General features: G+C 37.7%; 5 protein-coding genes and 4 long non-coding RNA genes across 14 annotated transcripts in view; 4 read left to right on the top strand and 5 right to left on the bottom strand.

The window, feature by feature from the left end:
• Positions 1-3,350: 3,350 nt before the first annotated feature.
• Positions 3,351-5,599, bottom strand: LOC130995081 (thioredoxin-like protein YLS8). The gene is made up of 2 exons (XM_057920232.1): positions 5,305-5,599; positions 3,351-3,941 (listed from the first exon to the last, which is right to left on the bottom strand). Exons 1-2 carry the CDS (start codon positions 5,422-5,424, stop codon positions 3,633-3,635), a joined length of 429 nt encoding a protein of 142 aa, XP_057776215.1. The 5' UTR covers positions 5,425-5,599; the 3' UTR covers positions 3,351-3,632.
• A 361-nt stretch (positions 5,600-5,960) lies between these two features.
• LOC130995082 (protein phosphatase 2C 50-like) lies at positions 5,961-8,942 on the top strand. 5 transcript variants are annotated; one of them, XM_057920234.1, is made up of 6 exons: positions 5,961-6,156; positions 6,239-6,329; positions 6,576-7,561; positions 7,645-7,965; positions 8,044-8,149; positions 8,385-8,942. In XM_057920234.1, exons 3-6 carry the CDS (start codon positions 6,851-6,853, stop codon positions 8,717-8,719), a joined length of 1,473 nt encoding a protein of 490 aa, XP_057776217.1. In that variant the 5' UTR covers positions 5,961-6,156; positions 6,239-6,329; positions 6,576-6,850; the 3' UTR covers positions 8,720-8,942. The 5 variants fall into 5 exon arrangements, with proteins under 5 accessions (XP_057776217.1, XP_057776220.1, XP_057776216.1 ...); XM_057920233.1 differs by having other exon boundaries at positions 5,983-6,156; positions 6,239-6,490; XM_057920237.1 differs by lacking the exon at positions 6,239-6,329 and having other exon boundaries at positions 5,974-6,156.
• A 30,140-nt stretch (positions 8,943-39,082) lies between these two features.
• On the bottom strand, positions 39,083-42,359 carry LOC130994482 (uncharacterized). Its single transcript, XM_057919525.1, has 3 exons — positions 39,914-42,359; positions 39,222-39,787; positions 39,083-39,172 (listed from the first exon to the last, which is right to left on the bottom strand). Exons 1-3 carry the CDS (start codon positions 42,357-42,359, stop codon positions 39,083-39,085), a joined length of 3,102 nt encoding a protein of 1,033 aa, XP_057775508.1.
• Positions 42,360-43,623: 1,264 nt separating this feature from the next.
• LOC130995084 (protein PLASTID MOVEMENT IMPAIRED 1-RELATED 1-like) lies at positions 43,624-48,019 on the top strand. The gene is made up of 3 exons (XM_057920238.1): positions 43,624-43,838; positions 44,394-46,721; positions 46,845-48,019. The coding sequence occupies exons 2-3, from the start codon at positions 44,443-44,445 to the stop codon at positions 47,830-47,832; spliced, it is 3,267 nt and encodes a 1,088-aa protein (XP_057776221.1). The 5' UTR covers positions 43,624-43,838; positions 44,394-44,442; the 3' UTR covers positions 47,833-48,019.
• A 94-nt stretch (positions 48,020-48,113) lies between these two features.
• Positions 48,114-49,231, bottom strand: LOC130995085 (probable WRKY transcription factor 50). Of its 2 annotated transcripts, none has more exons than XM_057920239.1 (3): positions 48,805-49,231; positions 48,586-48,733; positions 48,114-48,504 (listed from the first exon to the last, which is right to left on the bottom strand). In XM_057920239.1, the coding sequence occupies exons 1-3, from the start codon at positions 49,064-49,066 to the stop codon at positions 48,375-48,377; spliced, it is 540 nt and encodes a 179-aa protein (XP_057776222.1). In that variant the 5' UTR covers positions 49,067-49,231; the 3' UTR covers positions 48,114-48,374. The 2 variants fall into 2 exon arrangements, with proteins under 2 accessions (XP_057776222.1, XP_057776224.1); XM_057920241.1 differs by having other exon boundaries at positions 48,586-48,724; positions 48,805-49,189.
• Positions 49,232-61,092: 11,861 nt separating this feature from the next.
• Positions 61,093-64,897, top strand: LOC130995086 (uncharacterized). The gene is made up of 3 exons (XR_009092038.1): positions 61,093-61,767; positions 63,964-64,026; positions 64,666-64,897. It is a non-coding gene; the product is annotated as an uncharacterized LOC130995086 (long non-coding RNA).
• On the bottom strand, positions 61,314-63,142 carry LOC130995087 (uncharacterized). The gene is made up of 2 exons (XR_009092039.1): positions 62,802-63,142; positions 61,314-62,736 (listed from the first exon to the last, which is right to left on the bottom strand). It is a non-coding gene; the product is annotated as an uncharacterized LOC130995087 (long non-coding RNA).
• Positions 64,898-67,269: 2,372 nt separating the features above from the next.
• LOC130995088 (uncharacterized) overlaps positions 67,270-70,860 on the top strand; it is a 3,687-nt gene continuing 96 nt past the window's right edge. The window contains exons 1-3 of the long non-coding RNA XR_009092040.1: positions 67,270-67,826; positions 70,023-70,085; positions 70,725-70,860. The exon at positions 70,725-70,860 is cut by the window's right edge and continues 96 nt beyond it. This is a non-coding gene — a long non-coding RNA (uncharacterized LOC130995088). The remainder of the gene's footprint in view (positions 67,827-70,022; positions 70,086-70,724) is intronic.
• Positions 67,373-69,201, bottom strand: LOC130995089 (uncharacterized). The gene is made up of 2 exons (XR_009092041.1): positions 68,861-69,201; positions 67,373-68,795 (listed from the first exon to the last, which is right to left on the bottom strand). It is a non-coding gene; the product is annotated as an uncharacterized LOC130995089 (long non-coding RNA).

The raw sequence follows: 70,860 nt of genomic DNA on the forward strand, positions 1-70,860 counted from the left end.
AAGTTAGTTACGATCTTTAAACTCCTTTTTTTTTTTTTTTTTTGATCGGGCAAAGTCATGTTAGATGTTAGTAGTTAGTTCCTCATCCACTCCAAGAACCACCTTATCTCTCCATTCACCAAATCCACCTTATATCTCCAATCTCCAATTCGCTCCCAAAAGGGATCGAACCCGGGTCACTTCACTTAAGTGAGGACCTGGTGGCCAGTGGGCTAAGCCCCCTGGTTACGATCTTTAAACTCCTGATAAGATGATGCTCAAAACTAAGGATGTCAATTGGGCCAACCCATCGGATTTCGAGCTAACCCTATTGGGTTGTGGGCTATACGGGCTGCGGGCTATTCAGGTTGAAATTTTTTCGGGTTATAAATTCTCAACCTTAACCCTAAACATTCAGATTTTGGGCTAGCCCGACAGGTTAGTTCGGGCTCAAAATCTTTATAAAAAATTAATTAAAATATTTATTTTGATAAATTTTACATTTGTAACAAATAAATATACACATAAATAAGTGATCTATCAACATCGAATTACATAATAACCAATATGAAAATCATAGAGGGATAAATATGCATATATTTTTCGTAAATGATTATAATTTTCTAATTTTACATTTAAGTATTTATATTAAATATTAGATTCAAAATACAAACAAGAGAAATAATGTGTAGAACTTTCAAATAATGAATCAAAATATATTTCACATATATTTGGAAAAAAAAATCTTATTATACTAACTTTCGGAAGCAAAGTAGTGAAATTGAAAAATAAGATAACGAGAAAATTATTATAAAATTAGGCAAACATATTATTTTTGGGTCAGCCCTATAGGGCTCGGGTTATTTTCAAGCTAACTCTATCGAGTTGTGGGTTATTCTCGAGGCAATTCTATCGGGCTGAAATCTTTTAACCTTAAACCTCTCAAGTTATCAGTCTATTCGTATCAGTCCACAGGTTTCGAATTGGATTGACATCCCTATTCAAAGGTCAAATGTGACCTTTCAAGTTTCAAACGAGACAATGTTCAAAGCGATATTTCTATTATCCAATAAAGGTAATATTTAATTGATAAAAGTGATTGAAATTAATATAACTTCAAATATTATACAAATGAAAATTGATAAATAATTATAAATAACAACGTAAATTAGTTCCCGTCGAAATTTCGACGGGTTACACACTAGCAAAAAAGGTCTTAAAGTTTTAATATGTGATGAGAATGGTCAGACAAGCAACACAATAACTAACGTGGTATACACTGAAATTTTTTATAGATTGAAAGGTAAGAAAGATATAACTTTGATCATCTTATTCATATCTTTATAGACCAGTAGCATTCATTAAACATTTACAATGTTATTTACTTAACATTGCTATTCTAGATGGATGGGAATGAGTGTTGGATTTCTATGTATGAAAATTGCTAATATATATCGTATCTTTTACTTGTAGAGGCTATGTGCGGATCTTTTACTTGCAGAAGCTATGTGCGGATCTACAATTCTGGATTTAGAAACTTCATCTTCAAGCTAAAGTTTATGAAGGTTATTGTAGATCCAGGTTTGAAGTGAGGAATTGAAAATTACTGTTGTATTGCTTGCTTTAGAAGATGTGGCCAATTGCCTATTTAGTGGGTTGTTGTATTGAGTACCGTTAACTTTACTTTTGATAACTAAATTATGGCCTAATGTTCTACGATTTAGTTTCCTTATATGTCGTACATAACACTAATAATTGTTTAAGTATTTATTCTACAATAGAAAAAATATATAAAAAAATATGTCACACTAAAACTTCTACAGATAATATCAAATTAAAATAATAATTAACAATAAAATTTATTATAAATTATACTATAAAATAATGACCCGTCGAGTTTCGACGGGTTATACACTAGTTATAATTATAGTGAGATCTTTACTTTACTTACTACATCACCAATTATTTCATTAAAATTTGAACAAACAAGGCCGACTTCACATTCTATTTTCGACAAATACGATCAATATTTTATTAATCTCTCTATTCGTTAAAAAATTGACATTTTTTTTTCGAATGATCCACAAAAAATTTATCACATTCGTTTACATTAATAAAATTTACATAATTTTTATTTACCATCTTACTAATCTTTAATTTATGATTATTTATCAGATTTGCCATTAATAGATTTTACTCTATTTTATAATCACTAAATTTAAAATTATATTTAAAGCGAGATTTTTACTTCACATGCTACATCACTAATAATTTCATTAAAATTTGTACGCACAATTTTTTTTTTTGTAAACGAATCTAATATTATCAAATTAAAGAGTTATTCATGGTTTGTCAACTTCCAACTTTTTCAAGAAAATGTTATCAATTCACATTATACTTTAAAGATCATCAATTTCTCTTAAAAAAAAAAATAGAAGTTCACTTGATATGTATTATTATAAAATTTGATGACAAAATGATGAGTCACACTATCGGATTCTTAGATAAATTATACATGAACATTTATACTTGTACTAAAATCATTGGATTATGTCTTTTTGACGAGATGATTCATCATTTCGTTGTTAAATTTAGTAATACAATGTATAATCATTGTTTTAGGAATTTTTAAGCGAGAGAATTAGTTGAATTTCAAGAGTTGCCAAATCATTTCCGATCTTATAGCTTGAAAAATGATATTGACTTGTGTGCGTGTGTTAGATAAACGGTAAGGAGTTAATGTCTAAAATCAAAGGTCTTGAATTTAAGTACCCTGTAGTGCGACCTTTAAATTTATTTATTTAATAGTATTGTTAATTTATCAAAAAAAATATTGACTTGTATATAATTTTTTTTGAGAGAAGTATATAAATTCTTTTTGCTATCATGTTATATTGTTGATTATATTAAATATTATTTAATGCAAATGATATTTTTTTTATAAAATAAATTAATTATTGTTTGAAAAATCAAACTATTGCAAAAGTTATAGCAAACGAACACTATACGAATATATTCATGGTTGTACTCGCACTAATTAATTAGTATCACGAAGAAAAGAATTAAATAAGATTTTACTAGTAAAGTTTTAACATTTGTTATGACATTGTTACTCGTTTTTTTTAGAGGGGTATATATTGTTACTCGTTAGCACTATATTTCTCATCGTTAAAAATCGAAATATATTCAATATTCAAAATAAATATAGTACAAATTGAAAAAAATATTCATACAAGTAAGAAATAAATATTTTGCTAATATTCAACTTCCAATCTTTATCTCGCCCTAACTGAACTTTTGCAGTAATAAATTCCACAAACATGTTTTAGGTTTTCACAAAACAATCAAAGATGTTACAAATATACAAAGTATTGTAGAACATCTTAGATAATTCCAATTAAAGTTCAACCAGCAAACAAGATGAATAATAACAGAAACAATATCTGTTTATCATGGCTAATCACATCAAATGTAAAACAACAGAGTGCAGTCTCTTACAACAACTACATAGATGTGAGTCTGCAAACATTACCTTAAAATTGAATCGACCGTTGATGCTTGTGGTCGTCGATTTCCAACTTGCATACAGTTTATCCTATCCTAGGAGGTTCATTTGCAAGTCAAATGTACCATACCAGAAGATGGCATAATGTTTAGTAACGATATTTGGTGGAGTAATCTTTAGGGGCAATAACGAGACCACGCCCCTTCCTAGCGCCCCGGTAGACAGTCTCGACGATGTCAATGAACTCTTGCTTATCCTTCATGGCCCAGTTGATCTTGTTGTTGTTTCCAGTGCCAAGATCAATCATAATGTGTTTGTTCCTGAAAAAGAACATGATGGTGGAGGGGTCGTACAGCTCGTACATTGTGTTGAAGTCCGGGACCTCTGTGATATCCACCAGGTATATGACAGCAAAGTTCTTTAGTGTTTCGGCAACTGAGGCCAGCACCTCATCCATCTGCAGATTAGGAAAAAACAAAGCTGCGATTATGGCATTTGCTGGCAAGTGGAAAAACTAATGTACAAGTATCAAGGGAAGTTATCATGCGAACAAGATATTGGACCAAGAAAAGCAATAATGGATTCTTGATAGCTACACAGCAAGACCGAAGAAAAGGATGAGCCAAACGATAACCACTAGTGACATTGTGAATAAGGGATGGGAAGTTGTTTAACACAGAATATGCTGTCTCACAGGCATCTAATGCAATGGTGTGTACAAGGGCCCGTGTGAAGTTAACTGAGAGTAAGAATTATGTTGAGTCCGAAATCAAAAATTTCATTCACCAATCACGCAAATCCAACTAGCTCATGGCTGTGTGCGAGTGTGTGTGTGTGTGTGTGTGTGTGATACTACAAAATCAGGGTCATACAAAGAAATTAACTAACTCATAAACAAGACCAAATCATCGAAATGTTATCAATTTTCCCCCTCCCAGAACGATGCAGCCAGTCAATGTAAGGAATAGAAGAAGGGTCCTACCAGTATGATGCTGCCGGTCAATGGAAGGCATAGAAGAAGGGTAGGCCGTCGAGAACTTGGATAAAGAAGGTTAAAGAAGACATTCTAGATCTTCTGTGATAGTATGTAGGAGATCAAGTAACTTGGAGCTAAAACATCACGTAGCGAATCCCACAGGTAGCAAGAAAGAACTTTAATTAATAACAATAATCATTTAAAAGTGATTCACATTTCCATAATACCTGCGATCATCATAAGCAAAATAATTTGTAAAGACCAAATACTATCTACATTGCCCACCGGCCCCACCCAACTTCGTTCATCGAATAAAGGGTCTGTGATTGTTGCTCAGACAATCTGGGCATCCAACTGGTCAATATCTGTAAAACCTCCATAAAGATATTCGACCCCCAAAACCCGAATTAGATATAGATACAAAATTCAACTGAACCCCCATTGGCTACTGAAGGTGTACTAACAATCGAGTTAACCACCTCATATTTAGTTTATTTACACTTTTACAGCAGACACCAGGAACAAAGCCTTAACCAATTGAAGCCAGAATTCTACAATTCAACCAAATCAATCAAGCTAAACGAACACTAGCAACATGTTTACAGCAAATCAAGAGGTGCAAACATAACAAAACCTCATCAACTGACGTATAAATCCTACAATTCGACCGACAAAATCAACCCGAACGAACCCTAGGTGATACAAATTTGCGGCTAAAACCCCAGAAACGCACTCAAAACACACAGTGGTCACAAATGAACACTTTCAACAACTCCAATTAGAAGCAAAAAAATAAAATAATCGTACATTAAGAGGTAATTAAATTTGGGGAAAAAGAGATCACCTGCATGCAGGTCTCGTCCCAATCGTGGCCGAAGCGGATGAGGACGAGGCGCTCCTCCTCCGCCAGGATCGCCTGATCGACGGCCCAGCCGGAGTGAAGGTGAGGCAGCAAATACGACATCGTACAGGCTATCGATTTTCTCTCGGAGTCGGTAAGACTGTAGGCTGAGCTGAAGCTTTGCAATTGGAGAAATTGTTTGTGTATATAAAAAAAATCTAAAAGGCAAAAATATAGAAATTCGATTTCGAATTTTCTAATAAAAAATTTAACCAATTGGTATAATAACGAATCTAATATGTTTGAATAATTTTACGATATGTAAATATATCTTCTTAAATGTATGTCATATTTTAAATAACTAAAAAAAAAATACTCTTTTCATTTTATAAAAATGTATCAATTTTTCTATTGTCGTTTGTCTCATAAAAGATTAATTATTACTTATATTAATACAATTAAAATAATAGAAAGTAAATATATTTTTCACTTACAGTTTAGTTATTATGATTAATTTGAAAATTTCATATTAATGAGTTAGTTATTTACAGCATAATTCAGTGGAAAATGTATGGTGATTTTAGTAAATAAAATAGAGATGTTTAATTTACTTGGTAATTACTGCTTAAATAATAAAAATATAAAGAAATAATGCTCCTTTTTGGTAATTTTAACGCTCAACTCACTTTCTTGCTCTTCCAACCAAAACTACCAACTGCAAAATCGACCCAAAAACAATTCTTGTTGAATTCTTGATTTTTTTTCTCAACAATTTTTCTTCTGTTAGCTTGGATTTCCAAGAATGTAGAATGTGCGGTTAATCACTCCAAAGCTCCTTCAAAATAAACAAAAAAAGTAAGAAATTAGCAGTAGCTGTAGATGCCCTTTTCTTCAACTGATCTCACTTGGCGCTCATTATCATTCTTTTCCCTTTTAGGTAATACTCAGATTGAATTATTTTTGTGATTATTGGTTGAAATTGGGACTAGACTACGAAAAGGGTCAAGATTGCATTGCCTCAGATCCTGGTAAAATCTTTTTCTATAGGGAAAAGATTCGTCTTTTTTTAAAAATTTCATGTGATTCTTGAAACCCTGTTTGTGTGTGTGAGAGAGAGCTGGGATGTTGCAATTTCATATCTGTTGAATGTCTGAACCTTTTGGGATTTTCATATCTGTTTCTGTTGAAGGTAGATAATGCAGAATCCTTACTTTCACATTTCTCTGTGTGGTGATGCACTTTTTCACGGATTGTAGTTGGTGTTTCGTTTTCAGCTATCAGATTTGGCAAGCTTATTCGAGACGCTGCGATTCGATGCTGCATTTTATATGTTCATCCGTTTGCCGTGTATCTTGTGTGATGTTGATTGATTGGAATGTGAGCTTTTACTTCTAGTTTTTTCATGGATTTTTCGAGAAAGGGGCTATGAGTTAGTGTTAACAATGAGTTTAAATAGCTCTTGCTATTTAGTTAGAGGTTGTGATGGTGCCTATTAGATTAGGTTGTTCCACATTTCACAATACCGGGATTTGGAAGTTGCACGAGTGCTATGAGCTTCGAGCTGATGGATGATGTCTTGCGTTCTGAGATTGAAGCTCCAACGAGTGTAGGTGGTGGGAATAAGGATGGTGCCTTGAGTGATTCGGGGAGTGAGATTAGTTCCATGGTTTACTTGGATTCTGAAGGGAATAGGAGTGGGGTGTCGTCTGAGAATGAAAACTGGTTACCTACCGGTATAAGGCAAGAGAGTGAAGATGGCTCGTTGTTATTGGAGGGTGATCCGAATCTTGATGGCCTATCTGTGAAGAGTGATGCTAGTAGTTTATGTGGGGATAATGTGTTAGGTTTTGAAGTGAATTCTGAAACCGGGACGCCCTTTGTAGACGTTGGAAATAGTAGAAGCGATGTTGAGCTTGTTTCTGACACTAGTGGATCTCTGTCTGTAGCAGTTGGTAATGGAGAGGAGGTTATAGATGGCGCCACCAGCTCGAGATCATCCACGGATGCTGCGCCGTTGGACATAGGGCTGAACGGGAGAGCCAGCCGTAGTATTTTTGAGGTGAGCTACGTGCCACTTTGGGGGCTTATGTCCGTGTCTGGTAGGAGACCGGATATGGAAGATGCAGTGTCGATCATACCACATTTTGTGGAAATCCCTCTTCAGATGCTCGTTGATCGCCCTCCTGATGGACTCACTTCCCCTGTGACTCATGTGACGGGGCACTTCTTTGGAGTCTTTGACGGCCATGGAGGCGCTCAGGTATCTCTTCGTTTCCCCCATCTCCTCGCATAAACACTACACTAAAATAGGAGCCCTCTTGATTAGACTGAGTTCATTTTCAGGTTGCGGATTATTGTAGGGATCGTATTCATTCTGCTTTGGCCGAAGAGATTGAAATGATCGTTAGAGACTTAAGTGATGGAGGAGATAGAAGGGAACATCGTGAAGAGCTGTGGACGAGGGCGTTCACTAGATGTTTTCTCAGGGTGGATGATGAGGTTGGAGGGAGAGGCGGCCGTGCACCCATTGCTCGGGAGACTGTTGGCTCAACTGCTATTGTTGCAATAGTTTGCACGTCGCATATAATAGTGGCTAACTGTGGTGATTCGAGGGCTGTTCTCTGTCGTGGGAGAGAAGCCGTCGCCCTATCCGTGGATCACAAGGTAGTATGTTGCCTCGAGTCGAGATTCTTTGACAAATCACTTATCAACTCATCTAACATTGTTTTCTCCATCTGTTAGCCTGATAGGGAAGATGAATATGCCAGAATCGAAGCAGCCGGAGGCAAGGTATTCAACTGGGACGGATGTCGTGTCTCCGGAGTTCTTGCTATGTCTAGATCTATCGGTACGTTCTTCTTATTGACATAAACTTGTGTATGATCGTCTAATGTGTCAAAATTCGTAAGACGGGTCGATATCATGGATCCAAACCCCATATATAGTGGCATATTTGTAATTTTGTTGGTATTTGAATCCGGATCTTGATGCTTAATTAAGACGGTCTCACATAAGACTCTCATTACATTATTTAGTTTCTCTTAAATTTCCTCCAATTTCCCTCAAATCGACTTCCGTTGCAGGAGATCGATATTTGAAGCACCTCGTTATCTCCGATCCGGAGGTGACGGTCGTTCCACGCACTAGAGACGACGAGTGCCTCATTCTAGCCAGTGATGGTTTATGGGACGAGATGACGAATGAGGAGGCATGTGACGTCGCACGTAGGGTTTTACAGCTGTGGCACAGGAACAACGCGGCCACACCTCCATCCGAGAGAGGCGAGGGTGCGGATCCTGCATCACGAGCAGCAGCCGAGGCTCTCACACACCGTGCCCTTCAGAAAGGGAGCGGGGATAACATATCTGTTGTTGTCTTGGACTTGAAACGCCAACGAAGGGGTAGGAGCAGACGTTAGCATCGCCACCGCCGGCTGATTCAACTTAAATGGCGGCGATCTCGTTCGGCATCCTCGTCGGTGGTGCTCACAATAGGTGTGTAGCATAGTTTGAAGAAGTATGTCATATCATATGCCTCCGACCTAAAAGGGTGTGTGAGGTTTTTGAACTTTGTGTTTTATTGTAATTGAATAACACAAGCTTTTCTTGATTATTGAAATTTCATGGATCGATTGAGAATAACTGATTAGTTGAAATCATCTTGATTAAGACTTAGCCCATGTTTGGTTGGGTGTTTTTAGAGGTTGGAAAGGGATTCAATTAATTGAATCCATTACTTGTTGTTTGGTTTGTGTAAAGAGTTAACCATTACCCTTACTTAAGGGTAACACAATCACCCAATTTGTTACCCCTCAACATAGAGGGGAAACAAAAGAAAGGGAATTCCTTACTAATGACTCATTTTCATTGCTAAACCAAACACTCAATAAAAGTAATGGTTATTGTTACCATTCCACTCTTTTATTTGATTCCATTCCCTTTCCATTTCTCTACTTGAACCAAACGAGCACTTAGTTGAACTTGACCTTTTGTTTTCATTGATTTCATGCAATTATTACATTTTAAGAAATATTATCGTTTTACCCTATTTAGTGATGGCAAAGATCAATCATCAATCCAATTTTTTGTTTGGTCAATTAATTAAAGACACGAGTTTATTGAGCATATTATATCATCAATAATGATGTTTGGACACTAGGTGTGCAATACACCTTCAAAAAACCGCCGGTTTTCCTACTAGTCCAAATGGGCCGGTTTTAGTGATTTATTGATTTACTAATTTATCCTTTATTAGATATATTGTTTTATTATTTTGTTTTTTTTTCTGTGTTATAATTTTTGTAATTTATGCTTTTTTTGTTTCCTAATTTTCCGGTTTTTTGTTTCCTTATATTTTCCAACTTTTAAAAAAAAAATTAATATTATTTATTTTTATTGATGATTAAATTATTTATTTATATTCTAAAATTGTATTTTATTTTTTTCCACTAATTTTATGATTCTCTTAAAAAAAATTATTTTTTTGTTTCCACATATTATTTTTTTATTGTTTCGAAAATATTTTTTTTCTGAATTTTTTGTATTTTTCGAAAATTATATATTCTTTTTTTTGTTTCCACATATTATTTTTTTAATTGTTTCGAAAATATTTTTTTCTGAATTTTTTGTATTTTTCGAAAATATATTTTTTTATTTGTTTCCACTAATTTGGATATTCTCCAAAAAATAATCCAAGATTTGTTTCCACAAATTTAGAAATTCTCCTAAAATAATCTTCGATTTGTTTCCACTAATTTAGATATTATCCTAAAATAATCCTTGATTTGTTTCCACTAATTTAGAGATTTTTATTCTCCAATAAATAATCTTTGATTTGATTCCACTAATTTAGAGATTCTTATAAAATAATCCTAGATTTATTTCGACATTTATTTTATTTTTCGATTTTTATTTTTTATTTTACGAATTATATGTTAATTTTATTTATTTCTACTAATTTAGAGATTCCTTTCAAAGTATTCCTAGATTTGTTTTCATTTTTATATTTTTTTCAAATATTTAATAAAAAAATTCGAAGATGATTAAAAAAAAAGCGAAATACAAGAAAAAAGGTGCTTGGTTGATTTGAACCTGAGACACCAATAATATGTGAGTTATACTTTGCCACCTTGTTCGGTAGTGGCAACCGCATTAGTGAAGCGTTAGAAAGAAAAATAAAATTAATCATATGATGAGGCATCAATTGAAAAAATAAATAACATATACTTGGATTAAATGTATTATAATAATCCAGTAAATGCTATATAACAATAGGAAATAAATTTTAATTAATTAATTAAAATAAATTAGTGAAGTTCAAAAAAAAAATTGTGAATACAATGTAATTTTGGTTGGAAAACTATATAACATATACTTTAAGAGAATGTATTATAATATTTTATTGAAGTCGAAATAATTAAACTCAACGTTCATCAAGTTTAATTACATAATTGAAATAAATTAGTGAAGTTGAAAGCAAAAATACAATATAATCAATCCTACGTAGAGATTTTACTCGGAAAACTATATAACATATAGTACTTTATTAAAAGCGATATGATAATAAGAAAATGAACTACTATAGTGTGAGTAACGAAACAGAAAATTTTCAACTGAATCACGCGATGAGATTTTGCTCGAAAAATAATATTACATATACTTTATTGTAATATATTATAATAAAGTATTGTATTATATTACATGTTATATGGTTCTCCGAGCAAAATGCCATCGTATGATTCATTTTTTTTTTCAAATTCACTAATTTATTTCAATTAATTAATTCATCTCTATTTCATTGAGTATAATTATTTCTTATTATTATATCGCGTTTAATACTATATTATAATTCATTGTATTCAAGTATATGTTATATAGATTCCGAGCAAAATCTCTACGTAGGATTGATTATACTTTAATAAAATTTCCTTCATTATATATATCTTATAAAATTTATTTTTATTACAACTTCACTAATTAATTAAACTTCATTTCATCGAGTATAACTATTTCGACTTCGTTACTCACACAATAGTGGTTCATTTTGTTATCATCATATCGATTACAATACTTCATTATAATATATTCAAATAAAGTATATGTTATATAGTTTTTCGAGCAAAATCCCATTGTATGATTCACTTGAATTAATTTTTTTTTCCATTACTCACACTATAGTAGTTCATTTTCTTACTATTATATCGCTTTTAATAAAGTATATGTTATATAGCTTTCCGAGAAAAACCCCATCCTATGATTCGTTTTTTATTAAAACTTCACTAATTTAATTCAATTAATTAATTCAACTTCATTTCATTGAGTATAATTATTTCGACTTCATTATTTAAACTATAGTAGTTCATTTTTTTTATTATTATCAAATAGACTTCAATACTATATTATAATACATTGTCTACAAGTATATGTTATATAGTTTTATAACGAATAGTTGAATCGACTTGCTATACATAGTCTTGCAAGTGAAATACATTCATATCAACCATTTCACCTCATTTTATTATATTTTTCCTCAAAATCACTAATTTAATTTAAAATAATTAATAAATATATATTTTATAACGAATAGTTGAATCGACTTGTAATACATAGTCTTGCAAGTGAAATACATTCATATCAACCATTTCACCTCATTTTATTATATTTTTCCTGAAAATCACTAATTTAACTTAAAATAATTAATAAATGTTTATTTTATAACGAATAGTTGAATCGACTTGTTATACATAGTCTTGCAAACGAAATACATTTTAATATCAACCATTTCACCTCCTTTTATTATATTTTTCCTCAAAATCACTAATTTAATTTAAAATAATTAATAAATATTTATTTTATAATGAATAATTGAATCGACTTGTTAAACATAGTTTTGGGAGCAAAATATATTCATATGAACCATTTCACCTCATTTTATTACGTTTATCCTCAAATTCACTAATTTAACTTAAATTAATTAATAAATCTTTATTTTATAACGAATAACTGAATTGAATCGACTTCGTTACATAGTCTTGCGAGCGAAATATATTCATATGCACCATATGAATCATTTCACCTCATTGTATTATTTACAATAATACATAGTTTTTCATTCAAGTCTATGTTAAATAGTCTTGCGAGCGAAATACATTCGTATCAATCATTTTTTTTCTCATATTCACTAATTTACTTCAATTAATTAATACTTTATTATAAGAGTTGAAATAATATAATGAATATGTTATTTAAATTATTCACTCGATGTCCAATCGCATGAATCATTTTATTATCAATTCTAACTAAAGACTTATGTTGTTGCCACTACCAGACAAGGTGACAAAGTATCATTCACATTTTATAGAGGTCTCAAGTTCAAATCCCTCAAACATCTTTTTCCTTATTTTGATTTTTTTTTAAATCTTCAAAATATTTTTTGCACATGAAAGTCAGAAAAAATAAATAATTATCGAAATTAAAATAACTTTACCCACATTTCGATTTTTTTTTACAAAAACGACTTCTAAATATTATTTTGGGCGAAAAAAAAACAATATCAAAAAATAAAATATATGTAGAAACAAATCAAGGATTATTTTTAGGAGAATTATAATCTCTAAATTAGTGGAACAAATCTAAGATTATTTTTAGGAGAATTAGAATCTTTAAAATAACGAAAACAAATCTATGATTATTTTTAGGAGATTTAGAATCTCTAAATTAGTGGAAACAAATCTAGGATTATTTTTAGGAGAATTAGAATCTCTAAATTAGTGAAATAAAAAATAATAACAAAATTTTAGAAACAAATAAAAAAAATTCCGACATAAAATATAACATAAATTTCGAATAACAAAACTTAATTTCAGAAAAATAACAAAATTTTAGCAATATAAATATCCGAAATTATAACATAATTTTATATTAGATAAAAATAAATAATATTATATTTATCTTATAAAAAACTCTAATTTTCGAAAAAATTTAAAAATAATATCCAAAAACAAATCTAGTATTATTTTAAGGAGAAACCCAAAATTAGTTGAAACAAATTAATAAAAAAAAATAAACACAAAATTTAGGAGAAATAATTTTTGAAAAAAATAATAATATTAATTTAGAAAAAAAATAGCTGGAAACAAACCTAGAAATATTATAACAAGAATCACTAAATTACTAGTAACAAATCAATAATTAAATTTAAAAACAAATAAATCAAAAACAACCGAACAAAAATTAAAAAAAAAATCGAATTATATAAATAATAAAATTTTTCAAAATAAAAACATAAAAATAAGGAAACAAAGTCTTCAAAAATAAAGGAAACAAACTAACCGAAAATAAAGGAAAAAAATGACCGAAAAAAACTAATGATACTGGCCGAAAAAAATGAAATAATATGGCAGAAAAAGAAAGAAAGAAAAGGGATGGAATAAATCAAGGATAAATCAGTAAATATACTAAATTCATAAAACCGACCCACACTCTTAAGCAGGTAAAAAACCGGTTTTTTACCAGGTGTAACGTACACCTGGTGTTCAAATATCACTATTTTTATATCATAATAGAGTCAAGGTCAAGTGTTTGAATTGTAGGAAATATTTTATATCTGACTCGTGATTAGTGAACAATTGATTATGAGCTTATTTATTTCACCCTTATTTTTATTTATTTACTTTTGACGAAATTTCACCTTTATTTTTTTTCGTCAATTGTATAGGTTTATTTATTGTTAAAGTATTTTGCAATAAATTCCAATCAACATTTTTGTATTTAGACTTTTTCTTTGAAAGGTAAAAGAAATTTATTTAAAAAATTCAGTATAAGGGGGTGCTCAATTCCAAACAACAACACACTAAAGAAAATAATGCATTGTCTTGGAGTTAATTTTTAACTCCAGTATTATTTTGTTTTGCCTTTTATCACGTTTTTGCAGGCCTTAAAACAAAGTCAAAGTCAGTTCCTACAAAATAGGAAACATGGAGAAATGAAGAGAAGAGGTTGAGAGAGTTAGTTCCTAAAATCATGGATAAAACCCTAAACTACCTCAACCTCCACTACTCCACTTCTTGCAACCACGTTTTCAGCCTTGAAGAGCAAGATTGGAGTTGTCTATAAAAGCTGAGGAAGTTCCCTCAGTCTGACCAGAGCTTACAGAGAGAAATCAAGCCGTGTAGGGCAATTGTGTACGAGTGTGATTCCGTATGTTGGGATAACATCAGAGTCAACACTCGTTGTTTTATTTTGTAAGGTTTCAGAGTATTACTCTTGAACCGAGTTTTGTTTTTTTAATGAGAGTGTCGTATGTTCAATACCTAAAGTCTTGTAAAGGTATTGAACGTGAGTTGTTCATTCTCGATTTAGTCATTTTGCCATGAGGCGTCTTCAAGTTATACTTTATAACTTGAAGAATTTTTGTATCTCCTTGTGTCTTCCCATCCATTTTTATTTATTTCCGCTGCTTTATACTCTGTATTTTGTGCGTGCTGTTCCAACACTCTGCACAACATTTTGATCCAGACGAAACAACACTTTCAAGGGGTATCAGAGCGGTCACTCGATACACTGAGTGTGATCATCGCTGTTATCAGAACAATTGCTTCAACATGGAGTCCAACTTTTTGCCATTTTTGCGACCACCAATTCTGGATGGTGCAAATTGCTCTTTCAAGAAGTACAAATGCAGGGGGAGAACATCCGTTTAGTGGGATATTTTATGGAGATTGGTTTTGTGAAGAAAGGCAAAAAGATGGAGTTTGTTGGAGTTAATTTTTAACTCCATAAAACTTTCCTAAAGTTTAGCTTGTTTTGTCTTCTTCACGTGTGTTTTGTAGGGTTCGAATGGCTGAGTCAAAGAGAGGTTGAAGACTCCTACAAATAAGGAAGATGAGGAAGGGAAAAAAGAGAGAAAGGAAGTGGTTGGAAGCTCAAATGTAACTGCTGGAAGTTAAGGGAAGAAAGTTGGTGGAGTTTGTTCCTACAAACAAGGAAAACCTAACCACTTCAACAACCACTCCATCAATCACTTGCAACACGTTTTTCAAGGCTTGAGGAGCAAGTTGGAGACGCCTATATAAGTTGGGGAAGAGTTCTCATTCAAAGTGCAGCTTGAGAGGGTGGTAGGCGATTCTTGTACGAGTGTTATGTTGTGTGTTACGATAACATCTTTTACAGCACTCGTTGTTCCCTAAGTCTGCCAAGAGCTTACAGAGAGAAATCAAGCCATGTAGGGCAATTGTGTACGAGTGTGATTCCGTATGTTGGGATAACATCAGAGTCAACACTCGTTGTTTTATTTTGTAAGGTTTCGGAGTATTACTCTTGAACCGAATTTTGTTTTTTAGTGAGAGTGTCATGTGTTAAATACCCAGAGTCTTGTAAAGGTATTGAACGTGAGTTGTTCATTCTCGATTTAGTCATTTTGCCATGAGGCGTCTTCAAGTTATAAATTTATAACTTGAAGAATTTTTGTATCTCCTTGTGTCTTCCCATCTTTTTTTTTGATTAGGAAAATGTGGCAAATTGTATAAAAACTCAAGGTACCAGGGGTACCAAAGAAGAGAAAGGGTACAACAGCAAAAAGAAGAGAAGAACAGCAAAACCAAAGCAACACTTTCACATTGTGTCTTCCCATCTATTTTTATTTATTTCTGCTGCTTTATACTCTGTATTTTGTGCGTGCTGTTCCAACACTCTGCACAACATTTTGATCCAGACGAAGTGTAGTAGCCCGCTCTTTTAATTATGATTAAAACTAGTAAATGCAATTTTTATAAATGAATCCAGTTTATGGTCCTGATCAGAAACGGAGTTATTATTTTAGCTTTATACTTTTATAACGTATGAGAAAAACGTGACGAGGATTATTGAGCCATTCAATAATTTATTATCCAGTTTAATAACTGACTTAGCAAAGTCAAGTTATTAATTTATATGCGATAGAAATATTATTTCTATTATTTACTTGGAAGTCGTGATCTAATTCCGAATCATAAGAACGAGTTAAATTAGATATTTAATTCATAAAGAGATATAACGAAGCGTCGTTATTTAGTAGAACCCAATATTAGTTTTACAAATACTTGTAAAACTTCAATACTTCACAAATCATTATTTTTTTTTTCACTCCCTAATGTTTCCTATACTATACACGCATCCACTCCACCAAATCCCATTATACCTACCTCCCCACCACTACTTTACTTTTCCCCCACCACACTAGTGCACCACCAACTCCACTCAATCGTTTGGCACCAACAAAGAGAGTTGATTTGCTGCATGCACTTCTTCAAGAGGTAAGTAAGCTTAGCTTAAACTTCTCCATTTTCTTCATAACTTCAGCCTGCAATTGTTAAGCAAATAAGCAAATTATTTCAGCTTCTATCCATTGAACTCTACAGCAGCTAAACAAAAACACGAGACAATCAAGGTATTCTTTTTCTCTAATCAGTATGCTTCTTTCCATATTATACATTTCATTTCCCATCAAGCATGCTTCAGTCTTAGAATTCAGAGTTCATATAGTTGAGCATATAGCATCTTGAACTTAGTAATTACGCCAACTACGCTTTTATGAGCAAGTGACAGTTCATATGAAGTTTTAAACAAGCATAATTTGAGTTTATGCAAAGCAAAGAAGAGATTACACCTTATCGTTCCTAATTCGCGTTAAGAATCGATAAAAGAGAATGGTTTAACTTAGCTTTTAAAGGGGGGAAGGCTGACTGCCTCGACCGGTACCGAGCCCGAGCAGCGGCTGCCCGGCAGCGGCAATTCTTGCTTTTCTGGAACGGAGACTAACCGTCAGTTTCCGACGGGGACGCGGAGCAGCGGCGACCTGGTAATTGAAAGTTAGAGCTCGATCTGGGTTCCGCGGTCGGATTTGAGATGAAGGTCGGAGTTTGAAACCTCAGGGGAGAGCTAGGGCTTTCGATCCCCTTCACGATAGAGACGAGGAGAGAGAGAGGCGGGAGGAGAGAAGCTCCGATGCGAAGGCGTCGACGCAGCAGACGGCCGGATGAGAGAACGACCGGCGCCGACTATTTAATGGTTGAGACGAAGAGAGGACGAACGAGACTCCCCTGCTCGCCGGAATAACAGAGCAGCAGCAGCGCCGCTCGCCGGTTCCGCGGCAGTGGCGGATCGAAACAGCGGCGCGGCGAATCTCCCGGCCTTCCAGTTACAGCGGCGACGATTTCGATTCAGGAAGATTAGAGCTTGTGCTTCTCCTTTCAGGGTTGAGACGAGGGAAGATGAACGGCGCCGGAGTCGCGGCGGCGGACGCCTCGTGTGAAGGCGAGTCGAGAGTGAGAGGGAGAAGAGGCGTGCGGCTGGTTTGAGAGAGAAGGAGAGTGTCGGTTGCCTTGAAGAGAGAGAGGACCGAGAGTTGAGAGAGAATGAGTTGGGCTTGTTATTTTTTTTTAATTTTGGGCCTTGTATTTTTTTTAAGTTGGGCCGAAAATTTTGAGCTTGTGTTTTAAAGATTTGGGCTTGATTTTATTTTCATTGCTTGGGCTTTCACAGTTAAATTCGAACTGGGCCATTTCCTTATGAAATTTGGGTCGAATTATTTTTAAAGTTTAGGCTTCAATTGTTTTAAAAGAATTGGGCTGAGATATAGTTATTAATGGACTATTATTCCAAATCCCAATTATATTGTTTGGGCTCGAATTGTTTTAATTGTTTTGGGCCAAAGACTTTTATGATGGGCTATTATTCTAGTCCCATTTATATTTCGTTGGGCCAGTTTAATTCATCATTTTGGCCGATTAAATTGCCTTTTTGGGCTAAGATTAATTCTTTTCAGTCCACATTAATTATTATTTGGACCCCTATTTTAATTGTTTTGGGTCGAAGACTTTTTAAGTTGGGCTTTAATTTTTTTAAAGCTTGAGCTGAAGTTACTCCTTTGAGCTAAGCCTAGCAGTATCAATTTTTGATGGAGCCCAATTATTTATCAGTAATGAGCCGCCCAGTTTATTAATTAATGTTTTTGGACTTCCGACTTTAAAGCAAGCCATTATTGTTTATTTCATTTCAGCCACTGGTTTATTTAATTAATTGGCTACTCTCTTTTGAGCCTATTAATTATTTGAGGTTACGCTAGTAATGATGCTTCTATCGAAAAGCCCGATAATTTCTACAAGGTCACACCTCGTTTAAAGCCGAGTTAGTCCTTTTTCAATCAAGTACAAATGCGAGGTTTATTTCACGACTAGAATATTCCGATGAGGAAGGAAGAATCACAGTTTTATTCGACCGCGCTAGACGAGAATTAGCTAAATCTATTAACGAGGATTAATAGTAGAATTCCCGATTATCGCTCAGAGTATTAGTTCATGCATACCAGATTCATGCATAGTTAAATTACGCTTTCTCATTAATTAAGAATTTTCCTCGAGGCAATGTCTTATTTTATATTCTCGTGATTAAGGTCAAGCGCGAGAGTAAGAACTACACAAGGAGTTAGAGTACCTTAGCAAAACTTTGCTATCAGGTGGGAAATTTCTTACGCGTAAATAAAATGCTATGCAAATGTTATGCTTTAAAATGCAAATTGGATTTTCAAGTATGGTATGCTTTATTACGCTTAAATGAGTTAAGCTTTATTATGCTGCACGTTAAATGATTTACGCTATGCTGTTTATACTATTTACGCCCTATGTAATTTACGCTTGATTACACTTATTTACGCTTGAATGCTTTACGCTGATAAGTTTATGCTTATGTTTGATGCTTGCGTCTGTTGGGGGAGGCCTCCCTCAACAGTACGATGCCGTGTCCGTTGAGGAGGGCCTTCCTCACGGCGCGATGCCCGTGTCCGCTGAGAGAGGCCTCTCTCGCGGCGCGATGCCAGTATGCCAGTGTTACAGCGTCTATTGGGGGAGGCCTCCCTCAATAGTGCGATGCCGTGACCGCTGAGGGAGGCCCCCTCTCACGGTGCGATGCCCGTGTTCGTTGGGGAAGACCTTCTCCACGAAACGATGTTTGTTAATGAAGATTGATGATGAAGAATGCCCTTATGCTATTTATGAATTTGGAAATGTTTAATGAGCAAAGGATATGAAAGAAACTCATGCCTCTTATGCGATATTGTGAAATTGTTAATGATGTTATGTTATATGCTTGGCACTGCCCACTGAGTACTCTTGTACTCAGCCCTTCGTATGTTTATGTTTGTGCAGGTTGAGTTGTGATGGGCGATGAAGTGTTGCTGAGTGGAGTTTTTGTCGAACTTAAAGTAGGCTCAGAAAGGATACATGTCTTCATACATGTATCTCAGTTATGCTTTCCGCTGTAAACACTGATTTTTTTTAGTTACACCTTCCGTTGCAAACTCTGATAATGTTTTAGCCAAGCCCCTAACGATGCCTTTTTCCTTTTAAGGAATATTTCACGCGTATTCAAGTCCTTTGAGTATTCTTTTATGCGCCCCTTTCTCAACCCGCTTCTTAATTTCCCTTCCCCAGTCATGGTTTTCCCGGATTAATTATCCTTAATTAAGGCCGGTCGTGACAGAGTGGTATCAGAGCAGTTCGTTTGCTCTGAGCCTAAGAGTTTATTTAAGCCAAATTTAGAATGGATCACTAAAGTGTCTAGAGTTCAATCGACAAAACTCAGCACTTCATCGCATCACACTCAACGAAGCAGAATGGTAAACTATTTCAAGTTTTGAGTTAATGTTTACGAAAAGTGCAAATTATCGTTATAGCAAAGTGAGTAACTGTTAATAGCTATGTTATGTTGTTATTGAATGAAATGATTTACGCAAGTGCGATTAAGTATGCCTATGGAATGAATCCCTATGAACATAGAGCTATTAAGATATGAGATCACCACTACGACAGAACATAGAAGCAAACATAGAAGAAATTAGATTGTATTTTTGGTGGCTATAGTGAAGGCAGCAACATAAGTGATGCATATAGAATAATTCTTAAGCTCATGATTTTATAGCCGCTATAAATCTCCATGACTTATGCTTAAGTATCCAATTTAGATGATGAGATATTATATGCTTAAGAATTGATATGACTCATGGATATGAGATGCTAAGGACCATTAGAGCTTACTACATCAATGTTGTCATTGGAGTTATGACTTGTTTACAAGTTAGACTAAGTTAACCTGTACAAGAATTCTTTTGAGACTTGTATTAGATTATGCTAGAGTGTACTAATTGGCACATCTTTGCTACCAGAATGCCGCCTAAGAGAGGACGCCCTGCGAGAAACAATAACAATCGCAGAAATCGTAACGTTGTACCCGAAGAACCACAAGATGCTCGAGGACATAACCCATTCCCTCCGCCCCCAACTAGGAGAGTCGAAGAACTCTTTTTAAGGCAAAACCCACCTACGTTTGACGGAACGAGTGAACCGGCTGAAGCTGAGATTTGGGTGCGTGCAATGGAACGCATCTTCAACTTTCTACGTTGTACTGATGAAGAGAGCCTATCTTGCGTCTCATTCCAGCTAACAGGATCAGCGGATTTCTGGTGGGAAGCACGACGAAAAATTCTGACACCTGAACAATGGGCAAGATATACTTGGGAAGATTTTAAGACAGGATTATATGATAAATATATTCCAAAAAGCTATAGGAAGAAGAAAGAAGCTGAGTTCTATAAGTTGAAGCAAGGAAAGAAATCTGTGGTTGAATACGACAAGGAATTCTGCAACCTGTCGAGGTTTGCTCCACAACAAGTGGACACAGAGGAGAAGATGGCAGAGAAATTTTGTGCCGGACTGCGGTACGAAATTAGGATGGCTCTAGCAAGCCACGGAGGACTCTCATACACGGAGTCTCTGAACAGGGCACTTGACATTGAAGATGCAATGCCGTCGGACAAGTCAGCCCCATTGTTGATCTCAATGCCAAAAGACTTACCAGTAGCCTCACATACTCTCAAAGGGAAGCGCAAGTGGGACAACAACGAAGACCAGTAAGAAAGTGTGGCAAGAAAATGAACGGGCCGAACAGTTTATTCAACCAAGGTACGAGGCACAAACTAACCTCAAGCCAACTGGGGGTAACCAAGGTCAGAAAGGAGTTTTACCTTGCCCAAATTGTGGTAAGATGCATAGAGGTGTTTGTCGGGCTGGAACTAACGGTTGTTACAATTGTGGCCAAAAAGGTCACTACTCCACGCAATGCCCCAACAAATAACGAGGTTCAGCAATTGGGAACACCCACACCCCCTTGCCAGTAATACGTGGACACTTGCGAAATCAACCTCAATCGCATCAGTGATAGTCTTATGGAGACATCACGGTCAAGAAGAAGCCACATGGCAACTAGAAGATAAGATGAAGGAGTATACCCCGAACTGTTTTAGCAGAGATATGCAAATTTCGGGACGAAATTTTTGTTAAGAGGGGTAGTATGTAGTAGCCCGCTCTTTTAATTATGATTAAAACTAGTAAATGCAATTTTTATAAATGAATCCAGTTTATGGTCCTGATCAGAAACGGAGTTATTATTTTAGCTTTATACTTTTATAACGTATGAGAAAAACGTGACGAGGATTATTGAGCCATTCAATAATTTATTATCCAGTTTAATAACTGACTTAGCAAAGTCAAGTTATTAATTTATATGCGATAGAAATATTATTTCTATTATTTACTTGGAAGTCGTGATCTAATTCCGAATCATAAGAACGAGTTAAATTAGATATTTAATTCATAAAGAGATATAACGAAGCGTCGTTATTTAGTAGAACCCAATATTAGTTTTACAAATACTTGTAAAACTTCAATACTTCACAAATCATTATTTTTTTTTTTCACTCCCTAATGTTTCCTATACTATACACGCATCCACTCCACCAAATCCCATTATACCTACCTCCCCACCACTACTTTACTTTTCCCCCACCACACTAGTGCACCACCAACTCCACTCAATCGTTTGGCACCAACAAAGAGAGTTGATTTGCTGCATGCACTTCTTCAAGAGGTAAGTAAGCTTAGCTTAAACTTCTCCATTTTCTTCATAACTTCAGCCTGCAATTGTTAAGCAAATAAGCAAATTATTTCAGCTTCTATCCATTGAACTCTACAGCAGCTAAACAAAAACACGAGACAATCAAGGTATTCTTTTTCTCTAATCAGTATGCTTCTTTCCATATTATACATTTCATTTCCCATCAAGCATGCTTCAGTCTTAGAATTCAGAGTTCATATAGTTGAGCATATAGCATCTTGAACTTAGTAATTACGCCAACTACGCTTTTATGAGCAAGTGACAGTTCATATGAAGTTTTAAACAAGCATAATTTGAGTTTATGCAAAGCAAAGAAGAGATTACACCTTATCGTTCCTAATTCGCGTTAAGAATCGATAAAAGAGAATGGTTTAACTTAGCTTTTAAAGGGGGGAAGGCTGACTGCCTCGACCGGTACCGAGCCCGAGCAGCGGCTGCCCGGCAGCGGCAATTCTTGCTTTTCTGGAACGGAGACTAACCGTCAGTTTCCGACGGGGACGCGGAGCAGCGGCGACCTGGTAATTGAAAGTTAGAGCTCGATCTGGGTTCCGCGGTCGGATTTGAGATGAAGGTCGGAGTTTGAAACCTCAGGGGAGAGCTAGGGCTTTCGATCCCCTTCACGATAGAGACGAGGAGAGAGAGAGGCGGGAGGAGAGAAGCTCCGATGCGAAGGCGTCGACGCAGCAGACGGCCGGATGAGAGAACGACCGGCGCCGACTATTTAATGGTTGAGACGAAGAGAGGACGAACGAGACTCCCCTGCTCGCCGGAATAACAGAGCAGCAGCAGCGCCGCTCGCCGGTTCCGCGGCAGTGGCGGATCGAAACAGCGGCGCGGCGAATCTCCCGGCCTTCCAGTTACAGCGGCGACGATTTCGATTCAGGAAGATTAGAGCTTGTGCTTCTCCTTTCAGGGTTGAGACGAGGGAAGATGAACGGCGCCGGAGTCGCGGCGGCGGACGCCTCGTGTGAAGGCGAGTCGAGAGTGAGAGGGAGAAGAGGCGTGCGGCTGGTTTGAGAGAGAAGGAGAGTGTCGGTTGCCTTGAAGAGAGAGAGGACCGAGAGTTGAGAGAGAATGAGTTGGGCTTGTTATTTTTTTTTAATTTTGGGCCTTGTATTTTTTTTAAGTTGGGCCGAAAATTTTGAGCTTGTGTTTTAAAGATTTGGGCTTGATTTTATTTTCATTGCTTGGGCTTTCACAGTTAAATTCGAACTGGGCCATTTCCTTATGAAATTTGGGTCGAATTATTTTTAAAGTTTAGGCTTCAATTGTTTTAAAAGAATTGGGCTGAGATATAGTTATTAATGGACTATTATTCCAAATCCCAATTATATTGTTTGGGCTCGAATTGTTTTAATTGTTTTGGGCCAAAGACTTTTATGATGGGCTATTATTCTAGTCCCATTTATATTTCGTTGGGCCAGTTTAATTCATCATTTTGGCCGATTAAATTGCCTTTTTGGGCTAAGATTAATTCTTTTCAGTCCACATTAATTATTATTTGGACCCCTATTTTAATTGTTTTGGGTCGAAGACTTTTTAAGTTGGGCTTTAATTTTTTTAAAGCTTGAGCTGAAGTTACTCCTTTGAGCTAAGCCTAGCAGTATCAATTTTTGATGGAGCCCAATTATTTATCAGTAATGAGCCGCCCAGTTTATTAATTAATGTTTTTGGACTTCCGACTTTAAAGCAAGCCATTATTGTTTATTTCATTTCAGCCACTGGTTTATTTAATTAATTGGCTACTCTCTTTTGAGCCTATTAATTATTTGAGGTTACGCTAGTAATGATGCTTCTATCGAAAAGCCCGATAATTTCTACAAGGTCACACCTCGTTTAAAGCCGAGTTAGTCCTTTTTCAATCAAGTACAAATGCGAGGTTTATTTCACGACTAGAATATTCCGATGAGGAAGGAAGAATCACAGTTTTATTCGACCGCGCTAGACGAGAATTAGCTAAATCTATTAACGAGGATTAATAGTAGAATTCCCGATTATCGCTCAGAGTATTAGTTCATGCATACCAGATTCATGCATAGTTAAATTACGCTTTCTCATTAATTAAGAATTTTCCTCGAGGCAATGTCTTATTTTATATTCTCGTGATTAAGGTCAAGCGCGAGAGTAAGAACTACACAAGGAGTTAGAGTACCTTAGCAAAACTTTGCTATCAGGTGGGCAATTTCTTACGCGTAAATAAAATGCTATGCAAATGTTATGCTTTAAAATGCAAATTGGATTTTCAAGTATGGTATGCTTTATTACGCTTAAATGAGTTAAGCTTTATTATGCTGCACGTTAAATGATTTACGCTATGCTGTTTATACTATTTACGCCCTATGTAATTTACGCTTGATTACACTTATTTACGCTTGAATGCTTTACGCTGATAAGTTTATGCTTATGTTTGATGCTTGCGTCTGTTGGGGGAGGCCTCCCTCAACAGTACGATGCCGTGTCCGTTGAGGAGGGCCTTCCTCACGGCGCGATGCCCGTGTCCGCTGAGAGAGGCCTCTCTCGCGGCGCGATGCCAGTATGCCAGTGTTACAGCGTCTATTGGGGGAGGCCTCCCTCAATAGTGCGATGCCGTGACCGCTGAGGGAGGCCCCCTCTCACGGTGCGATGCCCGTGTTCGTTGGGGAAGGCCTTCTCCACGAAACGATGTTTGTTAATGAAGATTGATGATGAAGAATGCCCTTATGCTATTTATGAATTTGGAAATGTTTAATGAGCAAAGGATATGAAAGAAACTCATGCCTCTTATGCGATATTGTGAAATTGTTAATGATGTTATGTTATATGCTTGGCACTGCCCACTGAGTACTCTTGTACTCAGCCCTTCGTATGTTTATGTTTGTGCAGGTTGAGTTGTGATGGGCGATGAAGTGTTGCTGAGTGGAGTTTTTGTCGAACTTAAAGTAGGCTCAGAAAGGATACATGTCTTCATACATGTATCTCAGTTATGCTTTCCGCTGTAAACACTGATTTTTTTTAGTTACACCTTCCGTTGCAAACTCTGATAATGTTTTAGCCAAGCCCCTAACGATGCCTTTTTCCTTTTAAGGAATATTTCACGCGTATTCAAGTCCTTTGAGTATTCTTTTATGCGCCCCTTTCTCAACCCGCTTCTTAATTTCCCTTCCCCAGTCATGGTTTTCCCGGATTAATTATCCTTAATTAAGGCCGGTCGTGACAGAGTGGTATCAGAGCAGTTCGTTTGCTCTGAGCCTAAGAGTTTATTTAAGCCAAATTTAGAATGGATCACTAAAGTGTCTAGAGTTCAATCGACAAAACTCAGCACTTCATCGCATCACACTCAACGAAGCAGAATGGTAAACTATTTCAAGTTTTGAGTTAATGTTTACGAAAAGTGCAAATTATCGTTATAGCAAAGTGAGTAACTGTTAATAGCTATGTTATGTTGTTATTGAATGAAATGATTTACGCAAGCGCGATTAAGTATGCCTATGGAATGAATCCCTATGAACATAGAGCTATTAAGATATGAGATCACCACTACGACAGAACATAGAAGCAAACATAGAAGAAATTAGATTGTATTTTTGGTGGCTATAGTGAAGGCAGCAACATAAGTGATGCATATAGAATAATTCTTAAGCTCATGATTTTATAGCCGCTATAAATCTCCATGACTTATGCTTAAGTATCCAATTTAGATGATGAGATATTATATGCTTAAGAATTGATATGACTCATGGATATGAGATGCTAAGGACCATTAGAGCTTACTACATCAATGTTGTCATTGGAGTTATGACTTGTTTACAAGTTAGACTAAGTTAACCTGTACAAGAATTCTTTTGAGACTTGTATTAGATTATGCTAGAGTGTACTAATTGGCACATCTTTGCTACCAGAATGCCGCCTAAGAGAGGACGCCCTGCGAGAAACAATAACAATCGCAGAAATCGTAACGTTGTACCCGAAGAACCACAAGATGCTCGAGGACATAACCCATTCCCTCCGCCCCCAACTAGGAGAGTCGAAGAACTCTTTTTAAGGCAAAACCCACCTACGTTTGACGGAACGAGTGAACCGGCTGAAGCTGAGATTTGGGTGCGTGCAATGGAACGCATCTTCAACTTTCTACGTTGTACTGATGAAGAGAGCCTATCTTGCGTCTCATTCCAGCTAACAGGATCAGCGGATTTCTGGTGGGAAGCACGACGAAAAATTCTGACACCTGAACAATGGGCAAGATATACTTGGGAAGATTTTAAGACAGGATTATATGATAAATATATTCCAAAAAGCTATAGGAAGAAGAAAGAAGCTGAGTTCTATAAGTTGAAGCAAGGAAAGAAATCTGTGGTTGAATACGACAAGGAATTCTGCAACCTGTCGAGGTTTGCTCCACAACAAGTGGACACAGAGGAGAAGATGGCAGAGAAATTTTGTGCCGGACTGCGGTACGAAATTAGGATGGCTCTAGCAAGCCACGGAGGACTCTCATACACGGAGTCTCTGAACAGGGCACTTGACATTGAAGATGCAATGCCGTCGGACAAGTCAGCCCCATTGTTGATCTCAACGCCAAAAGACTTACCAGTAGCCTCACATACTCTCAAAGGGAAGCGCAAGTGGGACAACAACGAAGACCAGTAAGAAAGTGTGGCAAGAAAATGAACGGGCCGAACAGTTTATTCAACCAAGGTACGAGGCACAAACTAACCTCAAGCCAACTGGGGGTAACCAAGGTCAGAAAGGAGTTTTACCTTGCCCAAATTGTGGTAAGATGCATAGAGGTGTTTGTCGGGCTGGAACTAACGGTTGTTACAATTGTGGCCAAAAAGGTCACTACTCCACGCAATGCCCCAACAAATAACGAGGTTCAGCAATTGGGAACACCCACACCCCCTTGCCAGTAATACGTGGACACTTGCGAAATCAACCTCAATCGCATCAGTGATAGTCTTATGGAGACATCACGGTCAAGAAGAAGCCACATGGCAACTAGAAGATAAGATGAAGGAGTATACCCCGAACTGTTTTAGCAGAGATATGCAAATTTCGGGACGAAATTTTTGTTAAGAGGGGTAGTATGTAGTAGCCCGCTCTTTTAATTATGATTAAAACTAGTAAATGCAATTTTTATAAATGAATCCAGTTTATGGTCCTGATCAGAAACGGAGTTATTATTTTAGCTTTATACTTTTATAACGTATGAGAAAAACGTGACGAGGATTATTGAGCCATTCAATAATTTATTATCCAGTTTAATAACTGACTTAGCAAAGTCAAGTTATTAATTTATATGCGATAGAAATATTATTTCTATTATTTACTTGGAAGTCGTGATCTAATTCCGAATCATAAGAACGAGTTAAATTAGATATTTAATTCATAAAGAGATATAACGAAGCGTCGTTATTTAGTAGAACCCAATATTAGTTTTACAAATACTTGTAAAACTTCAATACTTCACAAATCATTATTTTTTTTTTCACTCCCTAATGTTTCCTATACTATACACGCATCCACTCCACCAAATCCCATTATACCTACCTCCCCACCACTACTTTACTTTTCCCCCACCACACTAGTGCACCACCAACTCCACTCAATCGTTTGGCACCAACAAAGAGAGTTGATTTGCTGCATGCACTTCTTCAAGAGGTAAGTAAGCTTAGCTTAAACTTCTCCATTTTCTTCATAACTTCAGCCTGCAATTGTTAAGCAAATAAGCAAATTATTTCAGCTTCTATCCATTGAACTCTACAGCAGCTAAACAAAAACACGAGACAATCAAGGTATTCTTTTTCTCTAATCAGTATGCTTCTTTCCATATTATACATTTCATTTCCCATCAAGCATGCTTCAGTCTTAGAATTCAGAGTTCATATAGTTGAGCATATAGCATCTTGAACTTAGTAATTACGCCAACTACGCTTTTATGAGCAAGTGACAGTTCATATGAAGTTTTAAACAAGCATAATTTGAGTTTATGCAAAGCAAAGAAGAGATTACACCTTATCGTTCCTAATTCGCGTTAAGAATCGATAAAAGAGAATGGTTTAACTTAGCTTTTAAAGGGGGGAAGGCTGACTGCCTCGACCGGTACCGAGCCCGAGCAGCGGCTGCCCGGCAGCGGCAATTCTTGCTTTTCTGGAACGGAGACTAACCGTCAGTTTCCGACGGGGACGCGGAGCAGCGGCGACCTGGTAATTGAAAGTTAGAGCTCGATCTGGGTTCCGCGGTCGGATTTGAGATGAAGGTCGGAGTTTGAAACCTCAGGGGAGAGCTAGGGCTTTCGATCCCCTTCACGATAGAGACGAGGAGAGAGAGAGGCGGGAGGAGAGAAGCTCCGATGCGAAGGCGTCGACGCAGCAGACGGCCGGATGAGAGAACGACCGGCGCCGACTATTTAATGGTTGAGACGAAGAGAGGACGAACGAGACTCCCCTGCTCGCCGGAATAACAGAGCAGCAGCAGCGCCGCTCGCCGGTTCCGCGGCAGTGGCGGATCGAAACAGCGGCGCGGCGAATCTCCCGGCCTTCCAGTTACAGCGGCGACGATTTCGATTCAGGAAGATTAGAGCTTGTGCTTCTCCTTTCAGGGTTGAGACGAGGGAAGATGAACGGCGCCGGAGTCGCGGCGGCGGACGCCTCGTGTGAAGGCGAGTCGAGAGTGAGAGGGAGAAGAGGCGTGCGGCTGGTTTGAGAGAGAAGGAGAGTGTCGGTTGCCTTGAAGAGAGAGAGGACCGAGAGTTGAGAGAGAATGAGTTGGGCTTGTTATTTTTTTTTAATTTTGGGCCTTGTATTTTTTTTAAGTTGGGCCGAAAATTTTGAGCTTGTGTTTTAAAGATTTGGGCTTGATTTTATTTTCATTGCTTGGGCTTTCACAGTTAAATTCGAACTGGGCCATTTCCTTATGAAATTTGGGTCGAATTATTTTTAAAGTTTAGGCTTCAATTGTTTTAAAAGAATTGGGCTGAGATATAGTTATTAATGGACTATTATTCCAAATCCCAATTATATTGTTTGGGCTCGAATTGTTTTAATTGTTTTGGGCCAAAGACTTTTATGATGGGCTATTATTCTAGTCCCATTTATATTTCGTTGGGCCAGTTTAATTCATCATTTTGGCCGATTAAATTGCCTTTTTGGGCTAAGATTAATTCTTTTCAGTCCACATTAATTATTATTTGGACCCCTATTTTAATTGTTTTGGGTCGAAGACTTTTTAAGTTGGGCTTTAATTTTTTTAAAGCTTGAGCTGAAGTTACTCCTTTGAGCTAAGCCTAGCAGTATCAATTTTTGATGGAGCCCAATTATTTATCAGTAATGAGCCGCCCAGTTTATTAATTAATGTTTTTGGACTTCCGACTTTAAAGCAAGCCATTATTGTTTATTTCATTTCAGCCACTGGTTTATTTAATTAATTGGCTACTCTCTTTTGAGCCTATTAATTATTTGAGGTTACGCTAGTAATGATGCTTCTATCGAAAAGCCCGATAATTTCTACAAGGTCACACCTCGTTTAAAGCCGAGTTAGTCCTTTTTCAATCAAGTACAAATGCGAGGTTTATTTCACGACTAGAATATTCCGATGAGGAAGGAAGAATCACAGTTTTATTCGACCGCGCTAGACGAGAATTAGCTAAATCTATTAACGAGGATTAATAGTAGAATTCCCGATTATCGCTCAGAGTATTAGTTCATGCATACCAGATTCATGCATAGTTAAATTACGCTTTCTCATTAATTAAGAATTTTCCTCGAGGCAATGTCTTATTTTATATTCTCGTGATTAAGGTCAAGCGCGAGAGTAAGAACTACACAAGGAGTTAGAGTACCTTAGCAAAACTTTGCTATCAGGTGGGCAATTTCTTACGCGTAAATAAAATGCTATGCAAATGTTATGCTTTAAAATGCAAATTGGATTTTCAAGTATGGTATGCTTTATTACGCTTAAATGAGTTAAGCTTTATTATGCTGCACGTTAAATGATTTACGCTATGCTGTTTATACTATTTACGCCCTATGTAATTTACGCTTGATTACACTTATTTACGCTTGAATGCTTTACGCTGATAAGTTTATGCTTATGTTTGATGCTTGCGTCTGTTGGGGGAGGCCTCCCTCAACAGTACGATGCCGTGTCCGTTGAGGAGGGCCTTCCTCACGGCGCGATGCCCGTGTCCGCTGAGAGAGGCCTCTCTCGCGGCGCGATGCCAGTATGCCAGTGTTACAGCGTCTATTGGGGGAGGCCTCCCTCAATAGTGCGATGCCGTGACCGCTGAGGGAGGCCCCCTCTCACGGTGCGATGCCCGTGTTCGTTGGGGAAGGCCTTCTCCACGAAACGATGTTTGTTAATGAAGATTGATGATGAAGAATGCCCTTATGCTATTTATGAATTTGGAAATGTTTAATGAGCAAAGGATATGAAAGAAACTCATGCCTCTTATGCGATATTGTGAAATTGTTAATGATGTTATGTTATATGCTTGGCACTGCCCACTGAGTACTCTTGTACTCAGCCCTTCGTATGTTTATGTTTGTGCAGGTTGAGTTGTGATGGGCGATGAAGTGTTGCTGAGTGGAGTTTTTGTCGAACTTAAAGTAGGCTCAGAAAGGATACATGTCTTCATACATGTATCTCAGTTATGCTTTCCGCTGTAAACACTGATTTTTTTTAGTTACACCTTCCGTTGCAAACTCTGATAATGTTTTAGCCAAGCCCCTAACGATGCCTTTTTCCTTTTAAGGAATATTTCACGCGTATTCAAGTCCTTTGAGTATTCTTTTATGCGCCCCTTTCTCAACCCGCTTCTTAATTTCCCTTCCCCAGTCATGGTTTTCCCGGATTAATTATCCTTAATTAAGGCCGGTCGTGACAGAGTGGTATCAGAGCAGTTCGTTTGCTCTGAGCCTAAGAGTTTATTTAAGCCAAATTTAGAATGGATCACTAAAGTGTCTAGAGTTCAATCGACAAAACTCAGCACTTCATCGCATCACACTCAACGAAGCAGAATGGTAAACTATTTCAAGTTTTGAGTTAATGTTTACGAAAAGTGCAAATTATCGTTATAGCAAAGTGAGTAACTGTTAATAGCTATGTTATGTTGTTATTGAATGAAATGATTTACGCAAGCGCGATTAAGTATGCCTATGGAATGAATCCCTATGAACATAGAGCTATTAAGATATGAGATCACCACTACGACAGAACATAGAAGCAAACATAGAAGAAATTAGATTGTATTTTTGGTGGCTATAGTGAAGGCAGCAACATAAGTGATGCATATAGAATAATTCTTAAGCTCATGATTTTATAGCCGCTATAAATCTCCATGACTTATGCTTAAGTATCCAATTTAGATGATGAGATATTATATGCTTAAGAATTGATATGACTCATGGATATGAGATGCTAAGGACCATTAGAGCTTACTACATCAATGTTGTCATTGGAGTTATGACTTGTTTACAAGTTAGACTAAGTTAACCTGTACAAGAATTCTTTTGAGACTTGTATTAGATTATGCTAGAGTGTACTAATTGGCACATCTTTGCTACCAGAATGCCGCCTAAGAGAGGACGCCCTGCGAGAAACAATAACAATCGCAGAAATCGTAACGTTGTACCCGAAGAACCACAAGATGCTCGAGGACATAACCCATTCCCTCCGCCCCCAACTAGGAGAGTCGAAGAACTCTTTTTAAGGCAAAACCCACCTACGTTTGACGGAACGAGTGAACCGGCTGAAGCTGAGATTTGGGTGCGTGCAATGGAACGCATCTTCAACTTTCTACGTTGTACTGATGAAGAGAGCCTATCTTGCGTCTCATTCCAGCTAACAGGATCAGCGGATTTCTGGTGGGAAGCACGACGAAAAATTCTGACACCTGAACAATGGGCAAGATATACTTGGGAAGATTTTAAGACAGGATTATATGATAAATATATTCCAAAAAGCTATAGGAAGAAGAAAGAAGCTGAGTTCTATAAGTTGAAGCAAGGAAAGAAATCTGTGGTTGAATACGACAAGGAATTCTGCAACCTGTCGAGGTTTGCTCCACAACAAGTGGACACAGAGGAGAAGATGGCAGAGAAATTTTGTGCCGGACTGCGGTACGAAATTAGGATGGCTCTAGCAAGCCACGGAGGACTCTCATACACGGAGTCTCTGAACAGGGCACTTGACATTGAAGATGCAATGCCGTCGGACAAGTCAGCCCCATTGTTGATCTCAACGCCAAAAGACTTACCAGTAGCCTCACATACTCTCAAAGGGAAGCGCAAGTGGGACAACAACGAAGACCAGTAAGAAAGTGTGGCAAGAAAATGAACGGGCCGAACAGTTTATTCAACCAAGGTACGAGGCACAAACTAACCTCAAGCCAACTGGGGGTAACCAAGGTCAGAAAGGAGTTTTACCTTGCCCAAATTGTGGTAAGATGCATAGAGGTGTTTGTCGGGCTGGAACTAACGGTTGTTACAATTGTGGCCAAAAAGGTCACTACTCCACGCAATGCCCCAACAAATAACGAGGTTCAGCAATTGGGAACACCCACACCCCCTTGCCAGTAATACGTGGACACTTGCGAAATCAACCTCAATCGCATCAGTGATAGTCTTATGGAGACATCACGGTCAAGAAGAAGCCACATGGCAACTAGAAGATAAGATGAAGGAGTATACCCCGAACTGTTTTAGCAGAGATATGCAAATTTCGGGACGAAATTTTTGTTAAGAGGGGTAGTATGTAGTAGCCCGCTCTTTTAATTATGATTAAAACTAGTAAATGCAATTTTTATAAATGAATCCAGTTTATGGTCCTGATCAGAAACGGAGTTATTATTTTAGCTTTATACTTTTATAACGTATGAGAAAAACGTGACGAGGATTATTGAGCCATTCAATAATTTATTATCCAGTTTAATAACTGACTTAGCAAAGTCAAGTTATTAATTTATATGCGATAGAAATATTATTTCTATTATTTACTTGGAAGTCGTGATCTAATTCCGAATCATAAGAACGAGTTAAATTAGATATTTAATTCATAAAGAGATATAACGAAGCGTCGTTATTTAGTAGAACCCAATATTAGTTTTACAAATACTTGTAAAACTTCAATACTTCACAAATCATTATTTTTTTTTTCACTCCCTAATGTTTCCTATACTATACACGCATCCACTCCACCAAATCCCATTATACCTACCTCCCCACCACTACTTTACTTTTCCCCCACCACACTAGTGCACCACCAACTCCACTCAATCGTTTGGCACCAACAAAGAGAGTTGATTTGCTGCATGCACTTCTTCAAGAGGTAAGTAAGCTTAGCTTAAACTTCTCCATTTTCTTCATAACTTCAGCCTGCAATTGTTAAGCAAATAAGCAAATTATTTCAGCTTCTATCCATTGAACTCTACAGCAGCTAAACAAAAACACGAGACAATCAAGGTATTCTTTTTCTCTAATCAGTATGCTTCTTTCCATATTATACATTTCATTTCCCATCAAGCATGCTTCAGTCTTAGAATTCAGAGTTCATATAGTTGAGCATATAGCATCTTGAACTTAGTAATTACGCCAACTACGCTTTTATGAGCAAGTGACAGTTCATATGAAGTTTTAAACAAGCATAATTTGAGTTTATGCAAAGCAAAGAAGAGATTACACCTTATCGTTCCTAATTCGCGTTAAGAATCGATAAAAGAGAATGGTTTAACTTAGCTTTTAAAGGGGGGAAGGCTGACTGCCTCGACCGGTACCGAGCCCGAGCAGCGGCTGCCCGGCAGCGGCAATTCTTGCTTTTCTGGAACGGAGACTAACCGTCAGTTTCCGACGGGGACGCGGAGCAGCGGCGACCTGGTAATTGAAAGTTAGAGCTCGATCTGGGTTCCGCGGTCGGATTTGAGATGAAGGTCGGAGTTTGAAACCTCAGGGGAGAGCTAGGGCTTTCGATCCCCTTCACGATAGAGACGAGGAGAGAGAGAGGCGGGAGGAGAGAAGCTCCGATGCGAAGGCATCGACGCAGCAGACGGCCGGATGAGAGAACGACCGGCGCCGACTATTTAATGGTTGAGACGAAGAGAGGACGAACGAGACTCCCCTGCTCGCCGGAATAACAGAGCAGCAGCAGCGCCGCTCGCCGGTTCCGCGGCAGTGGCGGATCGAAACAGCGGCGCGGCGAATCTCCCGGCCTTCCAGTTACAGCGGCGACGATTTCGATTCAGGAAGATTAGAGCTTGTGCTTCTCCTTTCAGGGTTGAGACGAGGGAAGATGAACGGCGCCGGAGTCGCGGCGGCGGACGCCTCGTGTGAAGGCGAGTCGAGAGTGAGAGGGAGAAGAGGCGTGCGGCTGGTTTGAGAGAGAAGGAGAGTGTCGGTTGCCTTGAAGAGAGAGAGGACCGAGAGTTGAGAGAGAATGAGTTGGGCTTGTTATTTTTTTTAATTTTGGGCCTTGTATTTTTTTTAAGTTGGGCCGAAAATTTTGAGCTTGTGTTTTAAAGATTTGGGCTTGATTTTATTTTCATTGCTTGGGCTTTCACAGTTAAATTCGAACTGGGCCATTTCCTTATGAAATTTGGGTCGAATTATTTTTAAAGTTTAGGCTTCAATTGTTTTAAAAGAATTGGGCTGAGATATAGTTATTAATGGACTATTATTCCAAATCCCAATTATATTGTTTGGGCTCGAATTGTTTTAATTGTTTTGGGCCAAAGACTTTTATGATGGGCTATTATTCTAGTCCCATTTATATTTCGTTGGGCCAGTTTAATTCATCATTTTGGCCGATTAAATTGCCTTTTTGGGCTAAGATTAATTCTTTTCAGTCCACATTAATTATTATTTGGACCCCTATTTTAATTGTTTTGGGTCGAAGACTTTTTAAGTTGGGCTTTAATTTTTTTAAAGCTTGAGCTGAAGTTACTCCTTTGAGCTAAGCCTAGCAGTATCAATTTTTGATGGAGCCCAATTATTTATCAGTAATGAGCCGCCCAGTTTATTAATTAATGTTTTTGGACTTCCGACTTTAAAGCAAGCCATTATTGTTTATTTCATTTCAGCCACTGGTTTATTTAATTAATTGGCTACTCTCTTTTGAGCCTATTAATTATTTGAGGTTACGCTAGTAATGATGCTTCTATCGAAAAGCCCGATAATTTCTACAAGGTCACACCTCGTTTAAAGCCGAGTTAGTCCTTTTTCAATCAAGTACAAATGCGAGGTTTATTTCACGACTAGAATATTCCGATGAGGAAGGAAGAATCACAGTTTTATTCGACCGCGCTAGACGAGAATTAGCTAAATCTATTAACGAGGATTAATAGTAGAATTCCCGATTATCGCTCAGAGTATTAGTTCATGCATACCAGATTCATGCATAGTTAAATTACGCTTTCTCATTAATTAAGAATTTTCCTCGAGGCAATGTCTTATTTTATATTCTCGTGATTAAGGTCAAGCGCGAGAGTAAGAACTACACAAGGAGTTAGAGTACCTTAGCAAAACTTTGCTATCAGGTGGGCAATTTCTTACGCGTAAATAAAATGCTATGCAAATGTTATGCTTTAAAATGCAAATTGGATTTTCAAGTATGGTATGCTTTATTACGCTTAAATGAGTTAAGCTTTATTATGCTGCACGTTAAATGATTTACGCTATGCTGTTTATACTATTTACGCCCTATGTAATTTACGCTTGATTACACTTATTTACGCTTGAATGCTTTACGCTGATAAGTTTATGCTTATGTTTGATGCTTGCGTCTGTTGGGGGAGGCCTCCCTCAACAGTACGATGCCGTGTCCGTTGAGGAGGGCCTTCCTCACGGCGCGATGCCCGTGTCCGCTGAGAGAGGCCTCTCTCGCGGCGCGATGCCAGTATGCCAGTGTTACAGCGTCTATTGGGGGAGGCCTCCCTCAATAGTGCAATGCCGTGACCGCTGAGGGAGGCCCCCTCTCACGGTGCGATGCCCGTGTTCGTTGGGGAAGGCCTTCTCCACGAAACGATGTTTGTTAATGAAGATTGATGATGAAGAATGCCCTTATGCTATTTATGAATTTGGAAATGTTTAATGAGCAAAGGATATGAAAGAAACTCATGCCTCTTATGCGATATTGTGAAATTGTTAATGATGTTATGTTATATGCTTGGCACTGCCCACTGAGTACTCTTGTACTCAGCCCTTCGTATGTTTATGTTTGTGCAGGTTGAGTTGTGATGGGCGATGAAGTGTTGCTGAGTGGAGTTTTTGTCGAACTTAAAGTAGGCTCAGAAAGGATACATGTCTTCATACATGTATCTCAGTTATGCTTTCCGCTGTAAACACTGATTTTTTTTAGTTACACCTTCCGTTGCAAACTCTGATAATGTTTTAGCCAAGCCCCTAACGATGCCTTTTTCCTTTTAAGGAATATTTCACGCGTATTCAAGTCCTTTGAGTATTCTTTTATGCGCCCCTTTCTCAACCTGCTTCTTAATTTCCCTTCCCCAGTCATGGTTTTCCCGGATTAATTATCCTTAATTAAGGTCGGTCGTGACACGAAGCAACACTTTCACATTGTTTATTTCCTTAATTGATTCACGCTTCTGGTTACGTGAACGTCGAAAATTATTATCTAAAGAAAGAAAAAATATACTCACACTCTAGCTTTTTTAGATGACTCAAACTCTCGACCTATTGATTGGAGGTGAAACGTTTTACCAATAGACTGCGATTTATCGTCCAAAAAAAAAAAATTAATTAATTATGTATTGTTATGTGCTTGTTTATTACACCCTTATGTTTTTTTTTTTTTTTTTTTATCGGTTATTAAGTTTAGTTTTTATCTTTTCTACGAGAATGACGAGAAGAGCTCGAACTCTACGTACACGTGCATGTAGCAATTTTTTCTACGGGAATTTCTCTCGTAATCCAAATTTAAAGTATTATACCTAGAATTTGACTTCTAATTGTATATTGTTATGAGCTTATTTATTACACCCATATATTTTTTTTGTTAATTATTATTATTGTTATTATTATTATTATTATTATTATTATTATTATTATTATTATTATTATTATTATTATTATTATTATTATTATTATTATTATTATTATTATTATTATTTTTTAAAGTAATTCGTTGATCGTCATTAGTGTACGCAGACTTAGAAATAAAAGAATTTAACTATTTATTTCCTTAATTCAACTCGATTGATCGTTACTTTGAAAACCTTTTAATTACGAAAATGTCGAGAAGAGATGAAACGCCATATACATGTGCATGTCGCACATAATTTTTCTCATCATTCATTTTCAAAATATTATACCTCGAGTTGACTTTTAGTTGTATATATTTCGAATAAAATTATGAAATATCCACAAAAATGTAACACAACTTTAAAGTAACTTCAATAATCATATCTTGGCCTCGAACTGATGATGAAGTACATCATATTGTTGGTAAAATACTTATTTTTCAATCATCTGATGATGAAATCATATTGTTGGTGCACAAAATTTTCCGTACACCTAGGTCGTACACGATTCGAATCCTAACCCGAATTTGACTCAATTGAACTATCTTATCCGAATGTCAAGTATTAGTGTCATTTCGATATAGTGTTAGTGTCATTTTTAAAATAAAATAGTGTTAGTGTTATTTTTGAAACAATGTTATTTGTAAAGCAAAATAGTGTTAGTGTCATTCCAAGATCGTGTTAGTATTAGTGTTGAAATTTTACCTATCCAATAATCAATTGTCTCGGCCACACACAAATAACGTAAGCAGCGAAACTTAAAGCAAAACGTGCGGAAAGTAAAGAACACAAGACACCAACAATGATTACCCAGTTCGGTGATAACACACCTACGTCTGGGGGGCCACGCCCAGTTCCAACAGTTCACTAGTGAAGATAAGAAATACAAAGGACTTACACGCGAAGACTCGATCTTCCTAGCCTCTATTTCTTCCCAAACCTTCACCTACGTGAACAAAAAGAGAGCAAGATAGAACTTACCCACAGAACGTGATTGCCTCTCAATCCACGTTCAAACCAACATCAAGAAACGCTCCTACAAGCCGGAGTACAGATGAACGAACATAAAACCAACTCACGCTTCCAAAGAAATAAGGAGTAAAGCAACAGCACACCCTCACGTATTGTATGCTCTCTAGATGCACGAAAATACTCTCTCAAAATAAGTAGAATAACGATGAGTGCAGCAGCAGCCTTCGATCGATGACGTCTCTTTAAATATGAAACCCTTGCCAAGAAGTAGAGAGCCCATGAACTGTCAAACCAAACCAACGTAGGGCCCATGTAGGGTTTCCATAAGGCAGCAAGTCCTAGGGTACGAGGACACCCTAAAGAAACGGACTCTTCAAGCAAAAGCAATATCTTAAAGGTAACTTTCCAAAAAACTTCAAAAACCCGCAAGGAAACAAACCAGCAGAACCTTGCAACCGAACAAGCAACTCAACAAGAGACATTCTGTGAGACTTCAGCAGAAACTCCTTTTTATCTACACAATGACAATAATACTTAAGAGTATATAAATACTCTAACAATCTCCCCCTTTGTCATTGGTGTAGACAAAATCACTTTTCTGCACAACACAAGAGTACACAGCAGAAACAGAAATCACTCCCCCTTAACAAGAACTCTCCCCCTGAAGGAAATAACGTCGGCACAAAAACATAAGAGCAAAGAGGAAGCACCGGAGTTCTTGGATTACATAATTACTATAAGCAAGCACCATAGCAACCACCACCTGCACAAATACGAAAGAACCATAATTTCTCCCCCTTTTTGTCACAACAATGACAAAGAGCTAGTTGCCAGACCCATCAGAATCTTCATCCTTAGAACCTTCATCGGGTAACTCACTTGCTTTAGAAGCTATTGCACCAGCAGGACCATGCTTCAGATCAAATAACAGAGATTCAAGAGCAGCTCTTCGCTTGAATCACCATTGCCGCGAAGCATTTACGCGAGGCTGTCATATCAGCCCAAATTCCGCGAGCAATTTGAGCAGCTGTTCGAGGAGGATCATCATTGCCGCTAGAATCACCATTCTCATCAGTAAAATTGTTGTTCACACCTTCAATTTGAACAGGTGGTGAAAGTTGACCGTCCTCTACAGAGTGAGTATGGTCGGAGGCGTCAGAATCGCCGGAGCACTCAGTGAGATGACCGTCGGAAGCCATGGAATCTTCGGAGCTCTGGGATAGATAACTTCCCTTGAGAGAGAAATAGTGATACTCAATTTTGGCGCGGGAACCGAAATAAGGAGATGAAAGGTCTCTGATCTTGGGCTCTTTATCATACCAATGGGCTAAAATAGGAGAAGCCCAGTTGCTGCTTTTAGAAAGAGAAAACCCGAAAAGAATTAAACCATAGAAATTGAAGCCCAATATGGCTAATAAGACATGATCCATTCGCACAACACTTGAATGATCACAGGACCAATAAACACAAGTCTGATCAAGTTTGACTTGATTAACAGAAGATTGACCAGGATAAGCGTACTTCATATCTGCAAAGATAACACTTTTGAAGAGACTCCATTTGAAACACGAACAAGAGCTGGTACTGATGCTAGAAGAATTCACAAAATAGCAGAGTACCCATTTTTTCTTCAAGACGGATAGTCATAAGATACAGAGCCCCAGCTCTCCACGTAATTTTTCAAATCTTTCGGCATCCAAAGGCTTCGTCAAAATATCCGCTATCTGTCTTTCAGTAGGCAAGAACTCCAAATTGAGAGTTTTCTCCTCTACCAATTCTCTAATAAAATGATGGTGAATCTCGATGTGTTTAGTATTAATCACCAGCTTGGGAAGACCTCTGATAGCATCTGTCTTCACGAGCTTTTTCATGTTTCTCAGGCTGGTATGTCCAAGTTTTTGATGCCATGTATCAGTATCATCTCCAAGAACCTGAATACATGAATTATCAGGAGATACAATGTAGCAATTATCACTTGATCGCTTGCCCGAGATATACTCCTCATCTCCATCTTTAACAATGCACTTATCTTTGTCGAAAATGACCGTCATTTGTTCATCGCAGAGCTGACTGATACTGATCAGATTGGCCTTCAAACCTTCAACTAGCATGACATTTTTTAGTTTAGGCATACCTGGAACATTCAAAGTACCTGTTCCTACGACCTTTGCCTGGACACCATCACCAAAAGTTACTCTTTCTTCAGAAATTATATGAATATCTTCCAGATGCTTCTCTTCTCCCGTCATATGTTTGGAGCAACCACTATCCAAATACCATGACTTATGGAAGCCAGACCAAAGAGAGTTGTGAACAACATAACCTCTGTTCATCCTTGGCCGATAATTTTGAGAATTTCTCATATTTTGGAAGTCACGTAGAAGAAATCGGCATCTAGGTCTGATATGACCTCTCCTTCCACAGTAGTGACAAGTTGGAACAAAAGATCTATTGTAGTTATTCTTCAGTGGAGCATTTTTATAAGCAGCTAGTCGATGCACATGTGGTTTAGGCGGCTGATCAACTTCTTTGTGGGGCGTGGCTTTAGCTTTTCCTCCATTGTCTTTAAGAACCCAATCTTTGCTTTGAAAGCCTAATCCAGCTTTATTACCAGAGCTTTGACTATTTTCCAGAATTTCGTCCAACTTTTCAGTCCCGGTATTCATCATTTTAACAAGTTTTTGATGATGCTCCAGTTCACCAATCTTAGATTTCATAGTCTGTCGAAGAGCCACCAGTTCAGCCTTTTGTTTTTCACAGAGATCCACAAGATCATCACGTTCCTTCGAGACATTGCTAAGTTGAGTGGAAAGAGATTTATTCAGCTCAAGCACAGCCACACACTTCTTGTACATCAGTTCATAATTCTCTGTCAAGAAGCTTTCATCAATATCCTCATTATCACTTTCAGTCTCTTCCACAGTAACATCATCTGAAGAGGTATTTGGAGCGACTTCCTCCAATTTTGCAGTAAAGGCGACAACTTTTTCTTCAGAGTCAGAATCTACTCCAATTTTCAGGGGATCATCGATGATTTCCTCTTCATTTGTATGATCAGCAGAACTTATAAGTGCAATTGGTTCATCTTCAGACTCACTTCCACTGTCATCCGTTTCATCATTACTTAAGGAAGCATTGTATGATTTGTTATGCTTTTTCTGCTTCTTCAGAGTGTTCGCACATTCAGCTTGAATGTGACCATAACCATGACATTCATGGCATTGAATTCCAGATCTTGAAGCAGACCCTTGATCCTTCTTCCCTTGAGATAGTTGAAAGCTTTTTGCATTCTGAAAACCTTTGTTGCCCATATTATTCTTCCTGTACTTATTGAAGGCTTTACCAAAGTTCTTGGTGAATAGAGCAAGAGATTCAACCAAGTCATCAGAGTCGAATTTTGTGGAGTCCTTCTTGTTATTCCCGGAATCGGCGACAAAGGCGATACTCTTCTTTTTCTCAGATCTCTCTGGCCGAAGATTCATTTCGAACGTTCTTAAAGAACCTATGAGTTCTTCAAGCTTCATATCACTGACGTCTCTTGCTTCATCTATGGCAGTGAGTTTGTAGTCAAATCTTTCAGGTAGAGCACGCATCACTTTTCGCACAAGCTTTTCCTCAGGAATTCTTTCTCCAAGAGAGAAACTTTCATTAGAAAGAGCAAGTAGTTTGCCATGAAAGATGCTAATATCCTCATTCTCGTCCATCCTCAGTTCTTCAAACTTCGTAGCAAGTTGCTGGAGACGCTGTTTTTTAACCTTAGAATTCCCCTCATAAGTACTCATCAGAACATCCCACGCCTCTTTTGCGTTAGCACACATTGATATAAGAGCAAACACCTCCATAGTTACAGCATTCTGGATAGAATTCAGAGCTTTTTGATTGGCATTAGAAGCAGCCAATTCATTGAATGTCCACTTGATCCTTGGCTTGGGTTTCCCTTCCTCATCACAAGGAGCAGTCCACCCTTCTTCCACAGCGGTCCAGGCATTCTCATCAACCGCACGAATGAAGGAAGTCATTCGCATTTTCCAGTAGATATAATTGCTTCCATCAAGTAGGGGTGGTCTCACAACAGACCCACCTTCTCTTTGCAGCGCCATTAAACACACGAACACAGCAGCGGAAAGAACAGGATAGATACACCAGGAATCAACACCGATAACTTGGGTGATCCCGCTCTGGTACCAATTGAAATTTTACCTATCCAATAATCAATTGTCTCGGCCACACACAAATAACGTAAGCAGCGAAACTTAAAGCAAAACGTGCGGAAAGTAAAGAACACAAGACACCAACAATGATTACCCAGTTCGGTGATAACACACCTACGTCTGGGGGGCCACGCCCAGTTCCAACAGTTCACTAGTGAAGATAAGAAATACAAAGGACTTACACGCGAAGACTCGATCTTCCTAGCCTCTATTTCTTCCCAAACCTTCACCTACGTGAACAAAAAGAGAGCAAGATAGAACTTACCCACAGAACGTGATTGCCTCTCAATCCACGTTCAAACCAACATCAAGAAACGCTCCTACAAGCCGGAGTACAGATGAACGAACATAAAACCAACTCACGCTTCCAAAGAAATAAGGAGTAAAGCAACAGCACACCCTCACGTATTGTATGCTCTCTAGATGCACGAAAATACTCTCTCAAAATAAGTAGAATAACGATGAGTGCAGCAGCAGCCTTCGATCGATGACGTCTCTTTAAATATGAAACCCTTGCCAAGAAGTAGAGAGCCCATGAACTGTCAAACCAAACCAACGTAGGGCCCATGTAGGGTTTCCATAAGGCAGCAAGTCCTAGGGTACGAGGACACCCTAAAGAAACGGACTCTTCAAGCAAAAGCAATATCTTAAAGGTAACTTTCCAAAAAACTTCAAAAACCCGCAAGGAAACAAACCAGCAGAACCTTGCAACCGAACAAGCAACTCAACAAGAGACATTCTGTGAGACTTCAGCAGAAACTCCTTTTTATCTACACAATGACAATAATACTTAAGAGTATATAAATACTCTAACAAGTGTAATTTTAAGAAAAAATGTATTAGGATAGTTTAATTGGATCAGGATCCGAGTCGGGTACAATCCGAATGTACGGTACACTCGGGTGTACAGGAGACCAACTCTTATTGATAAAATACTTATTTTTCAATCAATAAATATACTATGATTATTGATTCGTGATTAGGTGAATGCGTTTTAATTTATTTCTTAATAAAAGTTGCTGAAAAATATATACTTGGAGTCGAACTCGACTCACATTAACCACTCTTATCTTTGATCGTTTTCACACTTTTTTTTTCTTTTTTAAATAAGAAAAGGATTAAAAAATGAAAAAGAAAAAGGCTGCGTTAGGTAATCCGACAATAAGACAAAATATTCATTTCTTCATCACTACAGCCGAAGAGGGAAGGGGGAATATACTGGGCCCAAAACTCCAAATCAGCTACAGTGAATACAATTTGGAAATCTCCAGTTCAATTTAGGTAAAAATTGAAGAATTTCGGGAAGGAAAAGGAGAGTTAATTCAGCTCAGCAGTCAACGAGATTAGTCTTTTCTCGATTCAGCTTCTGTAAGTTTCAATAATTGTTTTTTGTTTTTAATCTTTTTTTTTTTTGCTTTTTTTTTGCATGATTGGTGGAATCTCATTATATACAAGTGATGTTTGTTTTTTTGTTTGTTGTTTGTGCTGTTGATTGAAGATTTTGAACTCTGTTATTGATTCAATTGTAGTTCGGATTGAATCGGAGGTTTCTGTTGAGTGTGATCAACGTGTTTCGCTTTTCGCTTCGCGTGATTGATTTGAGTTCTTCAGGTTCTCTGATGGAATGTTGTTAATTTGTTTCTGTCATGATTTTTTTTTATTTTTCTTTAAGAAATCATTCAGGAGGGATTAGTGAATGTGTAGAATTTTTATTGATCGTTTCACATAAGGAATTGGTGAATTGTTTTAGCTAAGAGAATCTAAGAAAATAATGGAGGGGAAAATACTGGAATTGATTTAGCTGCTATCTTGATTTCCATTGGTGAATCAGCTGGAATCTTCTTTCGTAATTGCCTAATTGGTGCTCTATTTGTTTCGAGATAAGAGCTCATTTCGATTTTTGTTTTATTTTTCTTTATATAGGAGAGTTATATTTATGCTCTTAGAGAATTTTGCTTAAGAAGTGAAGGGGATGTCATCCAAAGTTGAATCCAAGAAAAGTGGCGATGAAGATCTAAACTGCGGGCTTCTATTGCGTGATATTGAAGAAATTAGCAAAGCCCTTTACTTGCATAAAAGCCCGCGCGATGCATTTAATTCAACTTATGACCACCATCGACACGTGGCAACTAACATTGGCGTTTCAGAGTCCAAATCTAATGTCTTTATTCGAGATTCATTACATAAGGACAAGAAATCATCAATATGGAATTGGAAGCCCATAAAGGCTTTGACCCACGCCCGGAATCATCGGTTCAATTGTTGTTTTTTCTTGCATGTCCATGGTATTGAAGGATTGCCACCGTACTTCAACAACCTTAAGTTGTGCGTAACATGGAAACAGAAGGCCAATATTTTGCAAACTCGCCCTGCTCAGGTCTGTTCGGGAATGGCTGAGTTTGAAGAGACTCTGTTGCACCAATGCACTATTTACGTAGGTAGAACTGGGCCCCATGGTACAGCAAAATATGATCCCAAGCTTTTCTTGCTTCACGCCTCAGTTATAGGTGCACCAACGCTTGATATAGGGAGTCGCTGGGTTGATCTAACGAGGTTACTTCCCCTTACCTTGGATGAGTTAACAGGGGATAAAAGTAGCTCAGGAAAGTGGACTACTGGCATTAAGCTCACAGGTCCGGCTAAAGGTGCAGTTTTAAATGTTAGCTTTGGCTTTTCCATCTTTGATGGTAGGTCGATTGAGCCTGGTTATTTTGCCAAAGTTCCTGATATTGCTAAGGAAGGTGGACTACATCATCTTTCTGACTATGATATTAGTAGAACTAACCAGCCTAACAATCTTGGTAGTGTTCCATTGATGTCACGCGGAGGGTCTTATCAACAGTCCCAATCGGCAAACTTAAAATTACTTGATGAAATGTTCCTACAGCAAGGGACAGAACTTTCTCAATCTGTTACTTTGTTGTATCAGAAATTTGATGAGAAAAAGACGGGTGATCCCATGGAGTTTGACTTCTACGGTCATGTAGACTCCTGGAAACCAATGTCTAACCCTTCACCCGAGTCTGAGTATGTGGGTGGCCAAACTAGACACGAGTTTGATGTCACCGAATTTGGTGTAATTGAGCAGGGTTTAGAGGTATCGTTGAAGGATCAGATAAAACCAGAAAGTGGTAGTAGTCAGAGGTTTGACTCTTCTGTAATTGAAACAATTGATGTTGCTGAGATTTTCAAGGGAGAGGAGACCAGTTTTGTTGAGTATATCGAATGGAAATCAAAGCTTGATATAGATAATTGTGATGAGTATGAGTGTGCAGCAGACAAACCAGAACACAGAGATAATAGCACACATATTACTGAACTAGCCTTTGAAGAACTTGATTCAGATTTCATTAACCTACTAACATCTAAACCATCGGACTTAGATTCTTTGTTAGATAGAAGTACATACAATGAGCATCGGGTGTACATGAGATCCGAGTCTAGATGCAGAGCTCAAAGTTTGAGGAGATCACTTAGCTTGGATGATCTTGTGCTTGCAGAATCAATAGAAAATGATTTTCTCAACATGTTGAGCATCGACCAGGATCAAGAAGATATAGTTTCTGGTAGTGGCCATGACTCACCAATAGATCTCCTCAGACAGTGTGAAGAGGATCCTGTAGCTTGGGGAAGCTCTGTTCTCGATGCTGATCTGATGGCAGAGGAGGAATCTTGTAGCTTTAATCCCACAGGCTATGGGAAAGTGGCATTTGCAGTTGATCTTGATGTATCATTTCCCATTCAATATGTCGAAAAGAATCACCGTAGTTTAGATCGATCTTTAAGGGACAAAAGAAATGCTGAAATGTTAGAGAACTTGGAAACAGAAGCTTTAATGCATCAGTGGGGTCTGACTGAGAAGGCTTTTCAGTATTCGCCACGTGCTACCTCTGGTGGATTTGGAAGTCCGGTCTATCTTCCTCCTGAAGAACCCTTACATTTACCTCCTATTGTGGAAGGCAAAGGTCCAATTGTTCGGACAAAGGACGGTGGTTTCTTGAGGTCAATGAATCCCTTGCTTTTCAGAAATGCAAATAATGGTGCTAGATTAATCGTGCAAGTCTCTGCTCCCGTTGTGCTACCCTCAGCAATGGGATCTATGACACTGGAAATGCTACGATGTTGGGCATGTGTAGGAGTTGAAAGGATGTGTTTTCAGGCAAATGAATTGATGCCTCTGGAAGATGTCACAGGGAAGACAATACAGCAAGTGCTGGCAGAAGCAGAATCGGCATCAGATGCTTCCAATAGGTCTGTTAATTCTAGAGTCGTTACATTGGCATGTAGTTCTCAATTCATTCGATATATATATTTCTGAAAATCATGTGTGTTCTTTTTGTTCTTGTTTTTGTTCTTACTTTGGAACTTTTATAGATGCGATGAACAATGGGAATCTGATGATGGCGAGTCAGTTGTTGAGAAGAAAACAGCTGAATATCAACATTCTGCTGTCCTATACTCTTGCTCCAGTGCAGAGCAGATTGGTTCTGATTCTGTGTCGATAGAAGATCTTGTTCCCATGGCCATAACCAACATTGAGAGCCTTTTAGTTGAAGGGCTAAAGATTCAGTCGGGCATGCCAGATCAAGAACCTCCTACAAGCATTATGAGCCATCTTTCTGGGGCCTCAACCTCCTCAATTCTTGGTGCCGATGAATTAATCAAGTGTTCCTTGTCATTGGAGGAATGGCTGAGGTTGGATTCTGGTCAACTTCATATTGAAGAATCCAATCATGAAAATATGTCGAAGCTTTTTGCAGCTCATGGTGCTAAGCCCCTAGAATTGGGCAGTGAAGAGCTCAAAATGGACGATGAAATGGTGAAGCTGTTAGGTAGGAGTGGCGGTGCTTTCAGCGAAAACTTCAGAATGGGCTTAAAAGTGCAGCTTAGAGATCCCCTACGTAACTATGAGATGGTGGGCTCCCCTATGCTTGCTCTGGTTCAAGCGAATCGGGCTTATTTGCCACCACAGCCAGAGATGACTGAACGAGAGGGTGAAGAAGCTGATTCTGAAGAGAATAGGAAGAATATCTATCAACCAATGTTCAAAGTCTCAGAAGTCCATCTTGCTGGATTCAATGTAGCACGCCATGGTAATAAGCCGGTCTGGGGAAGTAGCAGACAACACCAATCTGGATTGCGGTGGTTGCTCTCGAGTGGCATGGCAAGGTCCAAGAAGAATCTTGTTTCAAACTCTAACATAGTTGTAAGATCATCATCTGGATTAGTGAGGAAGGCGAAATCCGAAGAAGATGTTTTGTGGAGCATATCCGTTCCTAGCGAAGGCGAAGCAGCTACATGGGATGAAAGGATTGCCCTAAATGTTCATGTAAGAAATCCTGATATAGTTTTTCCCATATAATCTGCCTAGTGATAAAAAGGAGCAGAATTAGACTAGCTTCTTTAATTCTTTGAAATGGGACAGCATATATTATATAGATAGGTTTTTAAGCATGAAAATCTGTTGAAAAATGTACAAGATTGGCTGCACATAGCATCACTGTACAGAATTCCTCATAAATTATGAATCCATTATGTTTTCTCTAGAATCTCTACTGAGTAGCATTTCTAGCTGGAATTTCTCTCTCTCTCTCTCTCTCTCCAAGAAACAACTACATAAGGCATGATTATTTCTGCTTACTCTGATTTCAACTTGAGTTTATTCATATCAAATGCAAGAAAAAATCTAATGTGTTCATCATACAAAATGAACTTCTTCTAACAGCCAAAATACTGAAGGTTTGTTGATCATACATGGTCAGAGCGCCCCACCATCATCTACGAACTCAGGTAAACTCTGAGAGCTCCCGTCGTCTCCTAAAATTAGCCGGGGCCGTCTAAACTACTTACTACATAGTACAGATATAGATTTTTTTTTGTGTGAAGATTTGCCATGTCTGAAAATCACACTTGATGAGGACCTTTGTGGTTGTGAATGCCTTCATAGGTTGTCACAACATAGAGTGGATCCTCGTTGTCTCTCTCTACTCTCTTCTTCACAGGGCATCCTTCTACTGAACATCTATAGTAGTTCCTGTTTATTACATGAAATATTTATATACACATGCATAGATTTTTGCATGAAAATATAGATTCTTGATTAACATATGCATACCTAGGATTTGGGCTGTTTTTCACCATCTTCTTCCCATACTTTCTCCACTTGAAACCATCATCAAGAACCTCAACTTCAGACTTGGTCTTGAAAGCAACTTTCTCCCTCATCTCCTTCTCTCTCCCACAGCCACTGTCTCCTGATAACACTAAAACACAATGTGTTAGACGACTCTCTTTTGCTATAAAACCAAGTTAGATATTTCATGTATAGCCTTACTAGTGATGGCCCCTTCAAGAAAACTGCTGCTGCTGCTGCTGCTGCTCCAACTCGAGCCGGCATTAGGCGTATAGCTCGGATTCTGAGAATCATACGAAGCAGCGGAGAGAGGAGAAGAGAACGACGGGGCCTCCTCAATCCAGTCGTTGAACTCAAAGAAATCTGAAACCTCGAAGCCCGGTTCGTGGGCCTGGCCGAGAGACGAGCCGGGCTTGATGGGGTAGCTGTGATCATCAGCCATGATCATCAACGGAGCATCCATTGATGTTTGCTATATAAGTGTGTGTGATAGTGAGAGCTCAGTGGGAGGGGTTTTTCTTGGTGAGCTTCCTATAATGTAGAGAGAAGCTTCATGGTTGCTTCTTATTTGCTTATAAGTGGTGGCTAAGGAATTTTGATTTGGGCCCAAGAGAGGCCTAACCATCATCATCACTTCTCGATTCAATGTTGATAAGTAGATAATGACTCCGTTACTCACGGCTTCATCCTTGAGGGTATTCGTGTTTAGTTATTTTAAGACTCGGAATACGATTGTAAGAGTGCGTTTACTTTGGTTGTAAATTTTTTATTGAAAATGATGGATAAAGAAGAAAAAATGTTGGAAAATATTTTCACACCCTTATCATAGGATAATATTATTCAACAGTACTAGGAAAAAAAATAAGCTGTTCGAGAAAATATTCTGTCCTCCTATATTTTTTGTTTTTCATCATAATAAACATGTGAAAATGGTGAAAAATTAAATTAATGAAAATATAAAATTTCTTTCATTTTTCATCAAAGTAAACGCACCCTAATAAGTAAAAACTCGTCTATATTTTTTATAGTCGGTTGATATAAAGAACACAAAATCTTGGATATACATGGGTGTACTGTACAATTGGGTTGACCCGTATCTAAAATAGTATTGTTTGTACGGATTAGGTTAGGATATGTATTCAAATCAGAGTGCGGGTTAAAATTTAAGTGAAGGTGTAACCCGATTGTACAATACACTCAGGTGTATCCAAGACCACATCTATAAAGAATTAGTGTATATCGAAGGCAACTATTGTAGTATAACAAAAGAAAAGGACAACAAGGGGGTGGGACATGGCATGGAAGACTTGGGCGTAGACTTTCTTGTTTATTTTATGATTAATTGTCTATTACAAGTCTAACAACAGTCATAAGATGAAAATACAAGTCAATTTAACAATAATGTATTACTATGGTCGTTGATGTGTTCATTACTTAACCATGTCATATTCGTAAGTTGAAATAAAAAAGTTGTTGATATTATTTCTTTCAATTCATATCGTGCTCGCAAACTTGATTTGTTCGTTATCAAGCCAAACTGAGACGAGGGCTTACGAGTTAAATTTAATCGAGTTCAAATGAGCTTTCTAAATTTATACTATTTAATACAAAATATTAATTATTTAAAAAATATTTAAATTACAATATTATGATATATTTTTTATTTCCTTGTAACAACTAACAATAATACACTAATTACTAATTTTAATATAAAAGTATAAGTTGTAACATTTAATTAATAATTTTATATTTTTTTAGCTAAATCAATGCTTAAGAGATAAGTGTTAGTTTGTCTAACGAGCTCGAATAAACTTTTATAAAATCGGAGTTGGAATAGCTTGGTGCATTTGCAGTCTTAATTAGCTAATCTATTATAATACACACATGATTTTCAAACAATTCAAAAGTAGAATATCAACAAATCTTTCTTGGATGCTAAGTTTCTTTTTAGTGATTTGATTTTAGCTTATCCGATCCCACACTTTCGGCCATATTATAAATTTCGTGACCTAAATTTTTAATTTTATAAAAAGGTTATGCCTATATACGTCATAAATATGACGTAGTACGTGAAAGGATCCATGATTCATGCTAAATTACTATATTAAATTGTTAATAATTAAAGACCAAATGTCATTTAAAAATAATCAAATACCAAATGAATCAGTTCACATTTGGATAAAGTACATTAAAGCTTATAATTCAAAAACAATAAAGAAAGCAAGTTAAAGAAAGATAAAATAATAAAAGGTGACTACTTAAATCATGGTAGTATTTTTTATAATATATCTTACATAATAGGGAAGATTGAGAATGTGATGCCTATTTGGGTAAAAATGTCCATCTTTGATTTATTATTATTATTATTATTATACGAACGTGTTTCACACACATTATTTAAACTTTTTTAGCCTTAAAAATATTAGATAATTATTTGGTTGATCAATATCATCAATTAAGTTATATATTATGAAGTTTTCGAGTGATTTTGGATTCCTTAAATGGGGTCTATTGAGTGATATTCGTAAAATAAGACAATATTTTAATTTAAATATAATGATATACCAATAAATTTGTAAACATATAATTAGAGACGGATTTGTTTCAAGATATAAACACGTAAAACATCTCATGCATGCATATTTTTGTGTTACAAGGTGATATAAATAAATGTTTCGAATTTATGAGACCATTATACAGACAATCATGGCATAATGAACTAAATAAATAAATAATTCGTACTCATCATAATATAAAATAAGAGACTATTTCTTTATAAAGACTTTTGGTCTTGGTCAGCAACGTCAATTGCTAGATTTAAATCGGTAATTTAATGCAAAAACACGTTATGAGACTCTTGGATTAATTTAGGGTCTTACGCAAAATCTAAAATTGCACGACATGAAAAATAAATTCGGTCAAATAAAAAAGTTCGGTCACTTACGAAACCTAAATTTGATGTTACGTTTGTGAGAGGTCTTGAGTTCAATTCCGTCTGCGTATGGATAGTTTTCTTATTTTGTGTGGTAGTGGTTTCGCCTACGTGCAGTTATTTTCCTATCTTTATGTAGTGTAGAAGTCTCACCTGCGTGCTAGTTGCTTATTTAATTATACATCTTGCAATTCTAAAAAATAAAGGTAAATATCACTTTAAACCTCAAACTATTTTCACACTATCAATTATATCCTGAATTATTAAAAATAATTTTTTAAACCTTGAACTATCAATTTTGTATCAATTGTACCCTTTATCCATTTTTCATCCTCTGAATTTTTAATGAGTAATGCATATAATTACGTCGTTTTATATAATATAGGTCAAAAAAAGAATGATTCCAAATACATTGTGGTATTCGATGAGCTACGTCAAATTTTTGAAGCTTAAAAAATGAACGAATGATACAATTGATATAAAATTGATAGTTCAAGATTTAAAAAATTATTTTCGATAGTTCAGGATATAATTGATAGTGCGAAAATAGTTCGAGGTTTAAAGTGATATTTACCTAAAAAATAAATATGAAACCATTTATTTCTGCAATTTTTTTAGGACTTAGTCAGAAATAATGATGGAATTAAAGAATCAAAAGTATAGTCAATAGGTCAATGTTTGGTCAAATTGGTAGTTTCCTCCTCTTCTTCTTCTTCTTCTTCTTCTTCAAACTAGTATTATAACCGTACATGCACGGCATGATACATAAGGTTATTGTTGATACAAACTAGTATTATAGAAAATAATTCATAAGGTTATTGTTGATACATAAGAGTAATATCCAGAGAAAAAACTATAATAAATAATAGGGTTAATTGCCGCTAAATTCAAAAGCTTTTAAAAAATTCGCGATATTCTCACCAACTTCAAAATCGGCGTATGAATACATGAATTGAGAATTCGTTCTTAATGTTCCCAAAATAAGAAAAAATCCCCAAATTGAAGGTGACGTGGACTACCGTAAATACAGCGTGGCATAGCCGGCGGTGCAAGAAAACGACGTCGTTTCTTTTAAAATAATACGACGTCGTTTTGATTTCCAACAATAATTTAAAAAAATAAAAAATTGCAGAAATCCTCAATCTCTCTCTCTCTCACCTTCCTCGCCGGAAAATTTGCAAAATTTTGCAGCTCGCACACCAACAATCGTCAATCATCTCGCACACCAACAAATCGAAATCTCTCGCACAGCAACAATCTATCTCTCATCTCTTGCCTGATTCTAGGTCCTAGGGTTTCGATTTGGGGATGGAGAAAGCCGGCGGCGCAACAGCAGAAAGCCACCCACCGCCGCTCTGCAAATCGCGGGTCCTAGAGTTTCGATTTGGGGGTGGGAGAAAGTCAGCGGCCCACCTGCAAAAAGCGTGGGATGGAATTTTTTTAATTTTTTGATGTAAATCTGGTGGATGCTGCGTCGTTTTCGTGGGATGGAAGGGCGCGGTGGCGGCGAGAGGAGATGAAGAGGGTGACGTAGCACTTGGAGGTAGTGGGTGGTGGGAGGGAATTGCGGTGGTCTTGGAGGTGGAGGAGGGCGGAGTGGTGGTAGTGGTGGCGCGATTTTGGAAATCGTTATTTGGGAGGCGGCGATTTGAGAGAATAGAAAGGAAGAAGAGAGATAGATAGAAGAGTGACCAAGGAGGGAGGCAGCGACCGGAGTGTCGTCGAAGTTTCAGAGCGTGACCGGCGTCCAGAGCTCGACGGCAGTGGGGTGTTCTGGTTTCAGAGGGTGACCGGCGTCCAGAGCTCGGCGACGGGTGTTCTGGTTTCAAAGGGAGCCCCAATTTTTAAAAAACATACCCACCAAACACTGCTGTGTTTGGGGATGGGGGTAGATGGAGAAGGCGAAGGTTTGGGGAAGGAGGTAGGCTGGGGGGTGTCTGCAGGCCGGGCGAGTTTGGGAGGTGGCGCCGGAGGTTTGGGGAGGTGGTGGTCGGGGGGTTGGGGAAGGGGGTAGATGATTTTTATTTTTTTAAATTAATTATAAATAAATAAAATTATTAAAAAATTAAAACAATGACATGTATAGCTGATTTGGAATGAAATTGACATGTCATAGGTATTTGCCATGTCATCTCGCCGGATTTTTTAATTTTGGGAACATTAAGAACAAATTTTCAATTCATGTATTCATACACCGATTTTGAAGTTAGTGAGAATATCGCGAATTTTTTAAAAGCTTTTGAATTTAGCGGCAATTAACCCTAAATAATAATATACACTATATTAAAATATAAGGTATACACCACTTGTCACCCTAACATTACATTTTAAAAAAAAAAACCTAGTCGATCCTTAACAATTTTTTATAAAGTGCTTAAATTAAAGCTACTAACATAGTAGTATAATATTTTGCGAGAGCAAATTAAACAAATTAGATCATTTTGTTCTTTTCTTTTTCTAAATATTTATTTTCAAACACTTCAAAACATGCTTAATTTATAAGCTTCAATATCTTATAAAACACTACAAGAAAAAGAGGTGCTAACGACCGAATTTTCGGTCGTTAACCACCAGATTTCGATCGTTAATTAGGCTAACGATCGAATTAACTACCGATATTGGTGGTCGCCGTTTAGATCGTCGTCCGACTTTCTAGCGACCATTTTTTCGGTCGTTAACATCAACGATCGTTTTTCTATTTTTTACGACCAAAAATTCGGTCTTTAATGCCTCCGAACCGTCGTCATCCGAGGACAATAACGAAAACGCAACGACCGAATAAACGATCGTCAATTTAGGACCAAAACACAAAAATTGTGACCCTAAAGTGAAGAATGAGAATCTGAATGCAGTATGTCTGGGCCGACCCAAAACTTTGATGGTTGAGCTAAAAGTAAAGTTCCCAAACCTGAGCCCAAGGCCCCAAAGCAAACTTTGAGACCAACTCTAAACTAAACCTCCTATTCTTCTATATTTTTTAGCCCATAACTGAAATTATAAGTTGCAAAATAAATAAAATATATTCTTTCAAAAGATAAGAAAATTGATAATATATTAAAAAGGTAACTTCTAATTTCAAATCAATTTCAAGATTAAGTGAGTTTTTTAATTATAATAAATTGAAGATTTATTTGTAAAAATATACATTTTCTTTTTTATTTCCTTTTTCTTTATCTTTTTATTTGATTATTTTATTTATTTCTAAAATTGTGAAATTCGACTAATTATAAAGTACTCCGGAGTTTTAATGAGTGGCACGGGTTTTAATAAAATAATTGAGTTTTAATGAGGAATCCCTCCGTCCCAGTTTTTTGTATTCAGTTGAGAGTGACACGGGTTTTAATAAAATAATTGAGTATGTTGTGAGTGGAATAAAAGTCCACATTTTTATGTGAGTGTTAAAATAATTAAAGTGGAGTAAGAGCCCCACCTACTTTTATTAAAATAGAAATGGTTATCAAAATGTGGGACAACCAAAAAATGAAAGTTGAATATTAAAAACTGGGACGAAGGGAATATATAATATGATAATTGAGTTGGTATCAATTTTATAAAAATATAAAAATATAAAAATGTTTCATGTACTTTGTATGGAGTGCAAATGCTAATTTATTTTAATGAAGAAGACAAAATATATAAATAAAATTGGAAATTAAATATTCCTAAAAAAAGCAAAAATAAAATAGAGTAAAATAACTCTAACAATGACGGTTAGTAAGATATTAGATGGAATTTTCTTTTGAATCAACATTACTTTATAGTACATGGTTTTTTCTTCAACATTGCGACAGAGTAGTGAGAAACTTAAGTACTTTGAGTTAACGTATTTAATATGTGGTCCTTGAGGCCTTGCTCTAGTAGCAAAGTTGAGGCATCTCCTTTGTGAGAGATCTTAGGTTCAATTTAGCTTGGCGGTGATGTTTTTCCACTTTAAGTGGTGATGTATTGTTGTTGTATATTATATTGTTTGGTGTTGAGATTCCACATGCAGAGCGGCTCGCCTGTGGGCTCACCTGCGTGAGGTGATGTTTTCCCACCGTTGAGTGGTGTTGAGGTCCTGGCTACATACGAGTTGTATAATTGATTGTATTCAGATACCTCTTGCATGTAACTTCAAAAAATATTTCTTCAAACGCAAAAATTTGTGTGCGGGTGACCGCATACCATGCGGTCACCTGCCTATTACACGTCTATATACATACTTTGAGAGTTAATAAATATAATTGTGTGCTGGTGCAGCGGTGGGAGCATCAATAGTGCTTCGCTCCTAAAGGTCCTAGGTTTGAAACCTCTTAACTCTATTTTTGCCCCGTCGGTAAGTTGATATGGGTCGGCTATTACCAAAGGCACATGTCGTAGGTATTTTAAAATACAAAATCCGGCAGTTGCTAGGGTAGCAGCACAATGTGCCGCCCTCTCTCTCTCTCTCTCTCTCTCTCTCTCGCCAATGCTGTCGCCGCTCGCCCCCCTCCCCCTCTCTCCGGTTGCCGCCGTCGCCGTCCGCCTCCGTCCAAGTAAGCCCCCACCCTCCCTTTCGTCTCTCTCTCTCTAACCCTCTTTCTCTCTACTTTGGAATCAAGAATCTTAAGTAAAATCTTAACTAATCATGCACTCTTCAATTGAAGAATCTTAGCAAGAATCTTCACTAATCTACTTTGAAATCAAGAATCTTAAGTAGAATATCTATTAATCATTCTTGAATTGTAGAATCTAAACAAGATTCTTCGCTAATTTACTTTGGAATCAAGAATCTTAAGTAGAATCTCAACTAATCACTCTTCAATTGAAGAATCTTAACAAGAATATTCACTAATCTACTTTGGAATCAAGAATCTTAAGTAGAATATCTACAAATCATTCTTGAATTGTAGAATCTAAACAAGATTCTTCGCTAATCTACTTTGGAATCAAGAATCTTAAGTAGAATCCGAACTATTGGGTCCCAGAGTGCAATAGAACTGGTGTAGGGGGGGGGAATACACCACTAGGATTTTTCTTTCGAAACTTTTTGTAATGACTGCAGAAAGAGACTGAAGATAAAAAAGACTAATGTAAGAGAGTTTCAGTCATGATGCATGAGAAACAGTTAGATACAGAAAAAACAGAGTAGGATGAGAAAACCTTTCTAAAAGACCAATGGAATATCAGATAGATTTCTCACACAGATGCAGAAGCAACAAAGAGAAAACAAAATCCTATAGCGCGACAGGGTGATTTTTAGGTTCCGCTTGTTAATTAAGCATTTTCAGAATATAAAAGTTTGAGCACATGTAAGATAGCTAAATATTGAAAGCAATAAGAGGCACATAGGATTTTTACGTGGTTTGGAACCCTGTTCCTACATCCACGGTCAGTCGATCAAGCTGACGAGTACTCGCATGTGCTTCCGGGTGCACAATAAACCGAAACAACTGAAACAACCGTTTGAGTGCCAACTACGTGTTGGACTTCTCTTCTTTGTTCTCAACCTCGCTTACATGCTAAGACTTCACCGTCTTGCACGCGAGCACTGAGAACTCTCTTGAGTCTTTTAGACAACTGTCTAAATTTCAACTCTCAAACTCTCTTTTCGCTCGGTTGAAAAGGGGTTTGATCTTCCAACTAGATTACAGAGAACAAACTCTCTGTAATGTGAACTAAGGCTAATGATTTACAATATGAGTGCCTATGAGTTCTAAGAGAATGTAGGTAATCAGGATTCTGATTTTGACTTTGTGTATTCTCTTCTTCGATTCAAACTTTGAGAGTGTAAGAGCACGCTGAGTTGCAATTTTGGCAGAGGTTCAGCTTGAGTGTTTGAATCGGTGAAGATTGAATTTGAATGCTGAGCCTATTTATAGGCGAAGTCTTGAATAGATCCGTTGGAGGAGATGTTGATCACTAAATTATTAGCACAAAATACCGCAACTAACACGATGTAATTGTAGCACAGAAATAGTAACCGAATATCGTATCCACAGGGATTGACACAACGAAACGACTTTATCTATCTCCTAAACAGACTATAATAGTAGACAGGTAAACGAAAGTAGAAGATTCAATTATCTTAAACTAAAACGCAAATAATAAAAGTACGTAGGAGAAAAATCAAATATTAAAAGCAACTGATCCTAGGGCAGTAAATTCAGTAATTAAATCTATGCAATAAATCTATTAATCATATTTACCAATTTAATCCAGTTATGATGAGAGATCACTTAATTAATCAATCACTCTCGCTAGAGCAGCAACGATCGTAGATTAGTAAATTATCTATCTCCGTTAGGTCTCAAGAAAATCTACTAACTCCCAATAGCTCCTAAGAATAGCTCCCTATGATCCACCTATCTCCGCTAGGTCTCAAGGTTAAAATCATATCATACATTCCTGAATCCGCTAAACAGTTATCTCCGCTAGGTCTCAAACCGAATAGCTACACATGCAAACTATTGATCAGATAATTCACAAGAATTCAAGCACCAGGAATTATGAATCATAAACTGGAAGGCACAAAGGTATTAACAAATAAATCACATAAATTCAATCAACTATTTACAAACCCTAGAATCAGCTAAAGGAAACTAGCCAGACATGCTTAAATAAAACATAAACATAATTAAATAGAATGCAATTGTAAAAACTGAATTATATAAAAACCGAATAAAAACTGAAGTAGCGACTTGAATCTTCAATCTTGATCCAAGCCTTGAAAACTAGAAAACAATAAAAATCTAAAGCTAAAAACTAAAGTATGAATGATTGGGTTCGGGGGGTTGGTGTTCTATAATAGGTCAAAAGAGAACCTATTTATAAGCTTCAACTTTCCTTCGGATCACCATGGAAGTTGCCAAGCAAAGTAGAATTCTAATGGTAATAGAATCGTGTGAATTAAGGCAACTCTCCAGCTGGATGCGCGCTCCGGAAAAACTCTACCAATCGCGCCGACTTCGCAGCTCTCGCCAGAGGAATGGATGATTTCCCTGACCTCGCCAGAGAAATGGTTTGCCAGCGGAATGATGATCTCTCTGGCATTCGCCAGAGGAACGGTGAATTCTCTGCTATCGCTAGAGGAATGGTATCGCCAGAGGAATGGGTGATATCTCTGGTACTTCGTCAGCGGAATGGGTCGCCAGCGGAATGTCTTCCGCTCTGGCCTTCCTCTGGCAGCGGGGAAGTGAATCCTCTGGCAGCGCTGAACTCCGCTGGCGCCTCTCGGCAGAGGAATAGGTGATTCCTCTGCTCTGACTTCTCGATTCCTTTGACTATTGACTTCTCTGACTAGCGACTTCTCTGACTAGCGACTTCTCTGATCTGGGCTTTGATTTCTCTGGCGAAGTGATTTCTCTGGCGTGTTGATTTCTCTGGCGTGTTGATTTCTCTAGCGATTCCGCGCTAGCTTCGATTCCTCTGCACTGGAGACTTGATTCCTCTGACTCCAGTGGAATGGTGATTTCTCTGCTCTGGAGATGTCGGTTCCTCTGGAAAACGCCAGATTCATCCAAATTCATCCAAAACTGCATTCTTCCATCTCGAGAGCCTAAATCTCCTGCAAAACATAAAATACACCATAAAAGCACCAAATTCCAGAAGATTATCTTTAAACACGCAGATTCAAACCCTTAAAAATATAGTAAATTAAGCATAAATCAACTCCCCCACACTTAGTCTTTTGCTTGTCCTCAAGCAAAATCTATATGAATCCTAGGAAGAAATTGATTTCAACAATGTAAATTTCCATCCAATCATTCACAAAGTCAATTCAAAACTTTACAATCAACACACATCTCTCGATCCTGCAAGTAACTTAAAGTTTAAGAAGCAACAAAAGAGTAATGCGAGTAATTCGATCAGACCCAATTCTCCGCTAGAAGTGAATTCCCTAATGTGATCGCCTTTATAATCAATATCACCATTTTTCACACTTTGTGTGCTTGAGATTTCTTGACAGTTGAGCCATAAGTCATGAAATAAAACCATTTAGATGTAATCCAAAGTCTTTTCACATGGTTTCCCATGCTCATAGTTAGACTAGAGGAGCAGAGACTCAGAGCTATCACGTTTTTAGAACAGGCCAGATGTTTCAGAGCTGGCGATTTTGAAGTTGGCAATTCGTCCAACATTTTCACAGATAAGATACGATCGTAGGCAATCACAATGACAACACTCCTTCTAGCATCTACCAGACAAATCACGTTTTACTAACTTACAAAAGTGTTGCAACAAAACTCATAATTCTTTGCACAATCAAGAAACATATATCAAAGGTAAAACAAGAATATCCTCCATTCATTCACAAACCCGAAATTCACATCGAAAATCATCTTCTCTTCCACAAATTCATAAAAATTAGCAAGATTCGAGACCAAAACTAAGCATAGAAAAATTAATTTCGCCCAATTTTTTGAAAAAATATAAATATAAGCAATAAAACACCCCCCACACTTAAAGTATGCCATGTCCTCAGGGCATAAAGAAAATAAGAAGAGTGTAGAGCACGTCCCTGATTATCGGCATTGGAACACTGAATCATCGTGGGGGGCGGTGAAAAGGAGGGTTTGCGGTCTCGGCAGAGGGGAGAGTGGCGGCGCTGGGTAGGGCAGCGCGGATAAGTATGTCGCTGGCAGGTTGTGATGCCCCGCTCTTTTAAATACATATTAGATTAAATATGTGCATTAGTTATAAAATTCTTTTAATTATTTATGGTGATTATTTTGTTCAGATAATATTATTTCAGCAAAAGTCTGTATAAGAGATACAGAGCTGCGATTTAATATTCAGTCATGAATGAAACCAATAATTAAATTTATTGGTTTAACTATACGTTTGAGACTTTGTTTTACCCGTTTATTGATTTAATCAATATTATTAGAAAATTTAGATTTATAACCGATTTTATAAATCGTGTTATTTAAATCAAATTGCTAGAATTATAACTTGAGATCATATGCATAATAATTTTATTATTTCGCATTATATGAGTTAAGGTATTAAGTCGCGAATTAATTCCGACTTTCACGTATTAAATCTCAAGATTGAGGATTTAATTTATATAAATACGACGAGTATTTATTAAACGAGAATTGGAGAATTATTACAGGAACTAGGAGAAACTAGATCACGGCACTACACGTATGTCTCGATTTTTCATCCAACACATCAATTCCTACACTATTTCCTACACTATTCCCTACACTATTCCCTATACTATTCATCTTCCCCTCCAATACACCATTACTGCAGAAGGAGATTGTAAAGATTGCAGATTTCTTCCTGTAGTATATCTGAACTCCATCACACCCCAAAGTCTCCTGTAGGAGAAGAAAATCACGCCAATATCCACAATTTTCAAAAGCTTCAGCACGCCGTGTAGTAGCCCGCTCTTTTATTTATGATTAAAACTAGTAAATGCAATTTTTTTTTAATGAATCCAGTTTATGGTCCTGATTTTTTTTTTTCAGAAACAGAGTTATTATTTTAGCTTTATATATATTTTTTTTTTTTTACGTATGAGAAAAACGCGACGAGGATTATTGAGCCATTCAATAATCTATTATCCAGTTTAATAACTGACTTAGCAAAGTCAAGTGATTAATTTATATGCGATAGAAATATTATTTCTATTATTTACTAGAAGTCGAGAAATTATTCCGACTGCAACGCAGATTAAATATACGGATTTAATCTAGATATTAAATGGCTTGTGAAGTGAATTAAATCTACTTATTTAATTTATACATGAATAATGAGCATAAGCCAATATTTGATTGCAAACACGCGATTAAATAGTAGATGCACTGAGTAACCAAGACACAAAGATTTATTATTATTTACAATTAGAACTTCAACCACCACTATCAATCAATGCAGTAATTGATTTTTTTTCTGAGTACAAGAAGAAATCTTTGCATATAAGCTCACCACTGGCAGCAAGAGTGACGCAGTACATTTGGGTAAAAAAATAAAACTCTCGAATTTGCTGGCTTTAGGAGGAAGATCATGCTTAAGACAATCATCTTCCACTATCTAATTATTTATCAACCACTACCTCCACTTAACAAAAATGAGACCTACGCACTAGCCTGCACCACCACCCTTTTTCTCCACCAAACTTTCCACTTACTTCATTCCTTCTCTCATACACCAAGCACCAGAAAGGGAGATGAAGTTCCTGCTGCCAACTGCCAAGTATCGAGAGTTTCTTCTCCATTGAATTCATTATCAACAACAGCAGCTACCAACACAAAATACTCAAGGTAATTTGATATCCCAAATATTCAACTCAGTTTGCATCCATATCTAGCATATCACAGTTCATCTACATCAAATAGCCTAGATATTTCGTACAATAGAAAGTATAAACTTCACAAACAGGCTGCACTCTAGAACAACAAGCATATGAGTTTATGCAAAACAAAGAAAGAATACACCTTAGCTCATAATCCAACACAGGGCTCATTGACGAGCATATAACAACGCTGTTATTCATTTAGCACAGTAGCAAAATTTCCACGGCTTATAAACGGAATTAGGAAAAACCACAACCCCTCGTATTAAACTTTCACATCATAAGCAAATGAATCAAGATACAATAGTAGAATGAAATTAGAGAACTTAGCTTAAGAAATAGGGCCGATTGCCCTGCTCTGAATCGGGATTTAACGGCGCCGAGGAGTAGGCGAGGCGACACCCTTCGCCGGGAACAGCGACAGCAACGGCGAAGCCGGCCTTCCAGTAGCAGCAGCGGCGGTGGCGTGGCACAAATCGAACCCCGTCGACCCCGGAGAACAACGAAGGCGGACTTTACCTGGTCGCCGGAGGAACGCGAAGGAGATGGCGGCGATTCGTGGAGGAGAACGAAACCGGCAGTCAGTTGCCGGATTTACAGAGCCACGGCGACCAGCCATCAGATTCTGATGGAGACGCGGTGCAGCGGCGACCTGGTATTTGACGATTAGGGCTCGCCCTTCCACTCTCTTCTTCCCGAACACGGATTTGAGGCCGAGACACCAAGTTTGGAGGGGGAACGACAACTAGCGGTCGCCGGACTTACAGAAACGGCGGAGGATTCGATCTCAGGGAAAGCTAGGGCTCCTCCTCTCAGTCGAGTTTGAGAGGTAAATCGAGAGAGAGGAGATGAGGGAGCAGACCGACGTCGGGGTTCTGAGCAACGCTGGCCTCGCCGGCGGCTGGAATGGTCAGAGTACGGAGCGGCGACGGCAGATCTGCGGGAGACAGATCGGGTGAGAAATTGAGAGAGGGAAGTAGATGGAGAGAGAGAGAAATGGACCAGGGGCGATGTCCTCGGCTGGCCGTCGTTCTCGCCGGAGCCGTTCGCGGCGGAGCTCGCGTAGAGCGGGCGAGAGAGAGAGAGATGTCTTGAGCGGCGACTGTTTGAAAAAGAATAGATAGAGAAAGGCGTGAATTGCTTGAGAGAGAGTGGAGCGTGTTCTGCTGGGAGAAGAAGAGAGAACCGACTTGGAGGAAAAGAAATTGGGCTTTAGTTAATTAATTGAAGTTGGGCCTCTTTTGTTAATTCAATTGGGCTTTTAGCATTTATTTACATTGGGCCGGGTTATTTCTTTATTTTGGGCCGAGTCTTGGGCCGATTTTTAATAAGTGATGGGCCGATTTTTTAAATGGAATTTGGGCCTCATCATTTATTTTAATTGGGCTTTTATCTTTTGAAAGATTGAGCTTGTGTTTAAATGGTATTGGGCTTTGGCTATGGGCCGATTTTATTAAAGTCTTTGGACCGATTTTATTAAAGTCTTTGGGCCCTGATTTAAATTGAAACATTGGGCTTATGTTTTTTTTAAAGAAATGGGCTATCTTATTATTTAACTGGGCTGGAGTTCAAAGAAAAATGGATACTTATTAATTAGACTATTTATTTAGTTTAATTAATTATTTTTCTCAAAAGATGATTTACATAATAATAATATTGTATTATTATTATGTGCATATTTTAAGTAAATTACTTATTATATGCTAAGCATGACATGAAATTGCATTTTTACTTGCAATAAAGTATTTAATTGGTTTTAATTATAAATCCAATTATTAAAGAAAGACGAGTAAGAATATTGTTGGTGTTCTTAACTCAAGAGAAATGTTTTCAATTATTTATTTAATTTTGAAAAGCCCGATAATTTCTACGAGGTCACACCTCGATTAAAGCCGAGTTAGTTCTTTTATTACGAACGAGTACAAAGGCGAGATTTATTTCACGACTAGAATATTCCGATGAGGAAGGAAGAATCACAGCTTTATTCGACCACGTTATACGAGAATTAGTTAAATCTATTAACGTGGATTAATAGTAGAATTCCCGATTATCGCTCAGAAAATTAGTACATGCATAACAGATTCATGCATAGTTAAATTACGCTTTCTCATTTATTAAGAATTTTTCTCGAGGCAATGTCTTATTTTATATTCTCGTGATTAAGGTCAAGCGCGAGAGTAAGAACTACACAAGGAGTTAGAGTACCTTAGCAAAACTTTGCTATCAGGTGGGCAATTTCTTACGCGTAAATAAAATGCTATGCATGTGTTATGCTTTAAAATGCAAATTGGATCTTCAAGTGTGATATGCTTTATTATGCTTTACGCTAAATGATTTACGCTTGATTACGCTTGATTACGCTTGAATGCTTTACGCTGATAAGTTTATGCCTGTGATTGATGCTTGCGTCTGTTGGGGGAGGCCTCCCTCAACAGTACGATGCCGTGTCCGTTGAGGAGGGCCTTCCTCACGGCGCGATGCCCGTGTCCGCTGAGAGAGGCCTCTCTCGCGGCGCGATGCCAGTATGCCAGTATGCCAGTATGTCAGTATTACAGCGTCTATTGGGGGAGGCCTCCCTCAATAGTACGATGCCGTGACCGCTGAGGGAGGCTCCCCCTCACGGTGCGATGCCCGTGTTCGTTGGGGAAGGCCTTCTCCACGACACGATGCTTGTTTATGATTGTTAATGATGAAGAATGCGCTCATGCTGTTTATGAATATGGAAATGTTTAATGAGCAAAGGATTTGAAAGAAACTTATGCCTCTTATGCGAAGTTGTGTTTTGTTGTTGATATTATGTTATATGCTTGGCACTGCCCACTGAGTACTCTTGTACTCAGCCCTTCGTATGTTTATGTTTGTGCAGGTTGAGCTGTGATGGGCGATGAAGTGTTGTTGCTGAGTAGAGTTTTTGTCGAATTTAAAGTAGGCTCAGAAAGGATACATGTCTTCATACATGTATCTCAGTTATGCATTCCGCTGTAAACACTGATTATTTCAGTTACACCTTCCGTTGCAAACTCTGATAATGTTTTAGCCAAGCCCCTAAAAATGCCTTTTTCCTTTTAAGGAATATAACGCGTATACAAGTTCTTTGAGTACCCTTTTTATGCGAACTATGCATTTTCCCTTTTTAAGGAATATTTCACGCGTATTCAAGCTCTTTGAGTATTCTTTTATGCACCCCTTTCTAAACCCGCTTCTTATTTTCCCTTCCCCAGTCATGGTTTTCCCGGATTAATTATCCTTAATTAAGGCCGGTCGTGACAGAGTGGTATCAGAGCAGTTCGTTTGCTCTGAGCCTATGAGTTTATTTAAGCCAAAGTTAGAATGGATCACTAAAGTGTCTAGAGTTCAATCGACAAAGCTCAGCACTTCATCGCATCACACTCAACGAAGCAGAATGGTATGCTCTTCCAAGTTTTGAGTTAATGTTTACAAAAAGTGAGAATTATTGTAATAGCAAAGAGTGTAACTGTCAATAGCCATGTTATGTTGTTCGAATGAAATGATTTACGTAAATGCGATTAAGTATGCCTATGGAATGAATCCCTATGAACATAGAGCTATTAAGATATGAGATCACCACTACTACAGAACATAGAAGAAATTCGACTGTATCTTTGGTGGTTATAGTGAAGGCAGCAAGATACGTGATACGTATAGATTAATTTTTTTTTTTAGCTCATGATTTTATAGCCGCTATGAATCCCCATGACTTATGCTTAAGTATCCAATTTAGATGATGTGATATTATATGCTTAAGAATTTCTATGACTCATGGATTTGAGATGTTAAGGACCCTTAAAGCTTACTACATCAATGTTGTCATTGGAGTTATGACTTGTTTACAAGTTATAATAAGTTGACCTTTACAAGAATACTTTTGAGGCTTGTATTAGATTATGCTAGAGTGTACTAATTGACACATCTTTGCTACCAGAATGCCGCCTAAGAGAGGACGCCCTGCGAGAAACAATAACAATCGCAGAAACCGTAATGCTGTACCAGAAGAACCACAAAATGCTCGAGGACATAATCCATCCCCTCCGCCCCCGACTAGGAGAGTTGAAGAACTCTTTTTAAGGCAAAACCCACCTACGTTTGACGGAACGAGTGAACCGGCTGAAGCTGAGATTTGGGTGCGTGCAATGGAACGCATTTTCAACTTTCTACGTTGTACTGATGAGGAGCGCCTATCTTACGTCTCATTCCAGCTAACAGGATCAGCTGACTTCTGGTGGGAAGCACGACGAAAAATTCTGACACCTGAACAATGGGCAAGTTATACTTGGGAAGATTTTAAGACAGGATTATATGATAAATATATTCCGAAAAGCTATAGGAAGAAGAAAGAAGCTGAGTTCTACGAGTTGAAGCAAGGAAAGAAATCTGTGGTTGAATACGACAAGGAATTCTGCAACCTGTCTAGGTTTGCTCCACAACAAGTGGACACAGATGAGAAGATGGCAGAGAAATTTTGTGCCGGTCTGCGACACGAAATTAGGATGGCTCTAGCAAGCCACGGAGGACTCACATACACGGAGTCTTTGAACAGGGCACTTGACATTGAAGCTGCAATGCCGTCAGACAAGTCAGCCCCACCATTGATCTCGACGCCAAATGACTCACCAGCAGCGTCGCATACTCTCAAAGGGAAGCGCAAGTGGGACAACAATGAAGACAATATCAATCCGATTAATAAGCGAGTATGGCAAGAATATGAACGGGCTGAACAGTTTATTCAACCAAGGTACGAGGCACGAACTAACCTCGAGTCAACTGGGGGTAGCCAAAGTCAGAGAAGAATTTCACCTTGCCCAAATTGTGGTAAGATGCATAGGGGTATCTGTCGAGCTGGAACTAACGGTTGTCACAATTGTGGCCAAAAAGGTCACTACTCCACGCAATGCCCCAACAGACAACGAGGTTCAGCAATTGGGAACACCCGCACCCCCTTGCCAGCAATACATGGACACTTGCGAAATCAGTCTCAATCACATCAGTGAAAATCTTATAGAGACACCGCAGACAAGAGAAGCTACGCGGGAACTTGAAGACAAGATGAAGGAAAAATACCCCGAACTGTTTTAGCAGAGATATGCAAATTTCGGGACGAAATTTTTGTTAAGAGGGGTAGTATGTAGTAGCCCGCTCTTTTATTTATGATTAAAACTAGTAAATGCAATTTTTTTTTAATGAATCCAGTTTATGGTCCTGATTTTTTTTTTTCAGAAACAGAGTTATTATTTTAGCTTTATATATATTTTTTTTTTACGTATGAGAAAAACGCGACGAGGATTATTGAGCCATTCAATAATCTATTATCCAGTTTGATAACTGACTTAGCAAAGTCAAGTGATTAATTTATATGCGATAGAAATATTATTTCTATTATTTACTAGAAGTCGAGAAATTATTCCGACTGCAACGCAGATTAAATATACGGATTTAATCTAGATATTAAATGGCTTGTGAAGTGAATTAAATCTACTTATTTAATTTATACATGAATAATGAGCATAAGCCAATATTTGATTGCAAACACGCGATTAAATAGTAGATGCACTGAGTAACCAAGACACAAAGATTTATTATTATTTACAATTAGAACTTCAACCACCACTATCAATCAATGCAGTAATTGATTTTTTTTCTGAGTACAAGAAGAAATCTTTGCATATAAGCTCACCACTGGCAGCAAGAGTGACGCAGTACATTTGGGTAAAAAAATAAAACTCTCGAATTTGCTGGCTTTAGGAGGAAGATCATGCTTAAGACAATCATCTTCCACTATCTAATTATTTATCAACCACTACCTCCACTTAACAAAAATGAGACCTACGCACTAGCCTGCACCACCACCCTTTTTCTCCACCAAACTTTCCACTTACTTCATTCCTTCTCTCATACACCAAGCACCAGAAAGGGAGATGAAGTTCCTGCTGCCAACTGCCAAGTATCGAGAGTTTCTTCTCCATTGAATTCATTATCAACAACAGCAGCTACCAACACAAAATACTCAAGGTAATTTGATATCCCAAATATTCAACTCAGTTTGCATCCATATCTAGCATATCACAGTTCATCTACATCAAATAGCCTAGATATTTCGTACAATAGAAAGTATAAACTTCACAAACAGGCTGCACTCTAGAACAACAAGCATATGAGTTTATGCAAAACAAAGAAAGAATACACCTTAGCTCATAATCCAACACAGGGCTCATTGACGAGCATATAACAACGCTGTTATTCATTTAGCACAGTAGCAAAATTTCCACGGCTTATAAACGGAATTAGGAAAAACCACAACCCCTCGTATTAAACTTTCACATCATAAGCAAATGAATCAAGATACAATAGTAGAATGAAATTAGAGAACTTAGCTTAAGAAATAGGGCCGATTGCCCTGCTCTGAATCGGGATTTAACGGCGCCGAGGAGTAGGCGAGGCGACACCCTTCGCCGGGAACAGCGACAGCAACGGCGAAGCCGGCCTTCCAGTAGCAGCAGCGGCGGTGGCGTGGCACAAATCGAACCCCGTCGACCCCGGAGAACAACGAAGGCGGACTTTACCTGGTCGCCGGAGGAACGCGAAGGAGATGGCGGCGATTCGTGGAGGAGAACGAAACCGGCAGTCAGTTGCCGGATTTACAGAGCCACGGCGACCAGCCATCAGATTCTGATGGAGACGCGGTGCAGCGGCGACCTGGTATTTGACGATTAGGGCTCGCCCTTCCACTCTCTTCTTCCCGAACACGGATTTGAGGCCGAGACACCAAGTTTGGAGGGGGAACGACAACTAGCGGTCGCCGGACTTACAGAAACGGCGGAGGATTCGATCTCAGGGAAAGCTAGGGCTCCTCCTCTCAGTCGAGTTTGAGAGGTAAATCGAGAGAGAGGAGATGAGGGAGCAGACCGACGTCGGGGTTCTGAGCAACGCTGGCCTCGCCGGCGGCTGGAATGGTCAGAGTACGGAGCGGCGACGGCAGATCTGCGGGAGACAGATCGGGTGAGAAATTGAGAGAGGGAAGTAGATGGAGAGAGAGAGAAATGGACCAGGGGCGATGTCCTCGGCTGGCCGTCGTTCTCGCCGGAGCCGTTCGCGGCGGAGCTCGCGTAGAGCGGGCGAGAGAGAGAGAGATGTCTTGAGCGGCGACTGTTTGAAAAAGAATAGATAGAGAAAGGCGTGAATTGCTTGAGAGAGAGTGGAGCGTGTTCTGCTGGGAGAAGAAGAGAGAACCGACTTGGAGGAAAAGAAATTGGGCTTTAGTTAATTAATTGAAGTTGGGCCTCTTTTGTTAATTCAATTGGGCTTTTAGCATTTATTTACATTGGGCCGGGTTATTTCTTTATTTTGGGCCGAGTCTTGGGCCGATTTTTAATAAGTGATGGGCCGATTTTTTAAATGGAATTTGGGCCTCATCATTTATTTTAATTGGGCTTTTATCTTTTGAAAGATTGAGCTTGTGTTTAAATGGTATTGGGCTTTGGCTATGGGCCGATTTTATTAAAGTCTTTGGACCGATTTTATTAAAGTCTTTGGGCCCTGATTTAAATTGAAACATTGGGCTTATGTTTTTTTTAAAGAAATGGGCTATCTTATTATTTAACTGGGCTGGAGTTCAAAGAAAAATGGATACTTATTAATTAGACTATTTATTTAGTTTAATTAATTATTTTTCTCAAAAGATGATTTACATAATAATAATATTGTATTATTATTATGTGCATATTTTAAGTAAATTACTTATTATATGCTAAGCATGACATGAAATTGCATTTTTACTTGCAATAAAGTATTTAATTGGTTTTAATTATAAATCCAATTATTAAAGAAAGACGAGTAAGAATATTGTTGGTGTTCTTAACTCAAGAGAAATGTTTTCAATTATTTATTTAATTTTGAAAAGCCCGATAATTTCTACGAGGTCACACCTCGATTAAAGCCGAGTTAGTTCTTTTATTACGAACGAGTACAAAGGCGAGATTTATTTCACGACTAGAATATTCCGATGAGGAAGGAAGAATCACAGCTTTATTCGACCACGTTATACGAGAATTAGTTAAATCTATTAACGTGGATTAATAGTAGAATTCCCGATTATCGCTCAGAAAATTAGTACATGCATAACAGATTCATGCATAGTTAAATTACGCTTTCTCATTTATTAAGAATTTTTCTCGAGGCAATGTCTTATTTTATATTCTCGTGATTAAGGTCAAGCGCGAGAGTAAGAACTACACAAGGAGTTAGAGTACCTTAGCAAAACTTTGCTATCAGGTGGGCAATTTCTTACGCGTAAATAAAATGCTATGCATGTGTTATGCTTTAAAATGCAAATTGGATCTTCAAGTGTGATATGCTTTATTATGCTTTACGCTAAATGATTTACGCTTGATTACGCTTGATTACGCTTGAATGCTTTACGCTGATAAGTTTATGCCTGTGATTGATGCTTGCGTCTGTTGGGGGAGGCCTCCCTCAACAGTACGATGCCGTGTCCGTTGAGGAGGGCCTTCCTCACGGCGCGATGCCCGTGTCCGCTGAGAGAGGCCTCTCTCGCGGCGCGATGCCAGTATGCCAGTATGCCAGTATGTCAGTATTACAGCGTCTATTGGGGGAGGCCTCCCTCAATAGTACGATGCCGTGACCGCTGAGGGAGGCTCCCCCTCACGGTGCGATGCCCGTGTTCGTTGGGGAAGGCCTTCTCCACGACACGATGCTTGTTTATGATTGTTAATGATGAAGAATGCGCTCATGCTGTTTATGAATATGGAAATGTTTAATGAGCAAAGGATTTGAAAGAAACTTATGCCTCTTATGCGAAGTTGTGTTTTGTTGTTGATATTATGTTATATGCTTGGCACTGCCCACTGAGTACTCTTGTACTCAGCCCTTCGTATGTTTATGTTTGTGCAGGTTGAGCTGTGATGGGCGATGAAGTGTTGTTGCTGAGTAGAGTTTTTGTCGAATTTAAAGTAGGCTCAGAAAGGATACATGTCTTCATACATGTATCTCAGTTATGCATTCCGCTGTAAACACTGATTATTTCAGT

Source organism: Salvia miltiorrhiza, chromosome 7 (assembly GCF_028751815.1).
Source record: "Salvia miltiorrhiza cultivar Shanhuang (shh) chromosome 7, IMPLAD_Smil_shh, whole genome shotgun sequence".
NCBI lineage: Eukaryota > Viridiplantae > Streptophyta > Magnoliopsida > Lamiales > Lamiaceae > Salvia > Salvia miltiorrhiza.

Excerpts from the sequence above, each read along its gene's own strand:
- LOC130995084 (XM_057920238.1), top strand. The coding sequence starts at position 44,443 with ATGTCATCCAAAGTTGAATCCAAGAAAAGTGGCGATGAAGATCTAAAC. Across the intron at positions 46,722-46,844 it reads GCATCAGATGCTTCCAATAG|ATGCGATGAACAATGGGAAT; the intron begins GTCTGTTAATTC and ends GAACTTTTATAG.
- LOC130995082 (XM_057920234.1), top strand. The coding sequence starts at position 6,851 with ATGAGCTTCGAGCTGATGGATGATGTCTTGCGTTCTGAGATTGAAGCT. Across the intron at positions 7,966-8,043 it reads CCCTATCCGTGGATCACAAG|CCTGATAGGGAAGATGAATA; the intron begins GTAGTATGTTGC and ends TCCATCTGTTAG. Across the intron at positions 8,150-8,384 it reads TGCTATGTCTAGATCTATCG|GAGATCGATATTTGAAGCAC; the intron begins GTACGTTCTTCT and ends CTTCCGTTGCAG.
- LOC130994482 (XM_057919525.1), bottom strand. The coding sequence starts at position 42,359 with ATGGCGCTGCAAAGAGAAGGTGGGTCTGTTGTGAGACCACCCCTACTT. Across the intron at positions 39,788-39,913 it reads ACGTGGAGAGCTGGGGCTCT|ATATGAAGTACGCTTATCCT; the intron begins GTATCTTATGAC and ends TTATCTTTGCAG. Across the intron at positions 39,173-39,221 it reads GTAAATGCTTCGCGGCAATG|CATGGTCCTGCTGGTGCAAT; the intron begins GTGATTCAAGCG and ends TTTGATCTGAAG.
- LOC130995081 (XM_057920232.1), bottom strand. The coding sequence starts at position 5,424 with ATGTCGTATTTGCTGCCTCACCTTCACTCCGGCTGGGCCGTCGATCAG. Across the intron at positions 3,942-5,304 it reads GGGACGAGACCTGCATGCAG|ATGGATGAGGTGCTGGCCTC; the intron begins GTGATCTCTTTT and ends CCTAATCTGCAG.
- LOC130995085 (XM_057920239.1), bottom strand. The coding sequence starts at position 49,066 with ATGGATGCTCCGTTGATGATCATGGCTGATGATCACAGCTACCCCATC. Across the intron at positions 48,734-48,804 it reads TCTTGAAGGGGCCATCACTA|TGTTATCAGGAGACAGTGGC; the intron begins GTAAGGCTATAC and ends ATTGTGTTTTAG. Across the intron at positions 48,505-48,585 it reads AAAAACAGCCCAAATCCTAG|GAACTACTATAGATGTTCAG; the intron begins GTATGCATATGT and ends TGTAATAAACAG.